This window comes from Ruditapes philippinarum, unplaced genomic scaffold (genome assembly GCF_026571515.1).
Source record: "Ruditapes philippinarum isolate M1 unplaced genomic scaffold, ASM2657151v2 ctg4776_1_1_1_1, whole genome shotgun sequence".
NCBI lineage: Eukaryota > Metazoa > Mollusca > Bivalvia > Venerida > Veneridae > Ruditapes > Ruditapes philippinarum.
In genome coordinates this window covers 1-64,872 of record NW_026861998.1, presented here as the reverse complement: position 1 = coordinate 64,872, position 64,872 = coordinate 1, and the positions used below count along the sequence as shown (strand labels likewise).

Sequence of the window (64,872 nt, the reverse complement as noted above, 5' to 3'; positions counted from 1 at the left end):
TTAAAAAGTCCATTTATAGATATAAACTGATTAAATTTTTTTGTTTTTTTTCATTTGGGGAAAATTCCACCTTTAACCCTGATGCAAGTTTTGAGTAGGCATGATACAAAAAATCAAAAAGGAAATAACTTGAAAAACTTAAAAGGAAAGAATATGTTTTTTTTTGTGGAATCAAAAAGGGGGTTTTTCTTGATTTTGGTGTTATCGAAAAAATCCCAAATTTTTGACGCCTTTTTTTTTCTCTTTTTTTCCGTTCTTTGGGCATAAAACAGCGTTTTAATTAATAAAAAATGACTTGTCCACCAGGGGGGCCCCTGATTCTTTCAAGAAACCCGGGCAAAAAAAATTTGCTCCGTTCACCTATGACAGAAAAGAAAAATTCTCAGGGGAAAAAAGTTTTTTTAGAGGAAACTGATTACGTCATCTGACATTGATTGTTGAAAAAATATTGGGGGAATTGATTCGTGTTTTTTCGGTTTTTAAAAAGAATATTTTACACTGACAACGTCTGTTTTTGACAAAGTTATATTAACTGGTTTTTTTGGGTTAGGTGAGTATTTTTTTTTTCCTAGTATTTTTGCTTAATATGTATTTATCGGAAAATTTTTTAAATACCCGGAAGTAAAAAAATTGCATTCCTGGACAAGGGTTTGTTGATAGAACATCGAAATGGCAGCCAAAGTAATTATTTATCAAAGAAATTATTACCAAAATTTATGTATAAATTCTATTCATAAAAAATATCAAAGGAAAAAATTCAAGATTTTCAAGAATTTTAATTTTTTACTTTCTTCCATGCATATGTAAGTACATTAGGAAAAAATTTTTGAGCTGTTAAAAACTTGTATCCCTAAGTGAAAAATATTCATGCTCCATTTTTGAGCTGTTTAATTTTTTCAGATTTTAAAATTAAAAAAGGGAGATGTTGCATTTTCATTTTTCCCATAATTTCTCAAAAACCCAGACTCAAAATGGGGGGTGGGGGGGGGTAACCGGGGTATTGAATGAGTGCATAGGCTTTTTTTTTTTTCTTTACACAAAGAATAGTTAACATTTACACTACATGTTTTTTTTACACTATGTTCTGTAAGGGCATATATGTCACATAAAAAAAAAAAGTTTGTTCACACAGAAGCACATAAATGAATACTAACCCCTGAATTTGTTTGAAATGATTTTTAAACTAATTTTTAAATTAAAAAAAAGTCACACCCCTATGAAGTTTTCTAGAAAGGATCATTTAAAAGGAATCATATCTGCGGGTGCCTTATTGCAAAACTTGAGGATAGGAAAATCTGATGTTAATGTAAAAAACGTATTAAATAAAAACATTTTTAAAATTTTTAATTTGAAAAATTTCAGGACTTCATCATGCCCCTTTGAGAAAAGTATTCCAAACCCCTTTGGGGATTATGCCAAAAAGTGCACTTTTCCCCATCATTCTAAACCTTTTGGTCATAAAGTTCCATGTTTTTTGGTTTTTGTGTAGAGGGATCAGGTTAGTTTTCCCAAACATTTTTTGAAAATTTTTTTTTATGTCCCATATTTAAAAATATTTTTTAAAAAATTATAAGGTGATTTCTATAAATTTTTTTCTTGTCAGATGTTTCCTTTTTGTCATAAAATATTTTATATTCTCCAATTCCATAGTATTTTCGTTCCAAAAAAGAATATTAGTTAAAATATAACTTAATTTTAAGTTTTTTTTTACTTAAGTATATTTTTATCCTATGAAAATTTTTTAAACTTCCAATTTTATTGTTTTTAAAAGGACTTCATGGTGTCAGTCTCAAGGCTTGGTATTTTAATTTGGAAAAGTGAAAAACAATGCAAAGGTTGCCTAATTTTTTCTGTCTGAATCATAAGGGATAGGGGAAAACTATTGCGCTTATAGATAAATCCAAAAAATTTTAGGAAGTCATTTCTTTAAAAAACCCCCTCAAATTGTTTCCAAAACCACATTTTTTGCAAGTGAAGGGGGCCAAGTGTTAACATGTAAAGAAATATGAAATTGTTGGAGCTTAAAAGTATTTACTGAAACAATTGCCCTCCAGAGGCTTTTACTGAAGTACAGTAAGAGCAGCAAGACATTAGTATTTTTTGAAAAAAAAGGGGGCAGTTCTTCAAATTGACATAGCTAAAATACTGTGTGGCCTAAACCAGTTTCCCGAAAACAGAAATAAATAGGATTTTTGAAATTATGTAAAAACAGGTGGAAGACAGTCTTTTACTTTTTTAGTATAATTGGAGTTCCTATAACTAGGGGTCATTATGGATGCTTATTTTTTCATTTCAAATAAAACTTATGATAAAAATAGATGCTCTAAAAGTAAACTGAAAGGGTGTTGCTAACTGGTGCTTAAGGACTAATCAAATTTTAAAAAAGTGTGTGGATAATTGATGTATAGAATTAATTAATGGCTGCCTTTTTTTAATTTTGGATGTCAGTTTCCAGTTAATTATTTCCTCATTTTTACAAAATGCTTTTTAGATTAATTTTTTAGTGAAAATACAACATTTGTTTTTTTACTCTAAGTTATAAAATTCTATTAAAACCTAGCTGTTTGAATTCATCATTGTAAACTGAATCTTTAGCTTTGGCTAGAAAAAATAATGTAAAAAAATGTAAAAAAACTTAAAGTTCAGTATTTTGTGTCAAATTTTTTTAACTTTTTTATAGTTGTAGAATATGAAAAAAATTTTATAAAAATATAGGTCAGTTGAAATTTTATGTTGATATTAGTGTGAAACATTAAAAAATTTATCAAAACCCCTTAAAAATTGTTAAAAAAGCAGCAAAATCAAAAGAATAAATGTAGCCTATTCCCTTCAGTTGGGAAAGGGTTTTTACAGGTGCATCATAAAAAAATATTTTTATATTTTTTGATCACTTTGTAACTCTAAAATTTGAAAAAAAAATCATCAAAAAGTTTTTATAAAATGTAAAAAATCACTAAAATAAATTTTGAAAAATGAAAATTAGAAGTTTTTTTAATTTTATTATTAAGGAAGGTAAGGCGGGCCCCTGTTTCTGAATAACCTTATTAATTTTTCGTTTAACTTTTAATTTGTGGGTATTTTTTTTCAATTTTTTTTATAATAGCAGCAAATTGTTATTTTTTAAAATAAGTGTAAATTCCCTTTTGGCCCCGTAAAAATTTGGAAATTTAGAAAAATTTATAAAAAAAAATAATTATTCATTGGGTTTCTAAGCAACCTAAATTATCAGAACAGTTTTAAGTAAGGAACATTTTTTTTTGGAGGAATTATCTTTAAAAGCATTTTAATTAATATAAAGCTGTCAATTTTAAAATCCTTTTCTTTGTTGTGAAAAGTTGTAAACACCCGAGTTCCCCCGAACATAATTTTTAAGAAAATTATAATTATTATATAAAATTCAAAAAATATATTAAAATGATTTTTTTGGATACTTTGATCCAAGAATATTATTAAAATTGCATTTTCAGTTTTAAAAAGTTCTAATTTTGGTTTTTGTAAAATTGCTGCTTTTTTTATGGTATTTTGAGATCTTTTTTAATCAAAACTTAAAAAATTTGTAAAATTTAAAAAAAATTATGGGAAATATTTTGGTTGTTGGCAACCTGATTAATTTTTACTTATTGCTTAGGTATTATGTAAATCAGTTATCATAGATAGAAAAATATTTATTAATATGGAAGTAACAGTGATTTTTAACAAAAGCTTATTGGAATTGTAAAACTACGAGGGGAATAACTGGCAAAAAAAACTGAGTTTTTGCTAAAAATTTTCATGACTTACTAAACTAGTCAAGTGTACAGAACATGTATTGTATGTTAATCTTCATGGAAATTATTGGAAGAATTAATAGGCAATTTTTTATAATTTTTTTTTTAAAATTTAAAATTTTTTCTCTGCTTTGTTTGCTGTATTTTACCAAGAAATTTGAAAATTTTCAAAAAAAATTCAAAATTTAGGGTATTTCCCTGGTTGCTAGGTAACAGAATATATTTCCCTTTATGTTGTAAAATTTTGGGAATGATGCCCTTTTTTTAGTGTTAACTACTTTTTTATGGTGTTATACTTAGTCATCTTTCATTTTACTGTTGTATTAACTGTTGTCTGCTGTCCGAGTAAATATCTGAATAAAGTAATAATATGAATCATATATAATGGACACTGTGTTTAGTTCTTTTTGATTAGTGTATTTTATGAATTAAACTCCAACAGTAATATGTCCTGTTTATTATCTATCTGTGTGTGAAAATGCAATAGAATCAAAATTTTGTAAATGTTTAAAGAGAAATGGTATATTTTCATATCATAGACCTTGCAAGTGTTATTAAAATAAACTAGGCAGCATAACTTTTTACAAACGAAAAAGGACCAGGAAAAAGAATCCAGGAATAGGTCCGTTGCTAGGCAACATAAGTAATATGAGCTTTAATTTTGGTGGCTGTATTCTCAAATGTTCTACAACATTTATTAACTTTTAATAACATAAAACAATTTTTTTCACAAAATTCCCTTTTAGCTTAAAAGTTGTTTTCCTCATGCACCCTTTTAAACATCACAAAGATCAAAGATTTTTATGTGATTTTTTAAATACTTATGGACCCATAATACAAAATTAGGTATAACTTTGTAAATAAGAAAGACACGACCTTGCAAATTTACAGGAATTACTTCTGATATTTCATAGATTCAGAAAATTAAAAAAAAGTGAAAATCAAAAATTTGGTCAAGAAACCCCATTTTTGGCAATCCATGACACATTAAAACAAACCAGCATAAGTTTGTCAAGAAAAGCATTTATTGTTAAAACGCACAATGTACGATGACAAAGCACTGGTCATTTTATGTAAAGATGTGGTAAACGTTTATATTCATTGCCGCTGAAATGGCCGGATACAAATTTTTAAGGTGTCAAAAAGTGCACCAAGAATTTCATGTTTTGAATTAAAGTCATCTAAAAGCATTTTATTACCTTAGTTGTCATGATTTGACACACAATTATGTAACTAATTTGTATGCGGAATATATAAGTTTCTATACAACATTTGCATGTACGTGTAAAACAACGTTGATAAAGAATATTTTTCAGTTTCATTTCTTTAAGTCATCTCAAATGTTTGAACTATTTTTCCTTTTTCAGACAATCCCATACGACTTTACAAACCACTGTATTTCTTTCAATTATAATGCTACATTAACAAAATTTTCTCAAACGTACTGACGCATTGTGCCCCATTTCTTTATGTGAATTGTTGATAATAAAGGGTTATTATATTGAATCATATTTCTTTCGTTAATTATGTATGATATACTTCAAACTTTAAATCATTCTACTTCGAGTAGAATATAAACATTGACATTCACATCAAATATGAGACTTTTAAGCAGTATTCTCAATTTGTTTTGTAATTAAATCATGAAATCAATTTCTTGTTTTAATTGAATTTTCTTATAATGATTTATACTAATATGGATAATCTTTCTTTGACATATTGATTTCTTAATAGATAGTATTACCATCTGGATATTCTGTATTTAAGTATAAATTTTGTACATTATAATTTATTGCAGTGTCTTTGGAATATCTGTGATATTATACTGTTGTTGTTGTTGCTTTTTTAACCAAATTGTTAGTATTGGTAGTCATTTTAATCATAATAAGTGGTGTTATACATTCATTCTGATCCCAATTACATTCATTGCTTGACAACTGATTAAAACAATTTTGGTTTATATATTTATCATTTGATAAAAAATAATTACATGCCCAAAAAAAAAACTAAAAATTTTTTGAAAACCTTTAGGGAAGTTTATATTTTAAAATTAAAGGGGAAAACCCCAAATGTGCAATAATGCTATATAAAAAATTATTAGTATGATGGCGAGAAAAATATGAAATTTTAAGTAACCTAAAAGTGAATTTTGTTGTTTTTTGAAATAAAAAATGTTTACTTTTATATATAAATCCCATTTCACAAAATTGGTTAATGTTTGTATATTAAATATTTTTTTTATTTTAAATTTTTGGGGTCGTTTAAATTGCGAAGAATGTCATTGGAATGTTGAAAAATATTTTTTTTTTGTAAGAAATTTATATGGGGTTTAGATTTTTAATATGAAAGTAAAATAATATGAAAAAACTTTGTGAAAATTTATGAAAAGTTTTCCCAATTTTACTTGTTATTTTTTTTTTTTAGGTGACAAAAAAATAACATGCATTATCAAAATATAATAAAACACACGTTTGTCCTTTCTAAAGTAAGAGAAAATGACCGAAACGTGCTTTTAACACATTTCAAATCAAGTATTTTGTAAAGAAAGCTTTTGAAAAGGTACTATATGCTGTGAAAAAGAAATGGGAACTTCACACATACATTCTAAATTAAGTACAAAGATAAGATAAAATTATTGTTTCTATATTTCTTTCCATTGTTTAATCCTTTTTGATAATAATTTAAAGTGAAAATATTGTTGTTCGTTCATCTCGGCCATATTGAAAATGATCATGTTAAAGAATTATTACCATTTATATATTTAATGATTAGATACAGCAACAACAACAGCAGCAACAACGACAACGATAATAATACTAATACTACCACATGTACTACTACTAATAATAATAATTATCATATCTATAAAACAACAAGTAACATATAGACATTTCCATAACATTTATTTTCTTTATAGATCAGTTCGGGTCAACTATATTATCATTGCTATATTTTACCAATCTAAACATAAAAACTTTGACTTGTTTTAGGATTGCATGTTTTTTTTTTGTTTAGCTTTTTGTTTTTTTTGTTTTCCTTTTATCCTTTGAATGAGTCAGAGGCAAGTTACACGTTTATCTGTCACCTCACAAATTAACTTTTAAACGGCAACCATAACTTACATATAAAACAATCGTTTGTAAAAGCATTAGACAAATATATTACAAAATGAAATGCTTATTTTAGAAACTTGAAATGTTTTACGGACAAAAATGTGAATTACTGTCCATTTTACATTATGAATTACTGTCCATTTTCCTTTCACAGAGCATGTAAAAGTAAGAATGCTATTAAAAAAATCTGGGTTTTTTTGTATCACATCTATGAATGTGTTATTTGTTTTATATTTATTTTATTTATTTTTAGTTTGCAATCAGACAGAAACAGAAAAACAACTAACCTTAAAATAACATTTACGTAATTGTGCTTTACGGGTAAATAGTTGTTTTTATTGAAAACATTTCTTTACAATTACGTCGACACATGATATGTGAAACTGGATAAATCGATATATCAAAACATATATTTTCAAGTAATGCATTTGGCGACAAGAATATACATTATTATAGCTATCAACTGTTTTATTATTTATCTGCAGCAAAAAGAATGCAAACAAACAAGATTGCAATGAGATAGGACTGTCTTACTATATATATACATTGCAAATTTGTATGTGGTTATGAATTAATTTGACATCGTCCATTAGCAGTAAGAACTAGAATCGTAACAAAATAAATACTTATCTCATTATGTTTAACTATTACTTTTCATGTCATTAATATATCGCCAAGTTATAATCTATATTTTAACTTCTACTTTTATCAAAGAGAGCCTGTGAGGTCTGGAATTGCTCACACTTAAAGACACATGCACACATTGTGATACTGGGATACTACAAATTACGTAACCTGTTTAGTTTTGCATTTAATATACTCAACAATCTTACAATAAAAGAACCATTCTATATCTATATGATTGCATAAAAATGCTATAATTGTTGGTACTGACTAATTTAAGAATTGCACATCTAAATTTTAATTATAGTTGTACCTCAAAACCCTACAGTTTGATGAGGCCTTTACGTCTATCATTGTCGCTTTCTGTTTGATAACATGTTAACATTCAATAGCGTCATCCATTATTATATAAGAGCGCCAGTCATTTATTTTAGTTTAAACGTATTTTATTTCTCAGAATATATATATACAATTTACAATTCAGAATATACTCAGAGCAATTCAAATATTCTTTAAAAAACAGGATTAGAATGAAAAGCAACCTGTCCTATGAAATTCTTTTCCCAAATGAGTAATTGACATATAATAGGCGCTTAAATTATTACATATTTTATAATTTGAGACGAATACAATATGAAAAAAGAGAAGAAAAATAATAGTTAGACTTGTGTCGTTTGTTGTTTTTTAAATTGTGTTTGTATGATGTGAGAGTTAGAAGGTTGCGGACATCGTGTGGAAGACTACTCTATTCCCGTATTGCAGCCGGAAAAAAAATGAGTTAAAATAAACAGTTGTTCTTGCATATATTCCCGGAATATTGTCAATATTTCTTAGGTTGTACCTATCATTAGTTGCTGTAGGGAGAATTGAGGAAAGATAATCTGGAGCTAGTCCGTTTTAAATTTTAAAAAGAAAGATCATTCTATGAATATATCGTCTTTCTTCGAGAGATTCCAAGTTTATTTCATTTGAAAGATTTTCGAGTGAAACAAGTCTTGTACATCCGGAAGCAATACGAGTACATTCGTTTTGCATTTTGGTAAGTTTGTCTATTTCACAATTTGTAGCATTTTCCCATATAACATCAACATATTCAAGTAATGGACGTATGAAATAAGTGTAAATTGCCTCTAGTGATTTCCTATCTAGTCGAAATTAAAGTTTTCTCATAATATTTACCCTATTCAATGCTTTATTTGTTATAAAATCTATATGTGAGCGCCATGTGCAGTTATTCGAAATCAAAACTCCAAGATATTGTGGTCAGAAACTTCAGAAATAGTCTGATTATTCATTTGTAGTTCTGGATGTTGATTTAGATATCTCTTTCTAGAGACTAACAAAGACTCAGATTTAGAAGGATTAAATGAAACAAGCCATGTATCTGCCAATAATGAAATTCTGTGTATATCCGACTGTAATGTGTTAGCAGCTGTTTGCCGATTTTTAACAACAAGATAAAGACTAGTGTCATCAGCGAATAAATTGATACAAGATTGTATATCTTCAACAATATCGTTAATAAATATCAGAAAGAGAAAAGGACCAAGAATTGAGCCTGAGCGAACACCAACTGAAAGATAAACAATAGACGATTTAGAGTTAGAAAAGACAACACGTTGTTGTCTATCTCTAAGTAATTAACTATTATGCTAAACCTTGTCGAAAGCTTTATTAATGTCAAAGAAAATAACTCGTACTTCTTGCCCGTTATCAACGGCTTTGCAAAGAGTATCGTAAATTGACACTAATTGATTGACTGTTGAATCACATGGTATAAATCCTGATATAACTGAAGTAAGGAAGTTAAAAGAGATGTTTGAATATAAGTCTTTAAAATACTTTCTCCATGGGGTCTAGAAGTGAAATAGGACGATAGTTACTAGTTATGAATGGATCACCTTTTTTCAAAGAAGATGGTATAATACTTTGGACAGAGTATTTTAATAAGTTACAGAAAGGAACTGAAAGTTCTTGAGAAGCTTCTTTTAGAATTTTATTACTGATTCCATCAGGACCAGATGCTTTATCGGTTTACAGTGATTAAAGGACTGATTGTGTTTCGTCTGGAGTCAGAACTAGTTCAGATAATATATTTCCATCCAATGGAGGACCAAGATCGGGGACAGCTTTATCTGAGATGTCGACTTGTGGACAAGGATAACCTATTAAAATACTCTCTCCAAAGAACCATACCATCTTCTTTGAAAAAAGGTGATCCATTCATAACTAGTAACTATCGTCCTATTTCACTTCTAGACCCCATGGAGAAAGTACTTCATTGAACGCCGCCTTTCCTTGATGATCTTGTTTATCATATTTTGTGTCTGCTGAAGAAATTTTCATTTGGGAGATTTGCCATCTCTTCGTCAGAAAAATGTAATTGTTTGTTTAAGTGGGGGTATTGTTTGACTGGTTGAAGATGAAATAAATGTTTTTAGAGTTTTACACCTTAGATGATAATGATTGTTCTTTAAGTTTATTTTCCATATTACAGTAATAATTGGATTTTGTTTCCCTGAACAGTAGTAACGTAGTTTTATTTCTAAATTGTCTGAATGTTTGCCAATGAATTGTTGTTTGCTTTAAGTTTAGCTTTTAATATAATCTTTTCTTATTCGTATATGACTTTGTATAGTACTTGTCATCCACGGAACATCGGAAGGGCGAACATATATCATCTTATTAGGAATACAAACTTTGGCAATATCTAAGTATCTATCTGTCATTTTATTAGTATATATGTTTATGTCAGTTTCAAAGCAATTATTCCAGTTAGTAGCCTGTATATTATTTCTTAACTTTTCATTATCGTCGCCACGTTTTACATTCCCAAATAAACCTTTGGAAAGTTTTTTGTTAATATTTGTTAAATTAAAAAAGAACAACAATAAATAGGAATGTGATATCGCGAATCTTGATCTAAGAAATGTTCACCAAAACCAGTTTCTTTGTTGGTTACAAATATCATGGATGTATGGACGTCATAATACTGCTTCGTTTACATTTTACACAAAACAAGCACGTTCTGCGCTACTTTTTCAGCGACTTTAAATCCATTGCTAAAGTCATATTAAACACATGTTTGACATTTGGAAAGAAGTAAATAGTGTGCCTTTAAAAATCTTGAATATATTGCAATTATTTTTAACATAATGTGATTTTTTTTTTCAACTGGTACTTGAAAAACTAATGTTTTTTTTCAATGTGTGTGTATATATTCTTATAAACACCAGGACTGTCGTCTATGTCTTCTCGTGATTCACGTACTTTGATATGGAAATTTTACCACGACTCTATCATGACGTAGGATAACACGCTATAAACTGTAAAAAGAAAATACATATTGTTTTCAAATAGCTTGTCAGATTTGGAGGTACAATTTTATTGATTTTACGAGGCTATGAGCATGCGGGATGACGTATAATACCGCCGCTAATTAGCATATAACTCCGTTATGGGAATAGCGAGGGTTTTGGTCGTTTTCATTTGTTACAATATCGTAGGGTAAATGTTCGTATTATACATAATTAACCTACCAAAACTAAGTGTGTAGAGGTTTTAAAGAAACAATATATTCACAACAAAACTGTTCTTGAAAATCAACCTGCCTTCTGGTCTTATAGAATTATTCTGTATTGTGCTCTATTATTTGTATATATGATTACGATCATGAATGGGATAGTCTTTGCCATAAGTTTTTACTATTTGTAAATGGTTCAATGCAAATATTTTCCTGATTGCCATAAAACTGACAATGAAACTGAATTATATTGAAATGTTCGTTAATTTTTTTTTTCAGAAATTTTGTTTATATTATTGAAACATTTGTATGAAGAAAACATGTTATTACTTGATTGGTTAGCATGATTTGCATGGATCTGTTGTTTTTGCATCTATGTTATTGTTTATCATAGCATAATAAACGTTGATATTAACTTGAAATTGTCATTTGAACATACTATTGCACATTGAAACCTTATATGCAAAACTCGTCAAAAGGGCAGTAAAAATGAAACAGTTATCTTTTGTTTGGCCAATTTATTGCACGATTCAGGTTAATGTCTCAATCATTTGCATAAATTTTTATCATTCGGTTCTCATTAAATCTAAAATATGTGGAGACGTATTGATTAAAGATGTGAAAATATGTCATAGTATATTGCTATTACTTCCTTCATATCATAAAGAGCTTTAACGACGCGTGAAATTGAATCATTTATTAAAGAATATCTTTCTTTCCTGTACATTCAGCAATAATTAAAGCATTGCATTTACAGCAAAGTTCTGCTGTACGGCAGCACGACAGAATGAGAATAATTATAGTTTTATCTGTAATTCTTGCTTCCGGTTAGTAATAGTTGACTTTTGATCTTATTGTGCATGGATTTAATCAAAATAACCTTTGGATTAAAAACAATACAAACTTAAGATATGGAAACCTATTACAAACCCGGAGAACGTGTTTGATTCGAAGGAATTTTATTACATTTAAAGTCATTTAAATAGTAGCAGTAGTAGTAGAAGTATTGTCAACGCATAGTTATGCCATTTTTGTTTGTTTTAATGAAGTTCTGCTCCATGGATGTATTGTTCTAGAGGGTTAGATACCAGATCGTAAGGGTTTTGTAATTGATAAGTAATAAAAAAAGGAGATTCTCTTGTGAAAAGCAAAATAACGTTGCAACATGAATTGTTTTTTATTGATTTTTTATCAATTAATACTTATGTTGCTTTAAATTTATTTAGTTATGCATTTGTTAAAGATGCTTTTAAATCAAGTTGTGGTGGTGTTTTATTTTTATGATTAATATATGATGTTTTATCATCCGATAATGTCAGCACTATTAAGTGTTCAAGCCGGTGCTAGGGAGGCATTTTGCATTTGACTCGAGTCTGCAATTTTCATGTTATTTTGTTGTGATTAATGCTTCCGAGGGATCACTTTGTTTCTAGATTTTTTGACATTGTACGATACATGATAATGTATAGTTATACATCAATAAATCAGTTGAAATAATGTTTCTAATATTTAAGCCGAATGCCACCCGAAACGAACCAGTCGATCAACACATCGGTCACCAGGTGTCGGCTGTGAACAGACCTGTAGACGGTACGGTTATACACCAGTCTGTTCAGATCAACATGAAAATTTCGACAATGAATGTTTTCTGGATTGCAAGTAAGTTTCTTTTTATTAAATTTATATTACAATTAATTTGTAATAGAAACTATAATTATAAACATGTGCTTTATGTGTCAAACATCTACTATTTAGTCCTTTAAAATTTGAACTATTGTAATAATAATAATAATAATAATAATAGTAATAATATTAATAATAATTAAAAAAAAATAATAATAATAATTATGCATTGTATTGTAAAACAAAACAAAAGGGATTTTTTAACGGATTTAGATTTTTTATTCAAGCGGAATCAAGTTGTAAAATATTGAGTGATGAGTACGTTGATATTGATACAATAGATGTGGTATACCGGGTATTTTAATTACATCAAAATAGTCACGATCAAACGCAACCTAAATATCTTAATCATTCAACTTTAAAAAGCATATATATTTCTTTCGGTCTCTTTGTTCCTCGCTTTTCGAGTGTTCTCTAGAAATGTTTTGACAAACTTTTTAATAATATAGCTGGAAATATAAAGGCTGTGATGGTACGTGCCCCTGTAGACCAAGCAGATCTGATCAAGGAAGACAACATGCAAGGGTAGAACGCCCACCAGACAGAAACAGAAACAGATATAGTCCTACACAAGCTCCACAATATAGACCAACACAACCACCACAGTATAGACCAACACAACCACCACAATACAGACCAGAACCATCACCACCGCCGTACAGACCAGAACCTCCACCACAATACAGACCAGAACCATCACCACCGCCGTACAGACCAGAACCTCCACCACAATACAGACCGGAACCACCGCCACAATACAGACCAGAACCTCCACCACAATATAGACCGGAACCACCGCCACATTACAGACCAGAACCAGCACCACAATACAATCCTGAACCACCGCCGCAATACAGACCTGAACCACCACCACAATATAGACCGGAACCACCGCCACAATACAGACCAGAACCAGCACCACAATACAATCCCGAACCACCGCCGCAATACAGACCTGAACCACCACCACAATACAGACCGGAACCAACACCACCGCCGTACAGACCAGAACCTCCACCACAATACAGACCAGAACCACCGCCACAATACAGACCAGAACCTCCACCACAATATAGACCGGAACCACCGCCACAATACAGACCAGAACCAGCACCACAATACAATCCTGAACCACCGCCGCAATACAGACCGGAACCACCACCACAATACAGACCTGAACCACCACCACAATATAAACCGGAAGGACCTCCACAGTACAGACCTGATCCACCAACGCAGTACAGACCTGAACCACCACCACAATACAAACCAGATTCACAACCACAATATCAACCTGAACCACCACCGCAATACAAACCTGAACCACCGGTACAATACAGACCGGAACAACCACCGCCATCCAGACCTGAACCACCGGTACAATACAGACCGGAACCACCACCGCCATCCAGACCTGAACCACCACCGCAATACAAACCTGAATCACCGGTTCAATTTAGGCCTGAACCAAAAACACTTTCAAAGCCAGATCCCATTGCGCAATACAGACCAGAACCTCCACCACAATATAGACCGGAACCACCGCCACAATACATACCTGAACCAACACCGCAATTAAACCCAGAACCTACGCAATATAGACCGCAACCAATTCAACCAATACTGCAATCACAACCAAAACAGAATCAAATTCAACAACACAAACCTGAACTAACGCAATTCATTCCTCCACCACCACCAACACAACCACCAACACCACCACCACAGATCAAACATGAACCTACCCCTCCGCCGGTGTTTGACCCCATACCACAGAGCATACCGGACCTCCAACCTCAATTTCTGCCAGAACCTGTAGCACAAAATACCAATCAACAACAGCAACAGGTACAACAACAAATTCAACAGATACAACAACAGTTACAACAACAATTACAACAACAGATACAACAACAGATACAACAACAGATACAACAAAAACCAGACATGCAAGCCAAAAATAACAACAATAATATGCCTAACAACAATAATATGCCTAACAACAATAATATGCATAACAACAATAATAGGCATAATAACAACAACAACAAGCAATCTGGTTCTAGGCCATTCTTTTGTGTGTGTGATGGAAGCCCAGATCCAGTATGTACCAATGAAGGAACGGAAACAAACGATTGTTTAGCTTCGTGCAAGTAAGTTATAACCGCATAAGACATATACATAATGATCTAAGGTGCTTAACGTAATTTAATCAGATAACGTTCAACCTTAAATAAGTAATTTCTGGAACCTAGCATTGTACATTCGAATGAAACTGTGTAACCAGACAACCTGACAACTTCTATCTTTTAATTTTGGCTTATATTATTAAAAACAGTTTATAATAGTTTGTGCACTTTATTTTATTAAATGAACGATGATTTTTAGTGATCAGGGAACTTTTTGTTATTTAGAAAATTAACAGCAAATCACTTAATATATTCTATAATTGTATTATTTTAGAAAACTGAAATTAGTTTTTATTTCTTTTCAGGAATAAAGTTGTTTTATACGACGGTCCATGTTTCCCGATGGTGTGAAAAGAAAGGACTAAATCAGGGTGTTTTACTGACCGTCTTTCTTGTGCTGTTTTAAAGAACTTTATACCGGTAGCTAATGTTCTTTCGGTAGTTCAATTTAGCCAGGTGTTAAAGACCCATAGATATTCTGTTTGTACTTTTTTTAAAAAGAAAGTTATATGAGCCGCGCCATGACAAAACCAAAGTAATGCGTTTGCGACCAGCATAGATCCAGACCAGCCTGCGCATCCACGCAGTCTGATCAGGATCCATGCTGTTTTCTATCAGTTTCTTTATTTGTAATAGAGTTTGTAAGCGAATGGCATGGATCCTGATCAGACTGCGCGGACGCGCAGGCCGGTCTGGATAAATGCTGGTCGCAAACCCATTATGCTTGTTTTGTCATGGCGCGGCTCATATATGTTTATCAAAATTGTGTTTTTGCATCTTGCTAATTACTTGTACTTTTAAAAACTTGTCTTTTTCAATTATTGTGACTCGATTAACATAAAAGTGAATGTTAGCGAATATTTTATTACTGTTGTTATACAGACCCTCAGCTTTTATTTTCTGTTGAAAAAAAAATTGTATTTTCCAAAACTAAGTATTGAAGTCATTTTATATTGGAAAAATGCACCGTATCACTGTAAAGCCTTCTTCAAAACAACGTCTCAAGAGGTATTTGTAGCACGTCTGTGACGTTTGTTTATAAAAACAGAAGATCGGGAAATTTAGTTTTAAATCCTTATTAACTACTTCAATAAAAATATTATCACAAATATTACATAATTATAAGTCGAGCTACAAATAGATTCATCATTACAATGTATATTAAATCGCTTGAAAAACCACAGACACTTGGGGTTTGGAGCTCAAAACGCCTTTAAAATCCAAATAAAATGCATATTTGTCAATCCAAGCACATGTACTGATCATATATATCAAAAAACTTAATATAAGCCGTTTTGAAAAAAATTCATATTTCAACATCTATAATAATACACAAGATAAAAATGTTCGCCGGAAAAAATCCGCACACCTACCGTCATAATCACCTTGTATTTTATTCCATTTCCAATATTTTCACATAATCCTTTGGTCCATCGACACAGAAGATATAATTCTTCACGATGATGGTCAATTTTAAACTTCAACGGTAATATAAACAACGCAACAGCCGAAATAAACATCAAGAGTATCGCCGTTTTCCTCCATTGACAAAATCTTTCGATAAATTCAAACGTGGTCCCAGCTTTGCCGTGTGCAAAATGCGCAGCGCTTTTAAGTTTGGGAACCACATAATCGGATGGCTTCGTTCATAGCCGACTGGCACGTTTGAATTTATCGAAAGATTTTGTCAATGGAGGAAAACGGCGATAATCTTGATGTTTATTTCGGCTGTTGCGTTGTTTATATTACCGTTGAAGTTTAAAATTGACCATCATCGTGAAGAATTATATCTTCTGTGTCGATGGACCAAAGGATTATGTGAAAATATTGGAAATGGAATAAAATACATGGTGATTATGACGGTAAGGGTGCGGAGTTTTTCCGGCGAACATTTTTATCTTGTGTATTATTATAGATGTTGAAATATGATTTTTTTTCAAAACGGCTTATATTAAGTTTTTTTTTATATATATAATTATGATCAGTACATGTGCTGGGATTGACAAATATGTATTTTATTTGGATTTTAAAGGCGTTTTGAGCTCCAAAACCCAAGTGTCTGTGTGAAAAACATAAAAAGAATATTGCAAATTATTCAAAGTTTTGAATATTCTAAACGCTCTAGAGGAACTGAATTTGCAAAATGTTTTGAACAAACTTCATGTCCCCTTTTAACTCTTGAAACGTTTACTTTTGAAACTTTACATTAAAACAAGACTAAGTTTAAATACATGAATATTTGTTAATTGTCCTGTTTTCAGAAGGGATTTTGTATTTAATACTATATGATGTACATGACCAACACAAATCACGTTGTCCAATAACTCTGAAACATGTTCCCCATTAACATGTGACAAATTCTATTGCTTTTATTATTTTATTGTATATGTATCACATGACTTGTTATAACTAAATGACGTTTCCAAGGAATATGACATTTTGAAATACATTATCTTTGCCTAAAAAAACCTGTAACAAAATATGTTCTTTTATAATTTTAAAGTCTGAAATTTGCTTACAACGACAAGAAACATTGTGAAAAATACTTATATGAAAAATGCTTTAATGGATTTTTTAAGGAATGCTTTAGTAAGATTTGCCAATGTTATTTATCGGAATGTATTCTAAACACTACCTTTGGCTATTTTTCTCCTAAATTTATGATATTATTAATTGAAGAAGACGCTGTGGTCATGCGTGAATATCACGTGGTTTTACAAACTATTTTGACAATAAGCCAAGAGGGCACCTGAATTACACGATAAATACAAAATAACAATTTGTTGTTTTTTCTTTAAATCACAAAACACAAGCAAATGAGGTTTTAAGCATAAAATGTCTGCAAATGAATAGTTTTACAACACAGAGAAGGGCCGAAGAAAATGCAACCTTGACAAATGTCTGTTTAGATATGTGCAGTTGTAAATCTTAAATTTTAAGGGGAAGCGTTACGACACAGAAATTCCATAACGTCTTTAATACTACTCTTTTTATATTGCGAAGCGACGGATAAGCTTAAGTCAATAAAGAAGAAAAAGCTAACGAATATTTGTGCCAGACATCTGACAACATGAGTCTAATCTTGACAAAATGCCGTCACTAGGTTGACCTTTTATTAGAGGTTAATTGGCACAGACGGTTGAGAATTAAACGTGTATTTTATCCATTATTTATTTCTTTAGAAATACTTAAACAATTATTTTTTATTTTCTATTTGCATTTTCATTTAAAACAATACATGATTGTAGAGCCCTTGATTTACATGCTGTATTTTCTAAGCGGTTAGCGAGAAATCGCCAGGTTTCAAAATTGTAAGACGTACAAAAGTTGTTTACATACAGGTGTATTGCAGAAAAGAAGGCAAAGAAGTTTATTTATTTATTTACTTATTTATTATTTATTGGTGAAGTAAATCGATGTTACACGTGCGTTTTTTAATAACGGCTGATAAATTATGAATACAAGAACTACGTCCGCACAACACTTTCCTAAGAGTAAAATACAAAAAGGAAATTTCTTCAGAACGAACTTGTTTTCTAGTTTCTAGTTGAATGGATTAATAAGAAAGGTTTCATGACAATCCAATGCAACATCTCCTTCACCAATCCGTTTTTCGGATGCAAAACAGTATTCCTCTAGATAGACAGGGTATTGTATCCTGGTCCCACGATATAAAGTCTCGGGAAACGTTCCGCATTTCTGGAAATCAGACAGTTGTTCAGTCCATTATTTGTATCTAATATGATATAAAGTAATTTGTTTGTTTGTTTTGTTTGTTTTGGGTTTTACGTCACATCGACACAGTATAGGTCATCGCGACGTTCAAGCTTTACTGGTGGAGGAAGACCTCAGGTGCCCTTCCGTGCATTATTTCACCTGAGTAGAACCACCGACGTTCTGTAAGCTAGCTGGATAGCTTCCTCACATGAAAGAATCCAAGTCCCTGTCGGGATGCCAACCCACAGCGGTGAGGGACAAGTGGTTTGAGGTCAACGACCTTAACCATTCGGCCACGGACGCCCCATACAAAGTAATCTTATGTAATGTAATGCGATGTGATGTGACGTGTTGGATGTAATGTGATTATTATGTAATCATTGTTATGTTATAATTGTAATATGTAATCAAAAATGACTGCCCCATATATGATTAATTTTTATACAATTAAAGGCTAATACAAGCAATGTTAAAGTATCCTTACTGAACATATATTAACGAAAGTGCAGTGCTGCGAACAAACCTACCTTTCTTTGTTGTGACATTTACTATAACTATTAACAATTAACTTTTTCACTTCATTATAATTTATTTCTTACATAACCTTTAATAACAATTACAATTGTTAAATATTGTAGTTTAAAGTTGAATTATGCTAATTTAAGTTTAAATAGTGAGTGAACAAATAAATGTCAAAGTCAAAATAGCTTTACAATGTGATATAATTGTTTTCAATTTGATATTTTACTTGGCACGAATGATCAATAACCCATGTTACTCACTGAAACTTCCTTCTATATTATTCTAACAATCCGCAATCTTTGAGTGATTAAAAAATGGTACTCTCTTATAAAGTAGACATTTTTCTAAAAACATCTTTAAGCATTTATCATTACCTAAAATTGGCCTAACAACAATACAGAAGACAAGAACTAAAAGAAGATAGGTCTAAAATGGGCACATTGTCAATAATTTCTTTTCAAATATTGATAAAAAGCAAAAAGGAATGTATCACTTGGATAAAATATTAAATAGTTGTTTGAAAAAAAAGTTAATATATTTCTAAATGACTTAGAAATAACCTTTATACGATGAATTATTAAATATTTTGTTCTAGAACATTTTATTATCTGCTATATAAATACGTATATGTTATATCAGATCATGTGTCTCACATTTGCCAACAACTTCCATATACAGTTCATTCGTTGTTTGTTATGTCTGACAACTTAATCAATGCAAATATACACATGTTTCTCATTTAACGCAGAGAATATACTTTATCATTGAAAGGCTTAGTCAGGAATTGGGGACTTAAAGGACTGTATTGGGAATATTATCTGCGATGATGAACAGAAAGCTAATCTATTATATGATTACTTCTAGTCAGTATTTATAAAAGACCCTGATGAACCTCTGCCTGTTTTTGAACTCCAGTTACTAGACTCATTTTGTCTACGGAAGACGTTTTTAAAAGACTTAGCTCTCTTTATACATCAAAATCTATGGGACCTGACATGTGCTACCCCAGAGTCTTGAAAGAGTGTGCAAATGAGTTGAAAACACCACTTCAAACCATTTTTAACAAAACATTTGAGGAAGGCACTTTGCCTGAAGATTGGAAAGTAGCGAACATCACTACATTGTATAAGAAACAAGGGAAGCAAATAAGAATGCACTAACTATTGCCCTATATCCCTCACATCAGTCCCTTGTAAACTGTGTGAAAAGACTGTAAGAGAAATAATAATGAAACACAAGGAAGACAATAATTTATTTAACAAAAGTCAATTCCGATTCAGAAGCAAACACAGTTGTGTCTTGCAATTACTAGATGTACTTGACAAATTAATGACATTTCATGATAAAGGGAAGCAAATTGATATGATTTATCTTGATATACAAAAAGCCTTTGATAGTGTTAGTCATCTACGCCTTCTTCCGAAGCTAAAAGGATATGGTTTTGAAGGAGAAATTTTGCAATGGATTAAAAGTTTTCTAATGGACGGGAACGGACAGTCGTCAGAATGGAAGGATGTAACATCGGGAATTCCCCGGACTAGTTTTATTCATAAAATATATGAATGACATGCCTGATAGGGTAACAAACATTTTGAGGATGATCGCTGATGACTCCAAGATTTTCACCGCTGTAACAGATTCAGCAGATCACGACGCGTTGCAAGAAGACCTTTTAAATCTTTGTGCATGGAGCAAAATTTGGTAAATGAAATTCAATATATCGAAATGCAAATATATTCGGTTTGGAAATGCTCAACATAATTATAAATATGTTATGAAAGATAACAATGGAAATAATATTGAAATACCCAAAGACACAGAAGAAAAAGACTTAGGTATTGTGTTCCGACAGAATTTGAAATTTGACTCGCACATCATCGAGAAATCAAATAAGGCCAATAAACTCCTCGGGATGGTTAAACGTACATTTTCCTTTATGGACAAGCAACTCTTTCTATGTATATATAAAACCCTTATTAGGTCTATCTTGGATTATGGATCTCCCATATGTAACCCATCTACAGAGAAATACAGACAAGTATTGGAAAATGTTCAGCGAGGAAGTACAAAAATTGTTCCTGGTCTAGAAAGTTTAACTTATGAGGAAAGACTAGTACAGCTTAATCTTCCGACACTATATTATCGACGTAGGCGTTTTGATATGATTCAATTATACAAAATGATAAATGAAACCTATTTTGACTTTCACCTGTTCACTCATTATATACCCATGGATGGGCATAATGTCACTTTTAAATATCATATTACTCGTAGATTAAACTTATTTCGAGGTCAGTTGCATGTATTTTAAATATCTTGAAAAGTGATCCATCGGAAGCATTAAAAACAGTAAAATTACATGCAAATTGCAGATTCGGTTTGATTCGCACCAACAATGTAGAGGTGAAATGGCAATTTTCCAGCTTTACTGTTGGAGGATGACTTCAGACGGTCCTCTGTACATTATTTTAGGCAAGAACGGATACCTGAGAAAGGTCATATTCAATAAATTCTCCTCGGTGTTGCAGCGTTCGGATATGAATTAAATCCGTTCAAGAATAAAAAAGTTTTAGCAAATTTTATGTAAATTCAATAATATTACTTAGAGCGTTTAGAAGTCAAGGTTATGCCTGAAGTATCCCACTTGACGATGATTTATTTCCTGTCCGTTGTTTATGTAACAAATAAGATTTTTTTAATAAACATTATGTACTAATTTGACTTTGATTGTCAAAATCTTTTTTGAACTTAAATTTCTCAACATTTTATAATAAGTGTTGTTTTGTCCCACTGTTAATCAAACCGTCCATAAAGCAACAAAGGTATGGCAAGATTGATCATAATTCAATAATTATACCATTTAAAAAGGTCAAAATCATATAACGATAAAGGTTAATTTCAGTTTATGCTACTTGAAGGTTTTTTTTTACAAAGGGTTCTCATTTCCATATATGAATACAATTCATCCATTAATATCAAAGTTATAACCAATTTAGCAAAATTCATTATGAGTTAGTCTAGATCAAATTCATATTCCATATGCAAGTAGTAGTTCGATCTCAAACAAGTTGTGCTGTCCAATTGTATATTTTATACAATGTTCTGTTGTAGTAGTATTATACGAGAACACAGTCCAAATATCTACGTATAAGATTCTACACGTTGTAACTATGGAATAGAAATAGGTATGTCCTTGGACTGGCAAAAACACTGAGCGGACAAAAAGACGCTATCAAAGGCGGCAAAGTACAAGTTCTTTCCACAGAGCGTTTAGCTTCAACTGCATTATACATTACTCCGAAGTCCTGGCTGAGGTAGACTGCCACTCCGTAGTGGTGATGTCCAAGCTGTGGATATTTACCGTTGTCAGATGCCTTTCAGGCAGGCATCACCCATATTGATGATGTTGTGCCCCCATGAATATTACACTGTCGGATTCCTGTAAATATTATCACTGTCAGATACTTGCTGATGTCCTCAAAGTGAAAAAAATAATATAAAATTTTGAAATATTTACATTTAAATTTCTTCAAAACAAACGTATTTCCAAGTTTCTAAAAGTAAACACACGGAAAGATTAAAAACTTCAGATGTTTTATTACAATCCAATGCGATACCAATGCCTTTTGTGAAATAGTTCCTCTTTAGGTTCACCTTTGCTATTTATAGATGAAACGTTTTTTCAAATATATATCAAATATGATAAACAAGATCAACAAAGAAAGGCGGCGTTCAATGAAAGCAACCCCCACACGACCCAGCGACCAGAACCAGTGGCTAGCAGGAGAACCCCAAACAAAAACAGGACAGGGGACAAGGCAGAGCACGGACAGGCCAATCACCAAAACGGCACACAAGAAGAAACAATTTGTAACTGATAAGGAATTCAAAGAAACCAAATAAATAATTGAATAATAGACCCACACGTCAAAGGGCACAGGTGGAGGGGATAGGAGGTTCGGGGAAGGGGGGGGGGGGGGGACAAAGATAAAACTAGGGGCAAGTCTAGGTATACTGCAGACAGTTGAACAGTTCATGATTTGTATACGGAGAGAAGAAAAAATAGTGTCTTTACATTTGTGGAAAATGTAAATAAAAAATGTTTTGCAACAATACAACAAATCTTAAATTGGTCTGAAGTGTAAAGCTGACGAATGTGAATGTTTTTATATACTTTTGTTTTTATTGACGACTCGCAAAGGTTATCCTGTCATTCCGCAGTAAATCATGCGTCTTATTCAAAATTCTAAAAATCTCGGCTCTTTTTGCTTTTAATAACATGTATGTACCCAAATTTTTATTAAACGTGTGTTACCGCGAAGTGCGCGGATGATAGCCTAAACACTATGCCTCATACTACCAGTATGGCGTCTAATGCTATGTTAAGGTAAGTTTTACCATTCTTGGTGCAGAGCTTGTTCCTTTTTTCTCAGGTTGACTACAGGTGGTTCGTACGATTGTCCAAATAAAATTTTACATTTCTGTTGTGATCATGTAAAAATTGAAGCAAAATGCCGAATGTGAGACTATCATCCGGGCACGTGGCGGTTACACACGTTATTAAAAATGTGGCTACATAATGTAATTTTAGGTTACGTCATCGTCAACATTTACCAAAAATATCCACCAGTAAATGTTTTGTAAACGCTCCAACAGCATACCTATAAACACTTTTTTGTTAAAAAAAAACGCATTTGTTTATGCTTCATTAATTATACCCCCACAAACAAAGTTTAGGGGTATAAAGGAGTCGGCTTGCCGGTCGGTCGGACGGTCCACATCATGGATTCCGGGCGATAATTTGGAAGTTTGGAATGAGGTGCTGCAATCAAACTTGGTATATAGCAACCTTATATGAAAACCCAGGTTGGTTTTGCATTTGGACGCCTTGGTGTCAAGGTCAAGGTCACTGTTTCTAAAAATAAAAAAGTGGTTTCCGGACAATAACAAGAAGTAGGAATGAGATGTTGTAATTAATCTTGGTTTAAAGCAAGCTTATATTAAGACCCCGATTGGTATTGCGTTTGGACTCCCTTGAGTCAAGGTCACCGTTACTAAAAATGGAAAATGATTTCCGGAAAATTACTAGAGTAAGGAATAAGATATTGTAATCAAACTTGGTGTATAGCAAGCTTATATTAAAACCTCGGTTGGAAATGCGTTTGGATCCCCTGGAGCCAAGGACAAGGTCAACATTACTAAAAATAGAAAAAAATGGTTTGTGGACAATAACTAGCAAGGACAAATAAATAGCAAGCTTATATAAAGACACCGGTAGGTATGGTGTTTGGACCCCCTGGGGTCAAGATCAATGTCACCATTACTAAAATAGAAAAAAAATGGTTTCCGGACAATAACTTGAGTTAAGAATGAGATATGTAATTAAACTTGATGTATATCAAGCTTTTATATGAAGACCCCCGGTTGGTTTTGCGTTTGGACCCCCTGGGGTCAAGGCCCAGGTCATCGTTATAAAAATAGACAATGGTTTCCAGACAAAAACTAGAGTTAGGAATGAGACGTGATGTATAGCAAGCTTATATGAAGACCCTGGTTGGGATTGCAATTAATTGAAATAATTCTTTGTATACAGTTGATACTTCATGTACTATAGGTTGAGTTAAAATTTTTCTTCAGACCATTTATTTTTCAAAAAGTCAAAGTTGCTGGTGGGTGTATTAATCACCTTCAGTGATTGCTCTAGTTTGGTTAAGAATTAAATTAACTCATACATTTACAGGTTTATGATTACTAAATTTGTATCGCTACTTATCACATTACTATTTCCTAGCTCAATTAAGTCGTCATCTCATGACAGTGCTTTCAATTACAACCAATTTTAAATTTCCGGGGTATGCTTAAGTTATTTCTAGGTATATATATTCGCTGGATTCCGGGTATCCGAAGTCCCAATAATTGATATTTAGTATTTAAACATAGCAAATTACCTATGATTATTTATTATTTTCAAATAGATTATTTTTAAGGAACTTTAAAGTAACGTTTCATATATTAAAAATATTCTACGTTTCTGCAACGCAAGGCATTATTTCATCTGCAATAATAAGTATACTTGTAGCATTACTATTTCTATTGTTTGAGTTCTAATCTTTCACTATGGACAATTAATTAATTCATGTGATGCATTTATAGCCAATCGCCCGTTATACACTGGAACAATACTACATGTACTTAAATAAAATGGGCTAACTCTTATCCATATTATCTAATAAAACCTTTCAAATATAAGGTCAAGGAAGTATGACATTAGTGAGTATTTCATATATTTGACATAGTATTAATGATTCTAATACTGTAAAATCCTGTACTGCAACGTATAAATTAGAATGAAGTTAAATGAGACATTAATTTCCAAAACATGTTCTTATAAAATTGTTTAACTACTGGTTATTACCACACATCGCATCAGAATCATTACAAAAGACAGTTTTCTTTGTTTGGCCAGTACATTGTACCTGTTATTTATTCACAATTGTGCTAGACGTTTGACAGGTTTGCAGTAGTTTTGACACATATCTCGCATTTAATTTCACATTTTGTCTAATGATTTAACCAATTAAGAGACGATAGCCATTTCCTTAAATAATCCTATAGAATTGACGATGCATGAAATTGAACTATTTAAATGAATATATTTTCCAATTATTTGATATTTCAACGGAGGATTACACATTGCAGTAACAGCAATATTTGCTGTCAGGCAATAAGGCTATCATGAAAGCTCTAGTGATTTTAGTTGTTTTAGCTACATTTGGTGAGTGGGTTTTTATTTCATTCAACGATTGACACGGTGTCTGAATTTTTTTATGGTACATGGATTCGACAGAGTTGTGGGACCGCAACATGACAGTGAATAGTTTGTGTCTATACGTTCTTATCATTGCTTTTTAACTGTAAACAAGTTACCGATAACATGGATTTTGACAGTTATTTCGTTAATGTGACATTGTGTGTACAGATAGGGATAGCTGTCATGCAATTGTCCAAAGCCTTCTACAGGGACAGTATATGAGTTATATGTTTTCCTCTTCGCATGCCTAAAAGCAGAGTATTTTAATTTAAAACTGAAGCATCGTTTGAATACACTAACATTTGAAACAAGTATTATATATATTTCTAAGTTATATTGCTAAAATTAAACATTAATTGAGGATTTTTACAAATCCAACAGACGAAATATTTGTATGCAAAACATCAGAAAAGCTACAATTTTATAACCAATATATTAAACGGACAATATGTACTGGAAGTTACCTTAGTTGTATATTAGCTTGATTTTTCGTTTTTCTTGAAACTCTTGGAAATATATTACAAGTCCAAGCAGCTATATCATTCACTTAATATTCAATTTTCATATTTATATAATCTGTTGAAATGTAGTAACATCATTCTGCTAATTTCACATTTGCACATTTGTAACAAAAAGACGTCACACGCTTTATGTGTAAATGAAAAGTACTTTCGATTGGATAATAAATTACCTACAGATGAATGGAAAGGAGCCTAAAAAGCAATTTATATATCATACTTTGTCTAAATGGCTTTGAATTTGTTCGCTTTTATATTCAATCGAAGAACAGAAACTCTTCAAAAAGATGCATTCCTATCACTGTGTCAATGACACATTGCAAATATATTATAATAAGTGATATCAACCAATTTAAAACTTTTTATTTGAAATAAAGACGTTTGATTGCAAGTTAACTAGAAGTTGAATATAATATAAGGAAATAAATTAAACACCATATGACAATCTGTATGTGCCTTACTCCATTAAATTTATTTGATGAGCTATAGAATGGTATATTGTTTAAATATATCTACATTTTACAGCTGCAATGTCAAATATTCCTAGGTCATTCCCTTTCACACAACTAGAATAAACCTGTTAGGCTTACCTTTCGTGGGGCGTCCGTGGCCGAGTGGTTGAGGTCATTGACTTCAAACCACTTGCCCCTCACCGCTGTGGGTTCGAATCCCGACAGGGATTTTGAATTCTTTCATGTGAGGAAGCTATCCAGCTAGCTTACGGAACGTCGGTGGTTCTACTCAGGTGCCCGTTCGTGCCTGAAATAATGCACGGAAGGGGCACCTGAGGTCTTCCTCCACTAGTAAAGCTGGACCGTCGCCGAAAGACCTATGACGTAAAACTAAAAAAAATTACCTTTCGTGTGTGGGTTGATCAGTATAAGATAAAATGACATTGTACGATTGCTCGTTCCGTATAATTAGTCAAAACCCATCAGTACGAACGATACAAGAGAAAATCGGTCCTTGAAAATGTTGCAAAAACTTTTGGGCGAAGCCTTCAGTATATTGTGTAGAAACGTTGATGTAAATTGATGTATATTTATATAAGCAATAAAACTGTATTAAACTAAGAATGAATTACATGTAATATATCGGAAATTGAAATTAATTACAATCAGTTAAAATAGATTGTAGATATGATTTTTTGCATTAGACTATAAGATTGATTTTTAAGTATTGTTTATTTTTCTCTTTTTTATACATTTTCCTTTAGTCAAAGCTCGTTCTATGTACTTAAATTTATGCGGTAAATCTACTCAACGACTATCCTTGTTAGTTTTGTTTCGTTCAAACCTTTCTGTTAATTCATATTTTCGATTGCCTTTTTCCAAATATTAATGTTTTAAAAATGTTCAAACTGACGTCAGTATGAAAGACCTGCATGAGTAAGTATTTCTTCAGAATATTAATTTAATTTCAAAATGTTATACATTAAAGTGAATTGGTCTGTAAAGAAATGTCTGTAAAACAATAGAAAATTACATTGATAATATTTAGTATCAGAAATAACAAACTTCGATAGAATTATACATGTATATGTATGTTGTTGGCAAGTGTGACATACATGACCGGACATTACATATATTTATGTAGCAGAAACAATAAACTGGTCAAGAACAACATATTATTTTTATTATTCATATAAATGTTCATACAAAATCACTTTGATCTTTATCAACCTGTTTTCTAGGAATTATTTATAAGAATATCGTATTGTTTTTCTCAACATTTGAAATACTTATGCAGAATGTGCACATTGTAGACCTGTCAACTTTAATGTACCCAAAGCATTACAGGCGTGTCTTTATATAAGTCTATAAATGTGTCTAACTGTATATAAATAATAATAATTAATAACTTTAAATTTCCGACAGGATATAAAATTAAACTTTATTTCTTCATTAGCATTCTGTCATTGGTATGTTTTGTATTCGGATCATTTGCATAGAGCTAAATGTATTTCCGTCTAAATTTATATTATTTTTTTTATTATCAGATTATTACATTTGGTACTAACATTTCCTTATATTGTAGCATATTGTAGAGCACAAAGACGGCCTCCAAACTTTAATTGTGATCGAATTTGCAGACCATTTGGTTATAACCCAGTGTGCTCGGATGAAACCCCTAACAGAACCTATGACAATGAATGCCTTCTGGATTGCAAGTATGTCTCCATTTTATATAATTCTACTCTCAGAATAGAACTCGGTGTTTTTTAAACTGTGCAGTATACATGTATGTTAGTTATGGATAATAAGAAGTATGGCACGTGACACTAAACCATTGTTTTTCTTTTAGATAAATATTATGTACACATACATGTACATAATACAACAAAACCAAAATAGTCGTCAACAATACTGGAATACATTGCTATCTTCCTCTTTTATAATTTGTTTTGTTCGTTTAAAGTAACACCGACACTGTAAACGTCATATACTGAATGTCCAGTTTACTGGTGGAGGAATACTTCAGGTCCACCGTCGGGAATTATCTTTTGCAAGAACGGGCACCATAATAGGATTTGAACCCACATAGGTTAAGAGCAAGTGATTTGAAGTAAGCTACCGTAACCCCTAAACTACGGAAGCCCCGTCTTCGGTATAAAGAGACCTGTTTAGTATCATTAACATAACAAACGTTTAGTTGCCAACAGTAGACGAATCAACCTTATCTTAAAGTCGAGGCTCTTCTTTTCATATTTCTTTCCATTTGATTATACAGAATTTACTATAAATTCAACCTTTGCAAAAAATCTCTAATAGATAAATTGAATACGATGATTTATATCACGTCTTGTTTGATGTATAAATATACAAACAATTATTTAATGATACTATGTTTAACATATTGAAAAGTACCATTGACAATTTCGGACATATACAATAGTGACATTAAAGTTGTTTTCATTCTATTATTTATGTACTGGTATATTAATTTAAATAGATGGAAATATAAACAATGTGATGGTAGATGTCCATGTAGACAAGACAATTTCAACGGGAGATCCCAACAACCATACCGACCACAAAACAATAGACCTCCGTATCAGCCGCCATATAGACCGGAAGCTAGGTCACAACCAAGACGAGGCAATATCTGTATCTGTGATGGATCACGTGATCCTGTCTGTACCGATCAAGGCACGGAAATGAACGAATGCCTTGCTACATGCCAGTAAGTTACTATTTTTGGTTTTATTATGATTGTTTCTGAAAATTTCATGTTAGTTTGATTTGTGTCTTTAATGCCAGTTTTGATTGTCATATTAACATTCTTTTTTTCACCATACAGAATCTCTCATGACATATTTATTCAAACCGAGTATGCAATTTTCACTTTCCTTTCTCTTTAGGGAGCTCCCCTTGTCTGGATTGTTTTTGCATTGATAAATTATAAAGCATACATACAATAGATATTTATGAAATGACCCTTTTATATTCAACCAAATGTGGCTAATAATTATATGAAGACATAAGTCAATAAAATTGCATTTTTATCTTAACATACTTCTTGTATTGTTTGATTACTTTTTTATTTTCTTATATTATAGTAATAAACACATTCTGTACGAGGGTGAATGTTGGCTGAGACGTCCATAGAAGCTGTATGGTGATGGTGTGTGAAATGATAAAAATAAAATGACTTTTACACTTGTTTTAAGCCCACAAAGTCGCAAATAACCAAGTAACTGTAATCTTTCATATTTTGAAAAATCCGAAAGGTATCTTCATTAGTTATTGTTTTAAACATCACAGAAAATGTATTGCTACCAGCTAAATTAAGGACATACATGCTTCTGGAAGGAACTGGTGTCTGTAGAAGTTGGTCACAATGTTTATACTTTATTTGAGCCGCGTCACGACAAAACCAATATATTGGGTTTGCGACCAGCATAGATCCAGACCAGCCTGCGCATCCGCGCAGTCTGATCAGGATCCATGCTTTTCGCTATCAGTTTCTTTACTTGTTATAGGGTCTGTAAGCGAACAGCATGGATCCTGATCAGACTGCGCGGATGCGCGGGCTGGTCTGGATCCATGCTAGTCGCAAACGCATTATGTTGGTTTTGTCGTGACGCGGCTCATTTATGTTCTATTTTATAAACACTTGATAGTTTATGGTAATATAATAATTCAGAAATGAAAGTGTAATGAAAGTAGCAAGTAAACATTCGACGTAGGCTATTAAACAGTGTGAAATGATGATATCTAAAAAATAACTTTTATGTTTGTTCTTTTACACTAATTCGTCTTTTCGTATAGTTTTTGCATTCGATATTATGTGTTCATGTTTCGGAATGTAAGAATATTATATTTTTTCTGTTTCCCGTTATCAGTACAAAAATAGTATTGAAACTTTTTTACAGCTAAAGAAAAACATATATGAATATAAAAGTTAATGATTCATTTAGTTCTTTCTGACGTTCACCGAATTTTGGTGTTATATGAAAAAATCTTTAGAAGCTAGAAAAATATGACGTTTTGAAGAGAACACTTTTAAACTTTGAATTTTAAATTACCTATTGCTAACTGAAGATCAAGGTGTATCATGTAATTAAGCATAAATGGTTTAAATAAAAAAATGATAGACAATGCAAATAACGTTCAACCAACGAAAACGCTTTCTTATATGTTCATGTAGCTAAGTATTCATGCCCAAGCCCATCTGTATATTTCTTATCCACTCACTCTAGAAACTAAATAAAAGCCTAAAAATCGTCGGGGATCATATCAACTATTTCCCTATTGTAACAGAAGGAAGGTTGCAAGCCTTTGTCGGCACCAGTAAAGGGCGAGGTCAACCTGCACATCGTTTTCTGACCAGCTTTATATCTTTTTCCTGATATCCCTAAAGTTGACAATGGACAGTTCCAAAAAGAAAAAAAGCAATGTATAAGGTAATGGGGAAATGACAGTAGAACCAAGTATCTACATTGTGTTCCAGGAAAACCCTTGAATGTTATTAGACAAAAAGACAGGATAACTACATATAAATGTACCACATAAGAAAGAACAAGTGTATTTCTTTTAAAGGTTAAAAAACTGACTCCCAATCGACATGTCGATTTATTATGTATCTTAAAATACTAGATTTGTGCAATTGCAATTTCTGAAATGGGTTGTAACGAAGAAATGTTGTCCTAAAAACTAAACAATTTAATTTTCATGCGTTTGGAAATCGTATCCCCTCGCCTTTTTAATTTACCATAATTTGTCTCATAAATATGTCTCAAATATGCAAATTTATACATTTATTTCGAATAATTTTGTACAAATGATTTATCAATGGAAATGTGTTTGAATCGATAAAAATGATCCAGTAAAAGTATTGAATTAAAAACATGTTCTGTTGATATGTAAAATAAGAGCGTATGTATGAAATAAAAGATTCACAATTCTTATGAACTGTTGCTACAGATATCGGAATGTACAATTTAAATCTACATATAAAAAGGAAGCTAACGAATTGTCGGCCTAAGTCAAGAATAATTCACAACAGTGAAATATTTAAAAAGAAAGAACAGCGAAATCAACTCCAAAAGGATCCAGTACAAAGACATCAGCACAAAGCAGAATGGTAGGAAAGAAATTTAGTAATTATTAAAACTATTCGGTTATTAAATATCATTACAATAAGCAACAACTTTTACAATTTAAAACAACTGAAGTTTATGGTCACTTTGCTGTTACATGAAGTATCAAATTAGAAAATATGTAAGTATCTAAATCTAAAATTGGCAATTATAATCTAATTAAACTAGAAGCACTAAAGCGTTAATATATACATTGAATGTATTTAAATGGGAGAATTAAAATGCATATAATGCAGTGAAGATATGAAAGGCACGACATGAAACCACGTTGCTTGTCACAAAATGTCAAAATATGTTCTCAAACATGCCATTTAAAACGTCAGGAGGCATTTTAGTTCTATTTTATTGGTGTGCGTATGACGGATATATACATGTTCGATGATGTCGTCATCTAAGACAATGATAAAACGATAGATTATTAGCATAAAAGTCACATAATTTCATTAAAATCTCACTTAACAAAATTTATGTATTACTTAATTACAACCACGTCATTGTACATAATCTGCAGGGAAAAGAAATTTAAGAAACGGTCATAAAGTACATTACAAGATATTATAGTTTATCAGCCACTACAACATTTTATTTCTATTAACTGGGGAATATAAATTTTCATATAAAATTATAACAGAGATTTACTTGGATATTTTTGTTTTGTTAGTTTTAAAGTTACACCGACACTGTAAACGTACTGACTCCAGCTTCACTGGCGGAGGAATATGTTGATATATTGTACTTATCTTTACATGCATGGAAGTCCATAATAAATTAATGTCTCTCCGTTCATATTGTTGTTCTGAAAGAAAAATATCTTAAAGGAATAAAACAGAACTATTGCCAGTAATCATTTCAAATATATAAGTCATCAAATGTAATGTTGTAAGGGGTTCTACGAGAAATGAAACCAAAATGGTCTTAAAACCATTACATGTATAAAATATATTAAATATTGTTTTTGTGGTATATACAACATGGCATATGAAATAAATAATTAAAATAAATGAATTTAAAAATTAAAAAGAACTGAAAGCACATTTTAAAAACATTATCGATATCGGATTTAAAAAAAAACAAACAAAAAACAAAACAAAAGAGAAAAAAAAACGTTTTTCCGACAAATAAAAATAGTACATTATTCAATGTATATATATTTGATATAACCATATTTTTTTCAAGATATATACACATTTTAATAATTTTCAATTTAAAAGCAGAAAGTAATTGGACTGAGAGCTACAATAGCTAATGGTAGTTCTCTCCTTCTTATATTTGAAACTTACATATACATATCTGAGTTTAAGAATAATGTGTTTATTATTGAGTATACAACAAACAACATGTATACATGTACGATGTGTTTCTTGTTAATAACAATGAAGTAATTCATATATGTACTAATATAACACAACCGCCAGCAAGTATATACATAACATGTTGTCTTAAGGCCTTATTTTTTCTAAAAAGGAATAAATACATTATTATTCCATCTTTATAGAACAGAGTTTCATAACGGTTGCAAAGGCAAAATGCTTATGTTTTATTTATGAATATAAAGGTTTTGAAAATAATATCATTCGAGGGAAGCATTAATCGACAAACATATATAAAGGATATATTTGCACTTAAACCCTGCTGAAAAACGTATGTATTTTTTTTCGTTTAATTTTGTATTTCTTAAAGGAACTCCACTGAGGCCCAATAGCCTAAAATAATAAACTTTGAAAATCTTTCTTAAATCAACTTGTACACTTAAAATTTGAAACCAAGCAATAGAAAATACATACTTATGCTCGGTATTAAATTGATAATCGATTTTTATGCGATTTTTGGTCGATTTGAGTCAAAGCGTTGCAACGATTTTCATTTTTTGCGCCAATTTGCACAACAAAATTGACTATTTTGGGGAAACAGAGTGAGCGAATGATCTGAAAATTTGTACGAGAGTTATTAGTCTAGACATACATCTCTACAAAAATCTAAAACACATATTTCCGGTCCCTTCATGTCAAAAAAACTCAGTTGAGTCCCTTTAATAATATATTTCCATAATCAGAACACTTTTAAATGATCTATTATTTGCACATAAAGACTTGCTATAGCTAAGAAGAAGATAGAAATTTATAACCTGAGAAATTAGCAGCTTATATTAGGAAAGTCTCCAATTAATATGAAAACACATATGACCATACATATATAAGATGAATGCTTACTATTAGAAGGTTAAATATACAATATTTCTTTCGCACACATAAGAGGCGCATACATCGGAATGGTTTGTAGACATACCGAAACATTTCAATTTGATTTCTTCGACACTAAGGTTGTTATTTACTGGTGTGGGAGCTTGTGTTATTTCAATTAGGTGAACACTTCATGTGGCAATTGACCATCAAACGTTTGACCTAGATAATTTCACAGACTGGTGTTTGAACTGAGTATAATCCTTTAAGCTTTGAGATCACAAAAATGCATGTACATGTATATCAAAGTTTTTTAATGTGCAAGTATAAGACCTTCACTAAATAACGTAAATAAAGTAATGTTTGGTAAAATATATGTTAAAAACAGCAAAGCTTAATGGCTCCTTATTAGTAACGAGACATTTAACCTTATTTTATGCTAGAAATGAGTGCAATAACATAACTTTCATCAGTTTTGACAAATTTATAATTTTTTTTCACTTTTACACGAACATGCTGCAAGGCCCATCAGAAACTTAATAAAAAATACACCGTCGTCGTTATACGAACGGTAAAGTAGACAGTTTATAGCATGACTTTAGTTTATATTTGACTTGTTTGTAAATCATTCTGTCATAAATTTCTCATTAATTTGATAACCTGTCTGAACATCACAAATAACTATGAAGAAAACCATGATTTTAATTTCCGCAACTGTTCTATAAAGTCCACGATGCGTAACATTTGAAGATTTAAAAGAGAGGGTTTTTTTAGGATTGCTCGGTACCAGCTTTAGCATTCACAGTAATATATTCTGTTAGACAATAAGTTATCATGAAGACAGTTGTGATATTGGTGCTGTTTGCCGCTGTTGGTAAGTCTTACATTGTTTATATGTCTTAATTCTATATTGTTTTATATGTCTTATGTCACACTTTAATCAAATATTGATGAACTTATTTTTTATTTCGTCATCCCTCTATGATATTTTCATTGGATAATTTCATTTTTGTGGGTGACTGTCGTAATTTTATTGAACAATCTAACACTTTCAAATAACAAATATAAATACGGAATCGCCCGAAAAACATTCAGTTACGTAATGAACTGTACTGATTTTATTGAGGACGCTGCGTATTTTATCTAAGAATGACACACAACTATTTTCGGATCCTCTAGACAATTTGATACCAGCTATTTGTATTTTTACAAGCAATTTTGCTAAACACTTTGCCTTATAAAACCATAGTACTGTTGAAAGCAAAAAATGACTATGTTTCTATAAAAGAGTGCTCTAGTGGAATTGTTAATCTATCATTCTATTTGTGAACAAACTGGTCTCTTATCTTTGTTTTACATTTAATAAAAACAAATCAGCATCACCAACTGTTTGAAATATCCATGCGTCTATGAAACCCAGTTCACAAAGTAAGTTTTTAACCAATGAACACCAATTTCTCCTATAAGGATTATGAACAACATCATTGTACAACATATTACTATAAAACCATAGCCTTAGATGCATGAAAAGAGTTGTAAGATCAATATTTAGCGACAGAGCAATCAAACCGTAACCAAAAGAAATTATTAATATTTGTATCCCGGTTGAATTGTTGTTCTTAAGCATTGCTTTTGATGCAAAAAAACAACACAAAACAAAAAAACGTTCGTAAACATCTATTTGACTAAAATATATCAAGCCTGTTTACCGCAATAATCCTATACTACAATTGTCACGATTTATATTTCCATTGTTCAGACATTAAACTTATTTAATATTGATGATTTATATTTTTTCTATGAATTATTGTTTGAGTTGGATGATATACAATTTATGAATGGACCGCTAAGTTTTGTACACAATTCATACCACCTCAAAGATAGTTTATTTCATATACCATACATTTCAGCACATTGCGCTGTTAGAAGGGATAAACCAGACTTTGACTGTGATAAGATATGCAGACCATTTGGTTACGACCCTGTATGCTCCGACAGAAACAAACAATTCGACAACGAATGTTTCCTGGATTGCGAGTAAGTTGAAATTTATTTAAATTACATGAAAAATATTGGTGTGGACATTAATTTTATAAATATTCAGTTTTTCTCAATACGTAATCATTCTTAATATAATTAACATGTTTTCGCCACATATACTAAGTGTTTTATGAAAGTTTTTTATGCGGAAATGAAAATGCTTAGAATATATGCGACACTGAAATTCTTGACAAAATTATTTTGAGAACAAATACGAGACACAGATCAAGATTATCTTTTAATAAAACTATTACATCGTTTTCATTGGTGTTTTGTTTCTTTTTACTTTTAGATGGAAGTACAAAGGATGTGACGGGAGATGTCCATGTAATCGTCCTGACACGCCTGACAGACCAGATCGACCAAACTATATCAAAGCTCAACGACCACAGTACAGACCCGAACCTAGGCCTGAGTACAGACCCCAACCTAGACCTGAGTACAGACCCCAACCTAGGCCTGAGTACAGACCCCAACCTAGACCAGAATACAGACCCCAACCTGAATACAAGCAACCAGAACCTCAGCCAACATACTGTGTATGTGAAAGAAAGTATGATCCTGTCTGCACAACTGATGGAACAGAAGATAACGATTGTATTGCTAAATGCCAGTAAGTACAGCTGCTGTTTCAACTTCTTTTTTTATATAAAGTAATGTTTGCAAGAATAATTTAGCATTTAGTTTAAACAATATTTTGTTTCAATCAAAGATATATAGGCAGTTTTATTACAATCACCTGCTTTTTTAACCTCTTTTCATCTGAAATCATATTTGCAAGTAAAATTTAGCATTTAGTTTAAACAATATGTTATTTCAATCAAACATACGCAATAGAATAACAATCAAATGCAATAAGGATTGAGTAGAAAGCTACACATTTTTTTAGAAACTGTCTTCTAAATTTGGTATTTGTTTAGCTTTGCACTGGAAGACGACTCTATGTTCTCTCATATATGACGTTGTAAATATTGGTCCATTTATTTAATGTATGGATACCTTGACGAAATGAAATTATATATTAAAATAATAAACTTTAAAATAAGAAATAGCACTACCAAAAAAATTCAGATTCAGATATAAAAAAACATTTGATGGACACACCGTCTTTTATATGGCAAAATATGAACTTCATGCTCTCTGTAATTCATTATTTATATCTGTGTGATTTCTTTTTTTGTGTGTGCAAAATTTCTACTTTTTTAAATAACAACTTATTTGCTTAGATCACAAATTTAAGTATTTGAATTGATTTTAAATTTGAGCCGCGTCACGACAAAACCAACCAACATGCGTTTGCGACCAGCATGGACCAAGACCAGCCTGCGCTTCCGCGCAGTCTGATCAGGATCCATGCTGTTCGCTATCAGTTTCTCTACTTGCTATAGAGTTTGTAGCAGCATGCATCCTGATCAGACTGCGCGGATGCGCAGGCTTGTCTGGATCCATGCTGGTCGCAAACCCATTTTGTTGGTTTTGTCGTGACGCGGCTCATTTGTATTATTATTAAGACGTCTTTTCTTCTCTCTTTGTATTGTAAGTTTTCATTTGAGATGACCTTATATTTCATAGCGATACATACATATAAAATTAATTCTGTCTGATATTTTTTAAAGATATACTAGGCTTATCTTTATGTAAAATGATTTTACATCAGAAATTTAATGAAATCTAGTAAATTCTTCCTGAATATGTCTAATTTGAATAAGTAAATGCATAAATTATATTCTAAGCTGCATTCCGTTTTACCTGTCAAATTAATAAGGTCTATTCTTATAAAAAAAACTGCCAGTTGTTTTAATGACACTATGTTATCATACTGTGATTATCTGTAGTGTGTAGAGTTTAAAACATAACATATTTTCTCTGTGTGTATTCAAAACATGTTTATTTTACATTTCAAAAGAGACTGTATAGTAATTAATTAATCTTATTATCTGTGGTTTTCTTTTCAAATATCAAAGTGAGCATTATATATTTTTAAACAATAGTTCAAAAAGTTTAACTTACTTCAGAACTATTTATCTCGGATTGGATGATTATTCGTTGTGTATATTTATGCCCTTGTTCATAATCTGTCACTGGAAATTCCGAATTTTACTGAAATCTAAGAACATAATGATCACTGTTTAATCATAATATCTTTTATTGCAGAGGAAAGTACAAACTCCACGATGGCCAGTGTTATTAAATATGAGAGAATGTCAGAAAGAATGATAATACGTGAAATGATGATTTCAAATGACTTTCACAAATGTTTTTATGACCAAAATGTCTCAGAATAAATGTGTATGTTTTTATAAGAACATTGTTGTTTTTCTTTTCTGACGAGGAAATAATTGCAGTAGTTTGCTACCAAAGATAGATAACTTCTTTTAGTGGTGGCGATGCATGGACAAATATGGTAATAATTCCTCTGAAACACAATAAGAAACGCAATGTTACCAGCTCATAAGTAAATGTGACGCTTTCATATAAAATATTCAGCATGTTTATAAAAGTATCAGACTTGCTCATGATTGACGGAATTTCCTGTTGGTTTATTTATTTTAAAACTTACATTAACCCAATGTACTTGAACCCTTAACCTAGTAAATTAGAGAAAATAAGAATCCCTAAAGAAAGCCCAAAACGGCAAAATTGTTGCATTATTGCTCGGTTTGATTGAGTCAGTTCAGGGACGGTCCAGGCCCCCTAGCACTGGCTTAAGCAGATTTCATTATTTAGAACCGAATGTTAAAAAATATAACCAAACCAGCCATCACATCTGTTTATTCTGTTAGAAGACTAAGTTTATTAAGCAATTCACCCGGTTATGGCTGTACTGATTTCTAATATAAAAAATTGTCATTGAATTAAAAAAATGTCTTAGAAGCTCCTTCAGAAAACCACTTTCAATGGACATATTTGTAATAACATTTCAAATATTAATATATTTAGAGTATTGGAATGAAATAGTATCTGTTTTTCTGAGACACATAATAATTGTTCGTAAAGGAGTTTCGTTATCTTTACCTTTGATAAAAATAAATGGTCAAAATATTTTCGCTATTATAAAGAGGTTAAATTGTCGAACTAAAAGTACTTTGAATTGGCCATATTATTCAAAACGTATTAGTTCTAATTATACGTAGATCCTAGCGAAACTGTACAAAAAGTACTTAATTCAACATGTTTGCTCCACCTTCTTTTTACATACATAAAAACAAACCCCTTTACTTTAATCGCTAAACACTATATAATTGTGCATATTGGTTTTAAATTGTTGTTCTGGGTCCTAGAAGAAAGACGAAATAAGACGATTTATTGCCGTCTATGTCTCAGTTTAATCGTATTGTAGATATTGTAAAGCAAATAGCTATTCTACAAAAATAATGGAAAATCTACAATGCAGATATTATCCACCGAATACAACGGCAAAATCCAACACAGCTATTCTTGGTGTAAAAAGCGATTGTTGATTGTATTACCGACAATGTTTTGTAGTTAAAAATCTTTTAAGAAACAAACATTGTATAGAAATGGCCCACAACATATTAATGCGCGCGGCATGAACTCGAGAGGATCTTGACAGTTTTTTGTTGTTTCCTTTAAAATTTAAAGAAAGAAACGCATACTGAAATTGAAAACATGAAAATAACATATTTTTGATATTATAGAGTTTATCAGGCCCGGCACGAAAACAAAGAATGGCTCGATAGAACCTCACCCTACTTTTTTTCTTAGCCTTACGAACTAGACCAACGTGTTTTAGTTATATGTAAGAGAAACTTTAATATTCAAAACTTTTATTCATATCACAGTTTATCAGTTTAATATGATCATATTTATAAAAATATTTTATTCTCTTCATTTTACCTCATTTACTTCAATATATATGGACTTCCAGACTTTACATTAGTGAGTACCATTTAATTACAATACTGTCATAATTGAAGTGTTCTGCATTTACCAATAGCTAATAAAATGAAAAATGTCGTATATAGAGAGAATACCATGCTCGTGTCGTCTGATATAACAAAATTTTATATAGTTTGTCGGTGTTTGATATCAAATAACAAATAAAACACTGGATTAAATGTTATATATTTGTAATTTAACAGATATTTACATTCATTATATACTTATATAAATAAAATTTTGAAATATATTGATGAAATTAAATGCATATATTCACTAAAAATATTTTTCACTGCATTTTCCGTATTTCCACTGATGCCTTGTCGGATTACTTTCTTCTAAACTTAGCCAATACACATAATTAAAAGGGAAGTGTTTAGAATTATTTATCATTGTTATTATTTCAACAATGCTTTTTAACCCCTATTTTTTTTAATTTTGTAACTGGTTTGCCCTGCATAATATTCAACAGTTGTTGTATTTTTGTTTATATGTATCGTAGTACATTATTATGAGGCTAAAATACACACGCAAAAATTATGAATTAATGATTATTATAAAAAAAAGCCTCAAACGCCAAACACAATGTCTTTCTTCTAAAGCATGTTAAGACTAAAGCATAGTGAAATACACATCATTCCTGAGTGTTTCGTTCAGCATCATAAACGAAAGCAGAAAAAAGCAGAAATAATTTATCAAGTGATTCATGTCCATAAGACTGGCCCCCGTGATATTCAATATTTGATATAAATTATTATGCGTTTTAGCGATGGAATATGCATTTAATTTCAAAAGCGTGTACGTCTTTATTATCTAACAATGTATATGCAATGGAAATGATAAAATGAGACATGTGAGTAAATTATGCTGTTCCTTTAGAACATAAAATTTATAATTGAGGAATCGGGACCGCCTACTATTGCAACATTCTTCTAATTCAATCCGTTTGCATGGAGCTGATAAATGATAGATATAATTATTCAGTGAAAGTCCTGTACAATGCCTGTGTAATAAAATGCCTGGTACAATTAAAGGTCTGGTACAATAAAAGACCTGATACAAGGCAGAACTAGGAAATAAATAACAAACAAGTATGACAATTATAGTTGAAAGATTGATATTTTTGCTGTTGTTGTTAATGCTAATAGGTTATAATGTAAATAAATCAATAACTGACTGAAAGGAACCGAGCTGTTAAAGTCGCTGATTTGTGACTGCTATCTTCAGGGACGATGATTCTACCTCATGAAGAAGATATTCCTCCAGTTAGCTTGCTGAATTTCCATTGTTCTATTCATTAGTTTCAGGTATTTGCTTGGGCCTGAAATAGTTATTGCATTATCTGCGCTAGATGGAAGCAAAATAAAGATCTTAAGTATGTCGGTATGGCTAAAACATCAACTGCGCAAAAAGCGTCAAGAAAATGTCATAATCTTCGCGTAATAATATTTTTCGTGACTAGGTTTATGAAAGTACAGTCAAAGTAAAATATGTGTAAAAACAAACAAAACAGGTAATTTAAACACAAAAATGAATATGAAAGGATAGAACTTATGCTATATATGCAGCGAAACCGGACCAAAACGCCATTCATTAATAAACTTTATCTTAAATTGAAATTTATTTTTCTTTAACTAATGGTGTTAGTTTACTGTTTAGGTATAAAACGCATAACAAGTCAGAAATAAGGTAAGCAATCAACATGCAGGTGTGATTTATATTGGAGTGTGGCAGCTAAATGCCATATTTTTTGCAAATGAAATATCTTCATTCAAGCTGTGGTTTTCATGAAATTTGTCAAACATCTTACTACGCCATAGGGGATGTTGTAATCTTAGTTTTAGGAAGAAATCAAAGACTTTCTGTTTAATAAGTTACATAATGTGTTGATATGGCAACATTTATTTAATCGTTAAATCGTTTCAAATTTAGAAGGCAATTATAAACCATACGATGTCATATCTTCATCTTTGAAAGTTGAAACATTTCGTGTGAGCTGAATAAAACTTCTAACAATTATCGGTTTGAATAGACAACAAGTTTGCCTGGATCCAATTAGACGGTGCCATATCATCATCTTTGAATGTTATTTGAAACATATCATGTGAGCGACATTACTAACAATTATCGTTTGAATAGTCAACTAGTCTGACTTGATCCAGCTGAACATTATGTGTATGAGTAAGCCATTTACATATTTTATATATATATCATGAATGTGTAAATCAACGAAGAAGAAGAAGAGGTTTTAAAAATCTTGATAAAATCAAATATCATATTATAAAGCTTTTTGTAAGACTATAAGATATATGTGTAGTAATTTATCATACAGGTTTAACCTACAATCAAGATCAATGTGTTACTTATTATAACATTGTATATTTACAATAAATGCCAGTTCAATAATAATAAAAATGTCTAAAAAGTTAGATTTAATGTATTTTTTTCTTTAAAACTGTACAATCTAAAATGATTTAATATAGACATTTAAATGTTAAGCACGCATCTACATCTATTTAAAATCTGATAAAAGTCACAACATGAAAATATTTAATTCGCTATATATCATGTTGTTCCTTTTCTTATATTTATGTTTGACCTGAAAAATATTTTCATATTTGATATTTGAAAATACTGAATTAAATGCAATGCAGTATGTTTTAAAATGTAAAATAAGCTTTTTTGAAATCACACAAGTTACGTTTAAAATTCTACACACTATAAGGGAACACAATATTCATACACTGAGCAATTAAAAAAAAAACTGGCATTTTTTCCGAAAGGACCAAATCAACTTGACCAGCAATAGGGAACACAGCTTCCAAACCATAGTTCATATTTTTTCTTATTTCTAATTAGGCAAATTAAAACTTTCCTAGATTTCTATAAATTCCTGTAACAAGAGCCGGTTTAAACCGGGTGGTGCTGCCCGAATAGGTTTTGGACACAGAAAAGTACACCTCTTGTAGTTTCAGATTTATGTCCTGGACAAACTTCAAAGTGCAATAATTCCAAAATCCGGCAAGTCAGAGGTACTGTTCTTTGCACTGCTGTTCTACTCAATGAGATCTATCTTTCCGCTTAGATTCTTGTTGATACCTCTTGTAGTTTCACAGTAATGTCCCGGACAAAGTTCACACTGTTAAATTGAAACAGAGCAACAACTCCAAAAATAGGCAAGGCAGAGTTGCAAATTTACGCAATCAGATCTATTTATCTACAAAGTTTTATGTTAATATCTCTTATATTTTCAGAGTTACGTCCCGGGCATAGTTCAAAGTGAAAAAAAAATGAACAAATGGCAATAACTCCAAAAATTAGCCAAGGCAAGGTTATGTTCCTTTTGCACTGCTCATTGAGATCTATCTACCTAAACATGTTCTTGTTTTTATCTCTTATAGTGTCAGAGGTTCAAAGTGTAAAACTGAACAAATGGCAATAACTCCATAATATGGCAAGGCAGAGTTGTGATTCTTTTGCATTGCACATCTACCTAATTAGATCTATTTACCTACGATGTGTTTTGTTTATATCTCTTATACTTTCAGAGCTATGTCCTGGACAATGTTAAAAGTTTAAAAATGAACAAAGGGCAATACCTCCAAAATTAAGGAAGACATAGTTACGGTCCTTTTGCATTGTACTTCTATTTACTGAGATTTATCTACCTACAAAGTGTCCTATTAATACCTCTTGGTTTCAGAGCTATATCCGGGACAAAGTCCATAGTGAAAAAAATAAACAAAGGGCAATACCTCAAAAATAAGGCAAGGCAGAGTTATGTTTCTTAAACTGCTCATCTACCCAATGAGATCTATCTGCCTACAAAGTTTCTTGCTCATATCTCTTACAGTATCAGAGTTATGTCCTGAGTGTAAAATGAACAAAGGGCAATAACTTCAAAATTACACAAGGTAGAGTTATGGTTTTAGCCTTGCACATCTATTCAAAGAGATCTATCTACCTACAAAGTGTCTTGTTCATATCTCTTATACTTTAAGAGCTATGTCCTGGACAATGTTCAAAGTGTACAAGACAATAACTTTGAAATTAAGGGGGGCAGGGTTATGGTTCTTTTGCACTCGCTTCTATCCAATGACGTCTATCTACATACAAAGTTTCTTGTTGATATCTCTTATGGTTTTAGAGCTATGTCCCAGACAAAAAAAGTAAAAAAGATAAACAAAAGGCAATCACTCCAAAAGCGAGGCAGAGCTATGGTTCTTTGGCACTGCACTCTGACTCAATGCCCTCTACCACTCCGTGCAGTTTAAACAAATTATGTCCTAGAGTTTTCAAGTTCTGCTCCGAACAAAGCGGATGGACAGACGGACGGATGGACAGACGGAAAAGGCCGCATCTATATGCCCCTTTGGGGAGCATAATAAAGGTATTTTACTTAAAGATGTGCTTTGTATATTGAGAAAAACCTCGCCGGTTTGGTTGGTTTGTACATTACAAGAATAAATATTGAACGTGAACCTTAGTCCTTAACAAGAGCTGTCCGTAGGACAGCACGCTCGAATATTCTTGGTGCTTGATAGTAATTTAAGAGCCTTGATAGTATAAAATTTTGTAAGATCAAAATGGCCTATTATGCTTTCAAAGAGGTTTATAAAATTTCATTTTGTTTCAAAGCCAGTTGTGACTTGAACGTAAATTCTAAGTCGAAAGGGGCATCATTCTGTCAAAATGCTTGATAGAGTTACCTCCTCCTGTCTACAGGCATGATGGTGAACAGGTATGCATAGTTTCAAAGCCATATGTCAATAGACTTTGGAAACAGTTGAGGTGGTATGCAAACTTTAACGTACATTCTTAGTCATAAAAGGGGCATTATTCTGTCAAAATGCTTAAGGCAGCTCTACTTATTCTTACGAGCAGTCGAGCTCAAATGGATTCATAAATCACATTTGAGTGAGTGAATTAAAGTGCAAAGTAGTTTAAGTGTTGTACTGACAATTGAATAACTGGTATAACAATATAAAATCAACTTTATAAACGACTTTCACAATTTAACGGTATTCAAATACACTTTTTGTTTCGCCCACTGCGTCACTGCGAAAATATTTAATAACCAGAAAAAAATAACGCGCTTAAAATAACATCGTTTGACGTATACATAATTTGTACACTCTGTATTTTCTAAGTCGTTTTAAATAAGTAATAGGGATACGCACCCTCTATAAATGCAAAATTATCCAAGTTTTAGGAAAAATAACTCCAATTTTCATATGTTCTGAATGATTGTTACTGACAATCTTGAAATTGGCTGCAGGAATATAAAGGATATACCGAATTGGATGATGAATAAATTCCGGCAAGATTTTCCCTTAAAATAATCACTAGAATGATTAAACAAATATATATCGATATTCGTGTAAATAGTGAATGTTGTTTAACATCAGACTGCAAACTAGGCATGCGAATGCATCTATTTGCAAAAAAAAAAACCAACAAAAAAAAACAAAAAAAAACAAAAATATTTAATATAATAATTCGTGTATCATTAAATTTCTGCACTGAGGTGTGGAGACTTTATTTACATAAAAGTCCGAGCTCCCGGATTATCATTTGTATTTTCCTTGTCATTACAAGGAGCTGCAAGAACTTGCAAGGTGAAAGTGATTATTACAGCAATCCAACATGAAACTGGAAATTACTTTAGTGCTTTTAGCTGTCACAGGTTTGCGACATCTTTTTAACAGAATGAAATCTTTTAGAAATATTTTGAAATTACTTTGAATGGTCAAAATGAAAATCCTTGTAAAACAATAATCGAATATATTACAAGACAAAGAACAAAACCATTTTTGTCGATTTCATTGTGAAATATACAATTTCATTTTCTAGAAAAAAAAACAGATTTTTTATCATTTAATTTATTTTTCAGGAGATCTCCCAAACCTGCTTTTGTTGTCTGTCAAAAAATATCACGCTAAAATTATGTTACATACAAGAATTTTTTTTATGGTTTTTGTTCGTTTTTTTTTAACAAATGCCGTTCTAAAATTCGTTTTCAAATAATTAAAATGGCATCTTTTAATTCTTAAGAAGAATTTAGAATATTTTATACTTATGGCAATCGGAAAGTGTTTCTTTTAGTTATTCATAGAATGTAAATTTTATTACTTTGGTAAAAATGATATCACAAAAAAATCAATAAAAAATAGTTATCGAACTATCCAAATTATTTATTATTAATAAGTTAAGTTTGCATTAAAATATGCATCAACGTACTTTTTGAATGACATCTAATATAAAGCAGTTTTGCCATTGAAGCTACACACATTTGCAACTTGCAATTATTTATAAGACTATTTCACCAAGTTGCTGCATTCAGAAATTATTTGAAACAAAAGCTAGCCATCTAACACATTTTATAATACTTGTGTGCTAGAACTGTTTTCTTATCAAATGTCATCAATGATATTATAGGTGACATCGTACAGAGCAGACCAGGTCACTATGGCTGTAAAAGATATTGTGATTTTGGCATAAAATATATTTGTTCTACAGATGGTACAACCTACGACAATGAGTGTATGCTGATATGCAAGTAAGAATGAAACGTTAAAGTATATCATAAATTTTGATAAGATATTGTAATGTTATAATTTGCGTTCTGATTGTCTGCAGCAAAAATATACTTTCTTTATACTGGAAATGAAACTTATGTCCACATCCGGTTTTGGTTTGGTGCCTTCTTGGTGCCCTGCTGTTGTAGCTTGGGCGTGTCGGGGGTACAGCATGTGAACGTCACCTTTGCCTTGTTGATCTTTCTCGTCTTTTACATTATTTATTTATTTATTTATTTACTTATCTATTTTTGTCTTGTCTTCTGTTATATTATAAGCGATGTTTATTTTAATGCAGCTTCGCCCACAAGGCCTGTGATGGTCGGTGTCCTTGCTACAGATCGCCTGCACCCGTTGTGTATCGGTCTAAACCGGTGGTAAACTACAAACCAAGACAAGCTGTGAACAATTACGAAGGAAGGCAATCAGTGAACTACGGACCAAGGCAATCAGTGAACTACGGACCAAGGCAAGTTGTGAACTACGAACCTGCCGCGGTCAACTACGAACCTGCCGCGGTCAACTATCCGAGTGTACCTGATTATGAGCCGATACCAGTGTATACTGAGCCAACACCTGTATATTATGATGCACCAGTCCAGGGTGACTGTGTCTGTCGTAAGGATAAGGACTACGTGTGTACATACGATGGTGAAACATATGAAAATGAATGTGAGGCTAACTGCGAGTAAGTCTTTTTATTGATTTTACAGATAAACATATCGATAATGTACAATCTATAACTTATTTTGCGAAATTTTAAATCTTTTATTACAGAATAAAATGCATATTATATAAATGTATTGATCAATTTTTCTACACAACATTTGTGTAACTTTTTATCGAGATTTTCCATATGTTGGGTTGGTCTTACTATATTAATGTTTTCAAATATTAAGTTTTTTTTTTATTACATAATGCTGATTATATTTCTATCTACAGCGGAAAAGCAAAGATGTGTGACGGCAAATGCCCATGCTCTTAAACGAAGAGTCCATTGAATATTTCTGGTTCCTTATAATAATCAATCGAAGTTGTCAGTTTTGGTGTACAATAATTAATTGACAAATTAGAAGTATGCATCGAATAAAAATTTAGAAAAAAAAACATGAGCTGCAAGGAATCAAAACCGTTTTAAGAAAAAAATATATTTAACAAACTGTTTTGCTTTTATGTTAAATTATTTACAAACCAAAGCTTACAAAATATGTAAAACTGGGACCATGATAAAGTATCTAGTGTAAACAATAGTTGGTGTTATTTTATTTTTCTACCCATCTACAACCAAATAGTGAAGCATTTAGTGATGTCTGCAGTGTTTAGTTTTACAAAGTAAACATCAAATGCGACACAAATGCAAAAATAATATTGAACTAGAAGAGGTTTTTGTCATAAAAACATATGTCTTCCACTAAGGTATGGTACATATCACTTCTGTGAAGTTTTGCACTATCATATTTCCCACTTGAAAACATGATTATCTTATATATAGAAAACACTTTAACATTTCTATGATTATTTTATGTTTGCGGTCTTTAACTACTCTATATTGACACATTATAAATAATACAAAATCTCATTTTGGAATATAAACCAAGTTCAGATGAGAACAAAGTCATGGTTTCTGAGGGCAAGTAAGGTACTATCTGTCACCCGAATGAGTAACTTGATAACTGATGTGATACATTTTTACATTTATTTATTATTCCGATTCCGTGATTGATTTGCCTAGCATGGTATTAAAATGCATTTTCTTTAAAACAATACATATTTATATGCATATGAGGGTTGAAATAAATAAGTAAAGAAATGAATTGTCCACTTTTGATCCATATTTGTTCAATATCAACTATTTTTGTTGATAACATAGAAATGATATTTAAACTTTTATATATTTTCTATTACTACCAATAAAAGTCAAAAAGTCTAACGCCAAATACAATATTTAGGAGAAACAGGCTTCAAATGAAAGATATAAAACATATAAATATATATAAATATATACGTGTATAAATATATAATTATTGAATCATCAACGAACGCAGAAAACTAAACTGATATTAAGTGATTCATGTCGATACGACTGATCCCCCACGATTGTCCACATTCGATTCTAATTATAATGCGTCTTAATGATGAAATATGCATGTATGTGTACATATGTATTTTTATTACATGTTTTGCAGTAGATTACTGAATTATAACGGTTAATTATATTCTGATAATTTCACAGTAATGATTACCAAATATAATTTCACAGTAGCCGAACTATATTTGGCGTAAAAATAAAATATTTATCATTAATGAATGTTTTTTTCAGCGGAAATGTAGTCAATCATAATAACAAATGTACGTGATAACTGTAGTTCGTAAATATTTACGAACGTTGTGCTGAAAAACATCTAAAATCTAAAAATAATCATGGAATTATATTTTGCTTCAACATTGTGACGTCATTATTTGATGACGTCATGAAGATAAGAGCATGACGTTACGCGGCAAAAAAAAGTAAAATGGTGTAAAAATCGTTAAAAAATCATGAAATAAACAGAAAATTTGTTTGTTTTACATGTAAGATCAAATAATATTTCACTCGTGAACCCCAGCTATTATATTTTCACTCGTGGCTACGCCACTCGTGGAAAATATTACATCTGGTGTTCACTCGGTGAAATATTTTTCGATCTTACACTGAAACAAACAAATATTCTCTATGTAAACTTACCATAATAATAAACTGAGGACATATGAGTAAAATTATGCTGTTCCTTGCAAACATTCTAATTCAATCCATTTGCATAGAGCCAATAAAAGATAGATATAATCATTCAATAAAAGGCCTGTGAAATGAAAGGCCTGTGTTATGAAGGCCTGCGTATTGAAGGGCCTGTGTAATAAAGGACCTGATACAATAAAAGTTGCAATAAATGGACTGATATAATAAAAGGCCTTGTGCAATTAAATGCCTGATACATTGAAAGGTCTTGCGCAATGAAAGAAGTGATACAAGGCAGTATTAGGTAATAAATGACAAACAATAGAATAGATAAATACAGAATCCCTAAAGAAAGCCCAACACGACAAAATTGAAAATGTTGCAGGCTCGGTTTGATTGAGCCTGTTCATGGACGGTACTGGAAAGTGCAAGTTACCGTCCACGCCCCCTAGCACCGGCTTAAGCAGAATTCAACATTTATACATGAAGTAGTAAAATTTATGTATTAAACAAGTATGATAATGATAGTTGACAAATTTATATTTTTGCTGTTGTGAAAGATACTCATAATTCTTATGCACCACCGTGCTTGTCATCCGAAGATGAAGTAAAAAATCAATAACTGACTGAAAGGAACCGAACTTTTAAAGTCGCTGATTTCTGATTGCTTGCACGTTGAGAATACCGTCAGGAGCATAGATTCTGCCTCGTGAAGTTGCTATCATCCAGTTAGCTTGCTTAATTTCCATAGTTCTATTCGAGTTTCAGATAACTGCTATCGCATGAGACTGTTAATGTATAATCTGTGCAAGACGGTAGCAATAATTTGGATCTTAAATAAGATGTGGCTTAAACATCAACAGCGGAAAAGGAGTCATGGGAATGTCATAAACCTCGTATAGTAATAATTTTCATGACTCGGTTCATAAAAGTAAATTCAAAGTAAAACACGCGTCAATCAAATAAAAAGAAGTTTATTAAACATCATTTTTGAACACATCTGCGGATGTTTCTAAATTCAAAATTTTACTATTTCATGTTTAAATGTTGATTTCAGCTTAAGCCGGTGCTAGGGGGCGTGGACGGTAACTTGCACTTTCCAGTACCGTCCATGAACAGGCTCAATCAAACCGAGCCTGCAACATTTTCAATTTTGCCGTGTTGGGCTTTCTTTAGGGATTCTGTATTTATCTATTTTATTAAACAAACAAAAATATGAATCGATAGAACTTATGCTTCAGGCAGCGAAACCTTACAAAAAAGCCACTCATTAATTAATTTTGTAAAAAAAAAGACAATTTTTATGATAAATGAAAATATGTTTTCGTCTCAAATTGAAACTTATTTTTCATTGACTAGTGGTTTAAGTTTATTTTTATGAGGCATAAATCACACAACAGCCGTCAGAAATAAAGTAAACAATCAACATGCAGGTGTCATTTATATCAGAGTGTGGCAGCTAAATGCCATATTTTTGCAAATAAAATATCTACATTCAAGCTGTGGTTTTCATGAAATTTGTCAAAATTTTTACTACGCCATAGGGCCATTGTAGTCTTAGTTTTAGTTTAGGAAGAAATCAAGGACTTTGTCCACCTTCAGTTTCATAAGTTACAGAATGTGTTGATAATACAACATTTATATAATCGTCAAATTGTTCCAAATTTAGATGACAATTATAAACCATACGGTGCCACATGTTCATCTTTGAAAGTTGAAATATTTCATGTGAGCGACATAAAATTTCTAACAGTTATTGGTTTGAATAGTCAACTAGTTTGACTGGATCCATTTAGACATTATTTGTATGAGTAAGCCACTTTTAAGAAATTTATCTAAAAAATGTATAAATCAACGACAAATAGCATTTAAAAAGCTTTTTGTAAGACTATAAGATATATGTGTAGTAATTAATCATACAGGTTTAACCTACAATCAAGATCAATATGTTACTTTTTAACATTGAATGATGGTATCTTCAATAAATGCCAGTTCAATAATAATAAAAATGTCTAATAAAGTTAGATTTAAGGCGATAATTCCATTAAAACTGAAACGTCTAAAATGATTTAATATAAGACTTGCCACATTTAAATGTTAGCACGTAAGTACATATATTTAAAATCTGATTAAAATCACAACATGAAAACATTTAATTGGCTATATATCATGTCGTTGATTTTCTTATTTTAAAAGCCATATCTAACATAACAGCCTCATTGTGGATCTGGTGCTAGAAAGAAGAGCCATGGAGGGTCGACAGACCAATAGTTAGTACCCGCTTCAATACAGATAAAGCAGGGATAGCTCAAAATATGATAAATAAGATCAACAAGTAAAGGCGGCGTTCAATGAACGTAGCCGTCTCCATCTCCTTGCTACAGGTTGATGTAAACTCTAGCCGGCTCACCATATGAGGGCTTAGTGGGAAGAGATTGTAGCTGCAGTCGATGCTGTATCATTTAACTTTGACCAGAAATATATGCCTAAATATGATATTTGAAAATACTGCATTAAATACTTTACAGGTCGGTTTTTTTGTTGTTGTTTTATTTTATTTTCAAAGTTAAATAAACTTGTATAATATAAAAATTCAACGTTTTGAATCACAGTCACAATTTAACAGTATTAAAATAGAACTTTGTTTTGCCCACTGCGTAAATATTTGATAACCACAAAATCATTTATTCTAAAAGATGCGCTTACAATTCTATTGATATATACATAACTTACGCAATTTGTTTTTTCTTAGTAGTTTTAAAAATACTAAATAGGGAAACTCGTCCGCTATAAAGATAAAAAGCTTTACCATGTTTTAGGAAAGGCAACTTAATGTTCATTTATTTTGTATTCAAATGAATTTCCAGAGTTGCTTGACTGTGAATGAATGTTACTGACAATTCATAAATTTGCTGCAGGAAATTTAAAGGGTTTATAGCCGCAATGGATGATAAATAATTTCCGGCGGGATTTGCCCTTAAATTTATCACCGGTTTGAATAAACAACAAATTATTTCGATATTCTTGTAAATAATGAGATTTGTTTGACATCGGGGCAAACTTGACACGAGAATGCATTTATTTGCACACAAACAAACAAAAAAGTCCTTCTCAGATATATGTAATATTTTGTTTTTTCCCCTATTTTATGGTTTTTATCATATATTTAGCAAAATGACTATTATTCATCATAATGAATGTCTGTTTTGCTAATTACGTAAAACAAAACACGTCCAATTTAAGATAATAATTCATGTATCATTAAATGTATGCACTGAGGCGTGGAGACTTTTAAATACATAAAAGCCCGAGCGCCCGGGTTGTTTACTTGTCTTTTATTTGTTTATCCCAGAAGTTGCAAGAACTGATCAGTTTTGAGTGATATTTACAGCGATCCAACATGAAATTGGAAATTGCTTTATTGCTTTTAGCTGTCACAGGTTTGAGTAAACTTATTTATATTGAAATTAAAAAAAAATAACATTTGATTTTCTTTCTGTGCAGTCAAACTAAATATCTTTTCAAAATTAAATTAATTAAAACAAAAATGAGGAAAAAATCTTGGCGATTTCAGTGTAAAACAAACAATGCTTATTTTCTTGGAGAATAGTATTCTTATCACTCTTATTTCTTTCCGAAAATTACTAAAAAAAAAGTTGTCTGGCAAAAAATATATCTCAGAAGAATTGCGTAAGATATAAGAAATGATTTGTTTGTTTATTTGTTAAATCTTTTTCACAACTACTTTTATCATATAAAAAAGACTGAAATCGCGTCTTGAATTCTTTACAGAATTTCAGATTTTTTTTTTCATTCGGTTGGCAATTGAAAAATGTCTCCTTTTTCTCGTTAGTATGCCAAGATGCCAAGTTTAGTATCCAAGGACAAAACAACAAAAAACGAATATAACATTAGCATTTATTTAAAATAATTTAATAACATTATACTTTACATGAATGATTTCCTTTTTTACTCATATAAAAGTCAGCAGCCCTATATATAAAATAATATTCATGTTGACGTAAGCAGTAGACGAAAAAACAGTGACGGCCTGAGCGGGCACAAAAACGAACTTTTCGAACCGCGAAAATATAACGGCAGTATTTTACAAAACGCGCAATACCAACAATTGTCGATACATTTTACTAGATTTTTTTTTTAATCCACGTTACTAGTTGAACTTTAACAGTTATATTCTAGTAATACACTACACAGTACTTCGGACCTAATACATTACAGTGGCCTCACTGTCAGCCTCGAACACTGAATGGTCCTCAGACCTTTGCTTTGGTCCTTTAAATGTCTGTATAATGACGAATTGGTCCTATATTTCTATGAGGCTCTAAGTGTTGTGTACTTTTTTGAATTTTAATCAAAAGTCTGAATAAACGTATTCACCAAAGTACTTTTTTTAATTTCATCTAATAGCAAATATTTTGATGTTTAAACTACATGTACCTCTTGCAATATGCAATTAATTGTCCAACTTATTGACCAAGTTACTGCATTCAGAAATTGTTTAAAACAAATTAAGTCAGGTTTTCTGACACATTTTAAGATTTGATTTTTTTCACCACTTCAAAGGGTCCGATGTATTCCTTTGAATATATCAAATGTCATTTTTATTTTGAATGCTTGTAGTTTGTGTCAAAGGTGGCTTCCTGCAGGGCAGGTCAGGGTACGACTGTAGAAGACGTTGTGGATACGACAGACGATATGTTTGTTCTACTGATGGTACAACCTACGACAATGAGTGTATGATGAAATGCAAGTAAGAATGAAACGTCAAAGTATATCATAAATTTTAATAAGATAATAAAATAGTTTGCGTTCTGAATGACTGCATAAAAAAATGCCATCTTCATACATGTCATACTGAAAATATAACATAACGCTGAATGTTTCTAAAATTTGACATTTATGAATATATATATGAATATAGATGGTTACGTTATTTGTTTATCTATTTACTTATTTTTGTCTTGTCTTGTCTTGTCTTGTTTTGTTTCATAAATGATGAAAAAAATGTATAAATATTTCACAGACAAGGAAATTTATTTTGTTTCTCCGTAATAAGCAGTAAAAGAAACGATAATAAATGAAAAGCGTTTTCTTATACAGTAGTGTTCGGGTGTTTATTCTATATGGTTGTTGATTGACATATTTAATCAGAAAAACATAATGATATAATAAATGTTCATTTTTAATACAGCTGGGCCTACAAGTCCTGTGACGGCCGTTGCCCTTGCTACAGATCTTCCGCACCCGTTGTGTATCGACCTAAACCGGCGGTTGTCTACAAACCAAGGCCAGTTGTGAACTACGAACCTGCCTCAGTCAACTACGAACCGGCCTCAGTCAACTACGAACCGGCCGCGGTGGACTATCCGAGTGTTCCTGATTACGAACCGATACCAGTGTATAATGAGCCAGCACCGGTATATTATGATGTTCCAGTCCAGAGCGACTGTGTGTGTAGTAAGGATAAGGACTACGTGTGTACATACGATGGTGAAACATATGATAATGAATGTGAGGCAAACTGCGAGTAAGTCTTATTATTGATTTTACAGATAAATATATCGTAAATGTACAATCTATAACTCTTTTTTGCAAAATTTTAAATCTTTATTACAGATAAGAATACATATTCTATAAATGTATAAATAATATTTTTGCATTGTTTATCGAGATTTTTTCACATAGTTTTACTAAAGTTAATGTTTACAAATATTAAGATTATTTTTCGACAGCCAATTTGTAACATGTCAAATATATTTCTATCCACAGCGGAAAAGCAAAGATGTGTGACGGCCAATGTCCATGCTCGAAGTAGGAGGGTTCATTGATTATATCGGTTTCATTGTAATATACAAACGAACACGTGTGTCAATCATGGTGTATAGTAAAGAATTGACAAGTTAGGAGAATTGTTCAGATAATTGGGAAAAAAACAAAGAAATATAAAACACATGTTTAAAAATATATTTTACTGTTTTGCTTTTATGTAAATTTTGCAAAAGTCCAATCTTACAAAATAAATAAAACTATGGCCATAATAAAGTATCTTCTGTAAACAATGGTTGGTGTTATTTTATCTGTAGGGCTGTGCATTGCCATTTTTTTCTTTTTCTGTCACGATACATATCACGATACTTGCATTTCCAAACGATGCGATTCACAATATGTATTGCATACTTTGATAAAATGCGATGCATATTGTGATTCTTATGTTGCGATGCGATACGTATTACAATACTGACTTTCAGAGACTTTATCTATATAAAAAACTTGGTCATTTGTTCACAGCATAATTACGAATGTAATATAAAACTACTACAATAACAAAACAATAAACTCTTCAACTTGTTATTATAACTTATCTTCAAGTTTTGATCTTTCAACAATTTACATTACTTATTACTTAAGGATTTTTACTTTTTACTTAAGGATTAAAGGTATTTTTCATTATACCATAACTATTGGTGTATTGCGATACTTTCCCGCTATATCGATGCATCGGGTGGTGAAATATGTATTGCATCCTGATATATTGGAATTTATAAATTCATTACGATGCAGACATCGAGGACAGGGCAGATCGCGATGTATCAATGCATCGATGAATCGTTACACCTCTATTTATCTGTATTTCCATTAACAACCATATAGTGAAGAATTTAGTGATGTTTTACAACGTCAACAGCAAAGATGACACACGTCTTCTACAGCAGCACAAATAGTTGGGTTTTGTCTTTTAATTATTTGTTGAGATATTATTCAATACCGCATGGTTTGTTTAAAATAGAGAGAAATAATGAATCCCCAAAGAAAGCCAAATAACGCAAAATTGAAAATATTGCAGGCTCGGTTTGATCGAGCCTGTTCATGGACGGTAATGGACAAGTGCAAATTACCGTCCACGCCCCCTAGCACCTGCTTAAGCAGAATTCAACAATTTAAGGATAGAAAACATAACATCATGGATTGAATGTACGGGGCGACTTTCTAAAGCCTCCACACGACAAAAAACAACGATGATGTGGCGATAAAATAGAGAGAAATAAAGAATTTCCAAAGAAATCCCAACAACACAAAATTGAAAATCTTGCAGTTTCGGTTTGAGTGAGCCTGTTCATGGACTGTAATGGGCAAGTGCAAGTTACCGTTAAGCTGATGTTGATTACAGTGACAGCTTTATTCTAAGTTGATCCAGAAAGAAATTCTTCATTAATTTTGAAGTATTTTCTTAATATTATTAATATTCTTTATAAAATTAATAATAATAATAATAATAATAACAACAATAATACAAATAACAATACAAAAAATGAAACAAATGATAATAAAATAAAATTAACAATTAAAATGATGGCTATGTTGGTGACTATTAATGTTGAAGAACGTTTAAGAAAATAATGACACTATACATAATATTACAAAATAAAAAGGTCTAAAATGGAGAAATAAGAAACTGATAACACTCGTATAATAGCTGTTCTCATAAACAAAATACCACAAACACAAAGAAACAAAACCGAATTTCTCTGTTTACACATCCGAAGTACAATGAATGTAAATATTTTAAATTCTTATATAATTGGGTAATTGGGAAACGCAATTACAAGAAATAGTTTTTCGTTACATGTTATAGGACAATTTAAAGATAATCCTACAAAAGTCGTAGAATCTTTAGAACTTCAGGGAGGAAAACTGGTACGCCTCGCTTCTGAAAAACACACGGTCAATGCAACAATTTTTCATTAGTAAACTAGAACCATTGGCGTAGTCATTATATGCACTTTGTCCTCTATAAGTATATAGGAAAACAAAAGTATTGGACAGTATACGTATTTAAGAAGTCTCCAAAGTGCCAAGTGTGTTTCTCGTGTATGCTTTTGCAGCTACAGAAATACGATAAAATAGTTTAATACATCAATGCATTTAATATTCAAGTTGCAGATACCCAGTCCAGAAATAACACACCGGACACATACCCATAGTTAGGTACAGAAACGGATAAACATTTATATTAAGTCATGTCAAAAATCAGAACTTCGAGCACAGATACTTCAACAAATATTTCTTCACCGTTAACCAGAAAAACAAACTGACGTTGTTAGCCCTGTAATTTTGAAACAAAGATGACATGAAAGTTATGAGTATAAATATATTAAATATCGAAAGTGTATATACTGAAAGACTAAGGCATTAAATGTTAAAACGTTTTACGGTAGATCTCACTTAAGCCTTGAGAAAATTTGATGACTGTATTTGACGCTGTCATTACTGAAGTAACTAATAGCGTTTAAATCCAATCATCTGATCTCCGTACATTTATTTCGTACCATCGTGCAGTGAAGGTTGTCAATAAAGAAAAAAAGGAAAACATCATATTAAAAGCAAAGCCATAAAATTCCGAAAACAATAAAAAATTAGAAGGCGACATTACAAAAGTTAAGATAGATATAACAGAGGTGGATACATTTGTTTTACAGTTAGAGATGAAGCTACAGAAATTCTAGATCAAATGCGAGATCATAAACAATAATCATACATAAATCATATGCGTCAGAAGATGTCTTTCTAGTCATATGACACAACAACTTCCGCCCATTGTTTAGTTCCGCCCATTGTTTTCTCGTTTAGGGCACACGCTTTTTATTACTTGGGGACCATACGCCGCGTTTCATGGAATGGCACTACTGTGTCACATTGAAGGTTCCATGATAACCGCCGTATGAACACATCTGCGGATGTTTCTAAATTCCAAATTTTTACCATTTCATGTTTAAATGTTGAATTCTACTTAAGCCGGTGCTTGAGGGCGTGGACGGTAGTTTGCACTTGACAGTACCGTCCATGAACAGGCTCAATCAAACCGAGCCTGCAACATTTTCAATTATAACGTGTTGGGCTTTCTTTAGGGATTCTTACTTTCTCTATTTCATCAATAACATGTCATATGGAATTTTTAACTGTAAATCGCGGCAATGCAACGAATTCAAGATATGTATTGAACCGGACAAATAGTGACAGGCAAAAACTCCATTGTCTGCATATACTTTTATACCTGCACGAGTTACTTTTTAAACTTAAACACAATCTTCAATTGCTCAATTCGGAAAGCATTAGTCTATTTGACAGAACTACATTCTAAACAAGTGCCAAAAATCTCCTGCGATAAGCTCTGTTTTCAGTGGGTTTTTATGATGTTGATGTTGTTTCTATCAACAAAAGAAAAATATTCAGCAACAGGAATTTTGAGGGTCCGAATTGTAGAATGAACTTCCCATTGACATTCGATGACCGTGTAAAAGAAAGCTGAAAATTTGATATTTTAAAGACTGCCATGCACTGTACAATAGAGACCTTAAACCAAACGAAATCAAAATATCATAATGTTATTCCAAGCATGTAGATACATTACAGATTTTATTCCAGGCACTTTACAACATGACAAGTTATTGCATTTACCGACTGCCCCATATTAAATTAATTATTTCCTTGTAACACAAACAGTCTAATGAACAGAACTATGCTAATTATGTTTATTATTTACGCATTAATTCCAACGCTGTTTTTATAATAATTATTATTATTATTACATGTATTGTATAACTAATTATTGTCACTCGTCTATTACAACACCATTAAAAATTGTTATTGTTTAGAAATGGGCGTGGAATGAAAAAAAAGATTCAGATGAATGCAAAAGAGCGAAGATTTAACATTTTCGCCTATTTATTGTTATTACAAAAAGGTTTTAAATAGCTTCATTTAGAGCATAGATCCCAGTTTATCGGCGAGCCCATTATTTTCATGTCTGGACCAGATAGTCTTGTAGTTATATCGACTGATAATTACACATGACAAGGTAAAAATTAGTTCTGGCTTCCATAACTTTATATGTCGCTTTTATTTTGACTTTGCGACAGTAAAGTTATGGGTCAACCCTATTTGCAAAGGCTACCAGAATTTGACAGTTCGTGTGCGGTACATAAAAACTTCTTTAAATCACCCTTATTAATCAAATTTGGGTCAAATAAAAATACCAATTGATAAACAAATCATTTTTGAACCAATTCATGTTTTGTTTTTAAATGAAACTTCAATGACTTTGTGTACCCAACTATTTTTAGAGAAATATGTAGAGAATGTTTACCAATATGGAGTCTGCTTTCAAATGAGATCTCGCGGGACTAAATGTTTTGGAAATTCTAGCATCTATTTTTAGTAACGGACCGTACATTATTTTTAGTAAGTGTATGATTTTTATATAAAAACAAACAAATAATTCATAAATCATCACTTAAAACAATATAAATCCAACATGTTTTAGGTACAATGTCTATTATTGAATAAATACACCGTTATTCATAATTGCAAAGCCATGTTTTCAGTTAAAAATAGCATTTGGGTCATGTGTCACCAAATGTCATGCAAAGGTATCCGAACCTAAATTCTCGCTGGTCACGTGATAATTAGGGCAGCAATGGCGGCGAATTTTATGAAATGTGAACCCGCTGATAAACTTTGAGGCAATATTTCATCAATCTAACTTTCTGTGTTAAAAAATATAGACTGAAGGGTCCCAAATATATCTAACTACCTGTATTAAAATAGCTTTTGTCCAGATCACGCAAATTTATTGAATTACAGCATGACATAAAAATGTCACGGTTCTGGTTGACTTTCGATACGGGGTTGGCTTCAGCGAACAGGTCTAGCAATACTATAAAACCTGTTTGCTGAAGTATCTTTAGCTAGGTAAAAATGTTATTAATGTTGATTATTGTGCTGCAAACCACTCTGAAACGTGTCAACTGTTTCCATAAGCATTTCATTTCAGAAAACGTAGTGCAAGTATAAACTTTTTTCACATCTCAAAGAAGTGTTTTTGATTTTATAAACATATGTGGCTCTCTATTTTATCGGTACATCAACGTTGTCTGTGCCTTGTGGATGCTGTAAAACGTCGCCCCGTACATTCAATGTTATATTTCCGATCCGTAAAGATCGTTCATGATCAGCACGACATTATTGCTGTGTTTGTTGTATTTTTTGTTTTAACTTTTTTTGGCATTTTTAGTTAGGAGGTTCCAATATTTCTACTTGAATACTGTTAAATCATATGTTGCTTGTTTTTTAATTTTGTCTTTTGACGTCTTATCTGTTATATGCAGGCTTATCATTTTGTTTAGGTGCGTCCATTTCTTTCTCGTTTAGTGCACACGCTTCCTATTACTTGGGGACCATACACCACTTTTCATGGAATGGCACAGAAATGTCACATTGAACTTTAATGATGACCGTCGTTTCACACATCTGCCGATGTTTCTTAATTCAAACATTTACCTCTTTGTGTTTAAATGTTGAATTTTGCTTTAGCCGATGCTAGGTGGCGTGGACAGTAGTTTGCACTTGACAGTATTGTCAATGAGCAGGCGCAATCAAACCGAGTAGGTTATATTTTCAATTTTGCCGTTTTGGGCTTTCTTTAGGGGTTCTTATTTTCTTTATTTTATCGCCACATCACCGTTGTTTGTGCCATGCGAGGGTGTTAAAAGACGCCCCGGACATTCAATCGGAGATGTTATATTTCCGATCCTTAAAGATCGTTCAGCACGACATTATTGTTGTGTTTATAATATTTTTAGTTTTAACTTTTTGGCATTTTCTTGTTGGTGGTTCCAATATTCCTACTTGAATAATGTTGAATCACCCTTAGGATATGTTGCCTGCTTTTAATTTTGTCTTTCAACGTCATATCTGTGATATGCAGGTTTCATAACAATTTTACCCCTTTTTCAAATTCAATTTTGTTAAGTTCCGCCCATTGTTTTTTCGTGAAAGGCACACGCTTTCTATTACTTGGGGACCATGTGCCACTTTTAATGGAATGGCACGGAAGCGTCACATTAAATGTTCCATAAAAACCAGAGTATGAACACATCTGCGGATGTTTCTACATTCAAAATTTTACCACTTTATGTTTAAATTTTGAATTCCTTAGCCGGTGCTAGGAGGCGTGGGCCGTAGTTTGCATTTGACAGTACCGTTAATGAACAGGCGCAATCAAACCGAGCATGCAACATTTTTAATTTTGCCGTTTTGAGCACTCTTGAGGGATGTTATGTTCCCGATCCTTAAAGATCGTTTAGCACGACATTATTGTTGTGTTTGTAGTATCTTAAGTTTTAATTTTGTGACATTTTCTTGTTGGGTGGTTCCAATATTCCTTACTGAATAATGTTGAATCACCCTAAGGATATGTTGCTGCTTTTTAATTTTGTCTTTTGACGTCATTCCTGTGATATAAGGGCTTCATAACCTCTGATCCCCTTTCAAAATTCCATTTTGTTTAGTTCTGCCCATTGTTTTCTCGTTTAGGGCGCAAGCTTTCTATTACTTGGGGCCATACACCGCCTTTCATGAAGTGTCACATTGAAGGTCCAATGATGACCGCCGTATGAACACATCTGCGGATGTTTCTAAATGTTTTTAAATTCAAAATTTTTCCACTCCATGTTCATTTGTTGTATTCTGCTTATGCCGGTGCTAGGGCTGGGACGGTAGTTTGCACTTGACAGTACCGTCTATGAACAAGCTCAATCCAACAGAGCCTGCAACACTTTCAATTTTGCCATTTTGGGCTTTCCTTAGGGATTCTTATTTTCTCTATTTTATCCACATACTGGTCCAAAATACAGCAAAAGCATTTGTGAAGCTGAAAAAGTATGAATGTAAGAACTTTTAAAAAAAATCTTGTTTTCTTCAAGCATTTACAGACGTGTATATATATAAAAAATTATGCAGCATAGAATGAATCATTATTCGAGCATATGATCAGTCATTCAGAAGCCTTCTAATATAAAAAAAAACAACTTGAAACAATGTTACAACTAAACAAAGATGACAGGCTAAAATTATATTATGATGTATCTGCCGGACGCATTTAATCTTATTTGAAAGCCCGCAGTTGTATCAAATTACGTTAGCGGAAGATCATACATCAAAGAGTGAATGGTGGAAACTATAGAAGAAAAGACGTCATTTGAATATAATATTAATCAACTACATCTCCGCCAAAACGATGCCAAAGCTATAATACGGTAAAAAGTATACATGTATATATAACCATCAAAAAGCTACACTTATCTAGAGAGAGTGTGGATAGTTACCTCATTTTCTACATGGGCAGGATGAAAAATTTAAATTACAGAGTATAATTTCCTTTACTTTTGCACCATTAAAGAGAAGTATAACTAAACCAAATTGTCAAAAATTGCATTTTCTCAATTCTAGTTTTTTAGTTATCTGCCACTGAAAGTGAGTTTTGTTTTTACATCTTTAGGTTACTTTCAAAGGCCAAAAATACAAATATCGTACTTGACATGAACAATATGATCTTCATTTTTGTTTATTTAGCTAGTCATAATTGTATTCTTATATTGTGATATAAGTGATTTTTGACTGTTATTTTTCTGTTTATTTTTTTTGTCTGTAGGATATGTTGCCTGCTTTTTAAATTTTTCTTTTGACGTCTAATCTGTGATATGCAGGCTTCATAACATCAGATCCCCTTTCCAAATTCCATTTTATTTAGTTCCGCCCATTGTTTTCTCGTTTAGGGCAAAAGCATTCTTTTACTTGGGGACCATACGCCGCTTTTCATGGAATGACACTACTGTGTCACATTGAAGGTTCCATGATAACCGCCGTATGAACACATCTGCGGATGTTTCTAAATTCAAAAGTTCACCATTTTCGTGTTAAATGTTGAATTCTGCTTAAGCCGGTGCTGGCGGGCGTGGACGGCAACTTGCACTTTCCAGTACCGTCCATGAACAGGCTCAATCAAACCGAGCCTGCAACATTTTCAATTTTGTTGTGTTGGACTTTCTTTAGGGATTCTGTTTTTCTCTATTTCATTGTCACATCCGTGTTATTTGTGCCGTGTGGCGGCTGTAAAAAGTCTCCCCGTACATTTAATCAATGATGTTATATTTTCGATCCTTGAAGATCGTTCAGCACGACATTATTGTTGTGTATGCATATTATGTGGTACTTTTAAGTTTCTTCTATTTGGCCATTTTCTACTTGGGTGGTTCCAGTATTCCTACTTGAATAATGTATAATCACCCTTAGGATATGTTGCCTGTTTTCAAAATTTGTCTTTTAATGTCTTATCTGTGATATGCAGGCTTCATAACCTCAGATCCCCTTTCGAAATTCCATGTTATTTAGTTCCGCCCATTGTTTTCTCGTTTAGGGCAAAAGCATTCTTTTACTTGGGGACCATATGCCGCTTTTCATGGAATGGCACTACTGTGTCACATTGAAGGTTCCATGATAACCGCCGTATGAACAAATCTGCGGATGTTTCTAAATTCAAAATTTCACCATTTTCGTGTTAAATGTTGAATTCTGCTTAAGCCGGTGCTGGGGGGGGGCGTGGACGGCAACTTGCACTTTCCAGTACCGTCCATGAACAGGCTCAATCAAACCGAGCCTGCAACATTTTCAATTTTGTTGTGTTGGACTTTCTTTAGGGATTCTGTTTTTCTCTATTTTGTTATAACCAGTTGCATATTATATGCCTTGGTTTAATAAAAACTGAAACTGTTATATGTTTCAAATGATTTTTTTTATTTCATTATCAGTCATAATGCAACGTTTAAAAATATATCTCTAAAATACGGTTTGATATGCTTCCATGAGAAAATCTACTGCAATATTCTGGACCGGTCGGAAGTTAGCAGTAGCAGTGAGCAGTAGCAGTAGCAGTAGCAAATTTATAAAACGTGAAGTTGGCAGTAGCAGTAGGACAGCAGTAGCAGTAGCAAAATTATAAAACGTGAAGTTGGCAGTAGCAGTAGCTCAGCAGTAGCAGTAGCAAAATTATAAAACGTGAAGTTGGCAGTAGCAGTAGCTCAGCAGTAGCAGTAGCAAAATTATAAAACGTGAAGTTGGCGAGTAGCAGTAGCTCAGCAGTAGCAGTAGCAAAATTATAAAACGTGAAGTTGGCAGTAGCAGTAGCTCAGCAGTAGCAGTAGCAAAATTATAAAACGTGAAGTTGGCAGTAGCAGTAGCTCAGCAGTAGCAGTAGCAAATTTATAAAATGTGAAGTTTGGCAGTAGCAGTAGGACAGCAGTAGCAGTAGCAAAATTATAAAACGTGAAATTGGCAGTAGCAGTAGCTCAGCAGAAGCAGTAGCAAAATTATAAAACGTGAAGTTGGCAGTAGCAGTAGCTCAGCAGTAGCAGTAGCAAATTTATAAAAAACGTGAAGTTGGCAGTAGCAGTAGGACAGCAGTAGCAGTAGCAAATTTATAAAACGTGAGGTTGGCAGTAGCAGTAGGACAGCAGTAGCAGTAGCAAAATTAT

The 64,872-nt window shown here is 31.9% G+C and overlaps 5 protein-coding genes across 5 annotated transcripts; all 5 read left to right on the top strand.

The window, feature by feature from the left end:
* The first annotated feature begins 11,676 nt into the window (after window positions 1–11,676).
* LOC132717580 (uncharacterized) lies at window positions 11,677–15,452 on the top strand. The gene is made up of 4 exons (XM_060701073.1): window positions 11,677–11,854; window positions 12,542–12,686; window positions 13,160–14,863; window positions 15,205–15,452. The coding sequence occupies exons 1-4, from the start codon at window positions 11,815–11,817 to the stop codon at window positions 15,248–15,250; spliced, it is 1,935 nt and encodes a 644-aa protein (XP_060557056.1). The 5' UTR covers window positions 11,677–11,814; the 3' UTR covers window positions 15,251–15,452.
* A 10,302-nt stretch (window positions 15,453–25,754) lies between these two features.
* On the top strand, window positions 25,755–30,935 carry LOC132717579 (insoluble matrix shell protein 6-like). Its single transcript, XM_060701072.1, has 4 exons — window positions 25,755–25,913; window positions 28,505–28,637; window positions 29,420–29,650; window positions 30,027–30,935. The coding sequence occupies exons 1-4, from the start codon at window positions 25,874–25,876 to the stop codon at window positions 30,073–30,075; spliced, it is 453 nt and encodes a 150-aa protein (XP_060557055.1). The 5' UTR covers window positions 25,755–25,873; the 3' UTR covers window positions 30,076–30,935.
* A 4,026-nt stretch (window positions 30,936–34,961) lies between these two features.
* Window positions 34,962–38,595, top strand: LOC132717578 (insoluble matrix shell protein 6-like). Its single transcript, XM_060701071.1, has 4 exons — window positions 34,962–35,123; window positions 36,160–36,286; window positions 36,582–36,902; window positions 38,444–38,595. The coding sequence occupies exons 1-4, from the start codon at window positions 35,084–35,086 to the stop codon at window positions 38,478–38,480; spliced, it is 525 nt and encodes a 174-aa protein (XP_060557054.1). The 5' UTR covers window positions 34,962–35,083; the 3' UTR covers window positions 38,481–38,595.
* Window positions 38,596–45,724: 7,129 nt separating this feature from the next.
* Window positions 45,725–48,017, top strand: LOC132717577 (insoluble matrix shell protein 6-like). The gene is made up of 4 exons (XM_060701070.1): window positions 45,725–45,875; window positions 46,628–46,748; window positions 47,066–47,455; window positions 47,710–48,017. Exons 1-4 carry the CDS (start codon window positions 45,836–45,838, stop codon window positions 47,750–47,752), a joined length of 594 nt encoding a protein of 197 aa, XP_060557053.1. The 5' UTR covers window positions 45,725–45,835; the 3' UTR covers window positions 47,753–48,017.
* A 4,748-nt stretch (window positions 48,018–52,765) lies between these two features.
* Window positions 52,766–55,565, top strand: LOC132717576 (insoluble matrix shell protein 6). Its single transcript, XM_060701069.1, has 4 exons — window positions 52,766–52,923; window positions 54,125–54,254; window positions 54,696–55,031; window positions 55,274–55,565. Exons 1-4 carry the CDS (start codon window positions 52,884–52,886, stop codon window positions 55,317–55,319), a joined length of 552 nt encoding a protein of 183 aa, XP_060557052.1. The 5' UTR covers window positions 52,766–52,883; the 3' UTR covers window positions 55,320–55,565.
* The last annotated feature ends 9,307 nt before the right edge of the window (window positions 55,566–64,872 follow it).

Excerpts from the sequence above, each read along its gene's own strand:
- LOC132717580 (XM_060701073.1), top strand. The coding sequence starts at position 11,815 with ATGAGAATAATTATAGTTTTATCTGTAATTCTTGCTTCCG. Across the intron at positions 11,855-12,541 it reads ATCTGTAATTCTTGCTTCCG|CCGAATGCCACCCGAAACGA; the intron begins GTTAGTAATAGT and ends CTAATATTTAAG. Across the intron at positions 14,864-15,204 it reads GATTGTTTAGCTTCGTGCAA|GAATAAAGTTGTTTTATACG; the intron begins GTAAGTTATAAC and ends ATTTCTTTTCAG.
- LOC132717579 (XM_060701072.1), top strand. The coding sequence starts at position 25,874 with ATGAAAGCTCTAGTGATTTTAGTTGTTTTAGCTACATTTG. Across the intron at positions 25,914-28,504 it reads AGTTGTTTTAGCTACATTTG|CATATTGTAGAGCACAAAGA; the intron begins GTGAGTGGGTTT and ends CTTATATTGTAG. Across the intron at positions 29,651-30,026 it reads GAATGCCTTGCTACATGCCA|TAATAAACACATTCTGTACG; the intron begins GTAAGTTACTAT and ends CTTATATTATAG.
- LOC132717578 (XM_060701071.1), top strand. The coding sequence starts at position 35,084 with ATGAAGACAGTTGTGATATTGGTGCTGTTTGCCGCTGTTG. Across the intron at positions 36,287-36,581 it reads GAATGTTTCCTGGATTGCGA|ATGGAAGTACAAAGGATGTG; the intron begins GTAAGTTGAAAT and ends TTTTACTTTTAG. Across the intron at positions 36,903-38,443 it reads GATTGTATTGCTAAATGCCA|AGGAAAGTACAAACTCCACG; the intron begins GTAAGTACAGCT and ends CTTTTATTGCAG.
- LOC132717577 (XM_060701070.1), top strand. The coding sequence starts at position 45,836 with ATGAAACTGGAAATTACTTTAGTGCTTTTAGCTGTCACAG. Across the intron at positions 45,876-46,627 it reads AGTGCTTTTAGCTGTCACAG|GTGACATCGTACAGAGCAGA; the intron begins GTTTGCGACATC and ends ATGATATTATAG. Across the intron at positions 46,749-47,065 it reads GAGTGTATGCTGATATGCAA|CTTCGCCCACAAGGCCTGTG; the intron begins GTAAGAATGAAA and ends ATTTTAATGCAG.
- LOC132717576 (XM_060701069.1), top strand. The coding sequence starts at position 52,884 with ATGAAATTGGAAATTGCTTTATTGCTTTTAGCTGTCACAG. Across the intron at positions 54,255-54,695 it reads GAGTGTATGATGAAATGCAA|CTGGGCCTACAAGTCCTGTG; the intron begins GTAAGAATGAAA and ends TTTTTAATACAG. Across the intron at positions 55,032-55,273 it reads GAATGTGAGGCAAACTGCGA|CGGAAAAGCAAAGATGTGTG; the intron begins GTAAGTCTTATT and ends TTCTATCCACAG.